Consider the following 72089-nt stretch of genomic DNA (forward strand, 5'->3'; position numbering starts at 1 on the left):
TACTATCGGTAAATCGTAAATACGTGTCGGATTGTGACTTAGGAAGTCGAGTCGAGAATTTTAATGGAGAAAAGAGGGGGCAGACACTCGCGTAACTTTCAAATGGTGGCATTTGAGGGGTATTTATAGGAAAATGAGTGGTTGTGTGAGTTTTGAGCGACGTGGCCAGCTGGGCTGCTCAAAGAGGTGCGAGCCATGTAGCACGTCTTCGAGGTGTCTTGTCGCTTTCACACAAGTGCAATCATGATTTGTTCTATCCTAGGATTTGGATGAACATATTTGGTACTTGACTATGTAAGATTCCGGGAAATCTTAACATAGAAGCATTTGAATGGTTTGGTTTTTTGTGTTTGACTCGGTTTGACTCGTTATTGGAGTCGGAATTTGAATTTTGAGTCGGTTTTTGGTCCGGTGTCGGTTTTGACTCTAGTTAGTGTCATTGCAACCCCGTCGTCATGCATTAAACACTCCAGGTACTTTTGAAAAGTTTTGAAATTTTTTATTTTCGAAATCGTTTTAAGTTTTCCGACGTAAAGTTGTACACAAACTGTCGATCAAACGCTGCGATTCCTAAGCATGTTGTAGTCCGATAATCATCGGGTGTTTATTGGAGTCTCAGCAGATACTGGGTATCTACACCAGCCAGTTGTAGATGTGTGCGGCAAATAGTCAGGTCAGGCAATTATTTCATGCCTGATTGGTCCTGCTATTCACCGTATTCGGTGATGGTTACCAACTTCATCAGGCATAGCGGGGTGCAAAAATTAAAAAAGTACATAAATAAGAAGTCTAATGTGCAGTAGAGTAGCCCTCAATCCTGAATATTTATGCATATAATCGTTTATCATGTATAATTGTTCAGGATTCCAGTAAAATGAGAGAAATTGGGTTAGTTGCATATATACACAAGGATTGCACATAGAACATGTGAGACACATAATTTTTCAGGTAGTATGTCAGGGTAAAACACTGATAGTAAAGATGTGATTTTTACCTGATCAGGCCAGGATAATATTTATACATGGAACAATTTCAAATGAGCTACATTCCAGGATCTTGTGATCATTTCTCCTTCTAATGTTTGGAGCATGTATGCTCCTTATCCAACGATAGAGTCAATTAAATAGGAGCCTTCCCACGTAGGGGCTAGCTTGCCTGCTGATTTTTCTTTCTTATTTGGGAAAATTTTTCGTAGGACAAGGTGTCCTTCCTTGAAGACTCTAATCCTGACATTTTTGTTGTAAGTTCTTGCCACTGTTCGTTGATATGATGCCTTCCTGACTTTGGCAGCGTCTCTTAGTTCTTCTGCTATGACCAGGTTGTCTTGCATCAAACTACTGTTTGCTTCAACGTTGTACATGCTATATGTTGATGTTGGCACCCGGACTTCTGCAGGGATGACAGCTTCACAGCCATACACCAAATAATATAGGGTGTTTGGCCTGTTGATGTCTTTGGAGTTGTCCTGTCTGCCCATAGCACTAATGGAAGTTCTTCAGCCCATCTGCCTCGTCTTCTCTTCAGTTTCTTCTTTAAGCAGCTTATGACTACCTTGTTGCTAGATTCAGCCTGGCCATTAGTCTTTTTCCCCACAAATTGGGTCCCGTTATCTCACACTATCTCTGATGGGACTCCATATCTGCAAATAATATTCGTTCTGATAAAAGATATTTCTTCCTTTTCGGTTACCTACCTGAAAGAGTCAGCCTCGATCCATTTGGAAAAGTAGTCAGTCATAGCCAACATGAATACTTTTTGCCTTAGAGCTATAGGCAGTTTCCCTACAATATCCATGCCCCACTTCATGAATAGACAGGGTGCAGAAATTGAGTGAAGAAGTTCAGATGGCTGGTGTATTATTGGTGCATGAATTTGACAGGCTTCCCATTTTGAACAATATTCCAAGCAATCAGCCCTCAGTGTTGGCCAATAGTAGCCTGTTTTGAGTATTTTACTTGCCAGGCTCTTTCCTCCTTTATTGTTGCCACAATGTCCATCGTGTATTTCTTGGAGTACTTGTTTAGCTTCATCAGGCTCTAAGCATCTTAAATATGATCCAGCCTGCGATCTCTTGATGCTATATTTCCATTTTTATTTTTCATATTGTTGTTTTAATCAGTTAAAATAATTATATGAAGAATTGATAGATGTTTTATTTAATGAAGATTAAGTTAAAATTTAAATGGAATCGTCATGTTGATGATATAAAATTTGTTTTTGCTATATAGTTTTTGGCATATACGGTTAATCATGTTTCATTAATTCATATGCTAATCTTGTTCTAATAGCAACTATAAACGATTTTGTTCATCATAAATTTTTTGTTTTAGGGCATGTAGCCGAAATGAAAAGAAATTGGGCTGTTTTCATTTTTTTTCAGCCGTGTACATTAAAAAAAAAAAGGGTTTCTGTTTTTTGTGTTTCGTTTTTTTTACAGAAATACCGCATAAAAAAAAAATTCTGTTTTGATTCGGTTTTGCTTAAATACCGAAAAAGAAAAAAAAGAGGATGTCTTGTTTTTCCAGCCGTGAAAAAAAAAGGTTGTTTTTGTTTAGTTTTTGGCCTAGAATGATTATACATTAAACTTACAATGTATGATAAATTATTGTGAAGCGGTTCATAATTCATAGATACCTAATTATTTTAAAGAGGTTTAAAATAATGATTGGATTAAATTCATATTACAAGTTTAATGTGAATTAAGATTAAAATTAATGTGATTAATTGAGGAATTGTCACTTAATTTGATCATTTAAATAGGTGGTTTGGGTAAAATTAATCTACATAATTTAGGAATTATGTATTGCATGTTTAATTTTTTTAGTTGATGCCTTTTTAGTAGAATGAATCGTTGAATGAATTTATTTACGTATTTTTGCAATCGGTTGTAATTTGTAATACCTAGTGTGGCCTTAGTCAATTATGTTTTCGTAATGAAGGAAACATAATTTTTATGTAATTTGAGATCTCGAATCTCCTTTTATTTTCTTTAAGTATTATGGTTTTGAAATTAGAATGTAAATAGGTTTATTATGTAATTTAAATAGTAATTTTAAAGAAGACTAAAGATGGAGATTGGAGATCACTCCCGCTACATGGACCAAATGGAACATCAAGACAAGCTTCTCGGGTCCAAGGATGGATTCCAAATTTGTATTTAATGTTCATTTTGGTAGATAGGCCACACTAGGACTTTATTATTGTTTTTACGTTTTCATTCCTATTGCTTTTCATTCACATGATAGTTTATGCATCATATTCCGCCTAAACCAAACCACCTACTACTAAAATGCATGAAAATTGACTCATATAGTTTGTATGTTAGTTTTCATAGACATACAGATGTCACACAGTTTAAGCCATCACCTTAGTTTATTCATTCTCGCATGCTAGATATTAGTTCACTTAAAATGAATTAAAAAGGTTGATGGGATCTTCCTCTAAATCGGAAATTGAGACTAGTCTTTATAAGGGCAAACAACTATGAATCCCTTCTTCGTCGGTAGGCATAATATGACCCCTTCTACGTTGGGTAAGTAGTTTGTGTTGACTTAGTTTATCTCAACATCATAGTCCGAAGAGTTTCTCGTGATTATGATGGACTAAAGATAGAATTTACAGAAATTTATCGACCAAGAATTCTAACAGTAGAATTAGCTAAAACGTTGGCTTATCAATTTACAGAGAATTGAGTCTTGGGATCATTTATATAATTCTTGAGGGAGGTCAATTGTATAAATGCTTGAGTCTTCGCGTTATGACATTAGTTCATTAGACTTAAATCATAAACGGTGCATATGCTTATTATTTTTATTCTTCTTTACGCAGTGTAGAATTCGTCTTATTTCGATAATACTGTTACAACAAATGGCTGGAAAAAACGAAATCCCAATGCCAAGTGCCACACTTGGACGCGAGTCCTGGCTGAAAATTTTCATGGACCAAATGAATCAGTTCACACGTCTGAAAAATGACAGGTCCCATTTTGCGGACTGGGAGGCATCATTGCGGAATGCTGCCATTGCTGACGGTAAACTCAAGTACTTAACTGAGCCAATACCGGTTAGACCAGGCCACAATGCAGGAGTAAACGAGTCACTTGCTTATAGTGACTTCGTTATGGAAGCGGGTGCGATAAAGAACGTACTCATCTTTGCAATGGAAACCAATTTGCAGAGACGCTTCATTGCCCAAGGTGCAAACAAGATTTTCACCACGCTCACTAACGAGTTCTCAAAAGCACCGAGAATCGTTACTTATGAGCACACATGTCGCTTCTTTGATGCGAAACACCAGAAGGGCCAACCGGTTAGCCCACACATTCTTCACATGATTGAGAATGTCGAGAAGCTGGAGGCATTTGATTGCAAAATCAGTGAGAGCATAGTCATTGACCGTATGCTTCATTCACTTCATGATGGCTTTGCCCTCTTTAGGGCAAATTACTATATGAATGACATGAAGAAAAGTCCTCATGAGCTCCACTCACTTCTCGTACAGACCGAGAAGGATATGAAATTGAGTCGGAGCATGAAGCAAGATGTTCTCATGATTTCCAGCAAGAGTAAGGGTAAGGGCAAAGCTCCAGGCGACCTAACTGTAGGTAAGCCAAAGTTTAAGAAGCCAGGAAATGGTAAGAGTGGGCCTGGTGAGACTAGTGGCTCACAAGGCAAGGCAAAGAGCAAGGGCGGTGACATTGAGTGCCACCATTGTCACAAGACTGGACATTGGAGGAGGAGCTGTCCCGTGTACCGTGAGGACATAAAAGCAGGCCGCGTCGTTCCTGTTGGTATGTCATCTTATATTCATATGATTGAGATTAACCATGCAAGTTTCGGAACTTGGGTACTTGATACTGGTTGTGGTTCTCATCTGTGTAATCATTTGCAGGGCCTAAAGAACATCATACCTCTCGAAAAAGGTGATGTGGACCTGCGAGTCGGGAATGGAGCACGAGTTGCTGCAGTCTCGAAGGGAACATACGTAATTCAACTCCCTAGTGGTTTTGAGTTATTTTTATATAACTGTTACTATGTACCCAGTTTGTCTAAGAACATTATTTCTGTTTTCGTACTTGCTAAAGACGGTTTTTCATTTTTAATAAAGGATAATAGTTGTATTTTCTCTTTCAATGAAATGATTTATGGCAAAGCAGTTTCCATGAATGGAATTTACATCTTAGATCAAACCACAGAAGTATTACACGTGAATAATAAGAAATTAAAGGTTGGTGACAAAGATCAAACCTATCTATGGCATTGTCGAATGGGACACATAAATGAGAAACGTGTAAAGAAACTCGTCGATAATGGGACTATTCCCGCATTCGATTTTTCTACATATGGCACGTGTGAATCATGTCTCATTGGCAAAATGACTCGAATTTCCTTCAAAGGTGTTGGAATGCGCGCTAGTGACCTATTAGGACACATACATACTGATGTTTATGGACCTATGTCAATTACCGCTAGAGATGGCGATAGATATTTTATCACTTTCACGGACGATTTAAGTAGATACGGATATGTCTACTTAATGAAGCATAAAAGTGAGTCCTTTGAGAAATTCAAGGAATACGAAATGTGGGTTGAGAACCAACTGGGTAGAAAGGTTAAAGCACTCCGTTCAGATCGGGGTGGCGAATATCTTTCAAATGAGTTTGATCAACACCTTAAAGACTATGGAATCGTTTTACAGTTAACTCCACCTGGAACACCTCAATTGAATGGTGTGTCCGAACGGAGAAATCGAACCTTACTTGATATGGTTCGATCCATGATGAGTCACACGGTAGTGCATGATTCATTATGGGGTTTTGCTCTTTTGTCAGCTGCTCTTATACTTAACCGAAGTCCGACTAAAGCTGTCGACAAGACTCCATATGAAATGTGGAAGGGAACGGTCCCTAACTTGTCCTTTATTCGGGTTTGGGGCTGCGAGGCTTATGTCAAGTGGAGACACGAGGATAAGATCGGCCCGCGATCGGTCAAGACATAGTTGATTGGTTATCCAAAAGGAATGTTTGGTCATTACTTATATTCGCCTACCGAACATCGAGTTTTTGTTGCGGCTAGTGCGACGTTCTTAGAGAAATAATTTCTCAAGAACAAGACAAGTAATAGAACCTTCGAGCTGTCGGAGATTGCATAACCAACAACCGAGGAACGGATGGAGGAAGTTGTTCCTCCAGCTGAAGACACGGTTATTATTCCTGAGGAACCTAGGAGGTCGGGTAGAGTCTCTAATCCTCCGGACAGATACATTGGTATGGTCGAGGAGAGTGACGTTTTGCTCCTAGAGAGTAATGAACCCGCTACCTATAAAGGTGCCATGACCTGTTCCGACTCAAAGCTATGGCTTGAAGCCATGCAATCCGAGATGGACTCCATGTATGAGAATGACGTATGGGATCTAGTTGATTTACCTAATAAGGTAAAACCTCTACAGTGCAAATGGCTTTACAAAATAAAGCATTCTGTAGACGCGCAACCAGATACCTATAAGGCACGACTAGTGGCAAAAGGTTTCACTCAAGTGCACGGATTGCATTATGATGAGATTTTTGCACCTGTAGTCATGCTACGTTCCATTCGGATAATCTTAGCGATTGCCGCATTTCATGACTATGAAATTTGGCAAATGGATGTGAAAACCACCTTCTTTAACGGTTATTTGGAGGAAGAGTTGTACATGGTACAACCCGAAGGTTTCATAGATCCTGAACATCCTAAGAAAGTATGCAAGTTTAAGCGTTCCATTTATGGACTTAAGCAAGCTTCTCGGAGTTGGAATCATCGTTTCGACCAGGTGATAAAAGAGTATGGTTTCACTCGATCGGTCGAGGAACCATGCTTATATATCAAGTCGAGTGGGAGCAAGATTGTATTCTTGATATTGTATGTCGATGACATACTCTTGATTGGGAATGACATTTCTCTCTTATCTTCGGTTAAAGGATGGTTGAAGAACCATTTCCAGATGAAAGATCTGGGTGAGGCACAACGCATATTGGGAATCCGTATCTATCGAGATAGATCACGACGGACGTTATCACTGAGTCAGGAGTCTTATTTGGATAAGATTCTTGAGAGGTTCAGTATGACCAACTCCAAGAAGGGGAACCTTCCAATGACGTCTGGGATGCAGTTGAGCAAGTCTCAGTCACCCACGACGTCTGAAGGGATTGAGCGCATGAGTCGTGTTCCTTATGCATCTGCAATAGGATCAATCATGTATGCCATGATATGCACACGTCCAGACGTGGCATATGCATTGAGTATAACGAGTCGGTACCAAAAGAATCCAGGTGAAACACACTGGATAGCTGTTAAAAACAGCCTCAAGTACCTACGGAGGACTAAGGATAGGGTATTGACTTATGGAGGCGATACTAAGCTATGCGCAATCGGTTACGCAGATGCTAGCTTCCAAACGGATCGAGATGATTCAAAATCTCAGTCAGGGTTCGTCTTCACTCTTAATGGTGCTGCGGTCAGCTGGAAGAGTTCCAAACAGGATGTTGTAGCATATTCTACCACTGAATCCGAGTACTATGCCGTTTCGGAAGCAGCAAAGGAAGCTATATGGATGCGTCAATTCTTACAAGGACTTACGATAGTTCCTAGTTCGAATGACCCGATCACCATCTATTGTGACAATAGAGGTGCCATCTTCCAGGCTAAGGAGCCTAAGTCTAGCAACAAGTCTAGACATGTACAACGGAAGGCTCACCTAATTCGTGATTAAGTGGAGCAAGAAGAGATAGTGATTGACAAGATAGCTTCGGATGATAACATCGCGGACCCTCTCACTAAACCGTTGAATTATGATAAGCATGAAGGGCACATTATTTCCATGGGAATTAAACGTGTTCCTGAGTTGTATTAGTTGATTATGGATTTGATACATTATCTTTTTCATATACTATTTATAACTTCATCGTTTTATAATATTTTGTTTTTCATGTGGATTGTACTGACAACATTGAACGCCACAAAGTGAACTGAATTACATTATATTTGTTTTGGTCCGTAATCGCCTTAATGAGCTGATAACTCTGGCTATTATATTGTGCAGTCGATTGATGGTGGGTTCAACGAGCCATAAGTCAATCAGTTGGCTGATCGATCACAAATACGGGTTATAACGATACCTCGTAGGACAATTGTTTTTGTGACAACGTAATGGAGTCCTAAATGTTTAAAAACATTCGGTGCCAGGTCGTGGATTGGACGTCCATTGTGTTCCTAGAGTCTATTCTTTTGACTATTGACTGTCTCTTGAGATTAAGGCAGTTTTTGGGTGACTTTGGTTTCTTTCTCATGGTCTGCCGTAAATCGGAGACTAAGTAGATTTTTTCTGGTCATTTCATACTGTGCTTACAGCTGCAGGATTCGAGTTGAGGAAAATATCCAACCCTTATCAGGTATAGTTATTTCTCAGGGCCACTCGAGGAGTTGTAACTGAAATGCATGGCCATGCTCGAATGATGATTCGTTTATCAGTTAAGTTACTCTCTAGTCGGGGAAACCACTCTTGATATTGATCACTTCTAAAATACGACCTTTGTGAATACGGATTTTGCAAATTGTTTTACATTGAGTGGGAGAAATTTTAGGATATGTGAATCGGTTATCGCACATACACTTGTGAGGACAAGTAGGAGTTTGTTGGAGCCTGTGTCCTCCACAAATTAGTGTGATAATATTTATAAATCTCTTAAAGGTTCACAAGTGTATACTTCGTATTTTATCAGTTGATTAACGATTACCTAATAACGGTTGGCTTGCTAGAAAGTTTGACGTTATTATCATACTGATGGCGGTAGTCAACTGGTCCCTAAAAGTCACACCTAAAGGATGTGTTTGAGAGATGTGGTTATGGAAATGTAATCACATTGATGCCTTATATGACTAAACAGTTAGTCAACGTGTTGATGAGACGATTATTTAATGCCGATTAAATAATATTAGCTGAGATGAATTAACTGTCAATTCGTAAATTGAATATAATAAGTTATATTTAATTAATGTATCTAATGTTAGCTTGGACGAATTAATATGTTAATACGTAATTAAATGTAATCGGTTATATTTAATTAGTAAGTTAAAGTATATATTATACGATATTGTCACATACCGGCATTAATAAATCCACTGCAAGCTGTTGTGTGTAGACTTATTAATACGGAATGATATAAATGACAATTTATAAATAATACATTTTATACATTTTGTATACTACCAAAATAAGAAGATTTAATCTCCTTATTTTTGGTAAGTAGAAAAACCGAAAAATGAGAAATTAATCTCTCTTATTTCGGTTAGCTTGGGCCGAAATTAGGAGAAAAAAGATCTTCCCCATTCACTCTAATTTTCGGTTACAATAAGAGGGGTTGGGAGATCATTTTTCAACCCTAATTTTTCTAACCTAATTCTTGCCTCTCATCTAAACACAAAACCGAAAAACCCTAAGCAATTTACAGAAAATTGGGGATCGATTCTAGCAAAGAACAAAGGCATATCTCATATCATCTTGGGTGCAACTGATAGGAGAATATCATTGCGATATTGTTCATAGGCCATATTAGCTAGGACCGAAGGTTGTTTCTTATTCATCTACTATTTTGTTTATGCAATTTATTTTATGACTCGTATTCATCATTATGAATTAGTAACAATCCTTAAAATTAAAGGGAAGCATACAGATAATTACCACAGCAAGAGGGTCTCCCCTGGTTTGAAAACGGAAAAAGGAGTGGCCTGTTTAGGCGCGGGTCAGTCAACGATGGAAGACGCGTTCTGACCATTGAAAAACGTTTATAAAACGTGTTGAAAAATGGGTATTTGAACCCGTTTTGGTTTGAAAAGGTCGTTTAGGCCGCTTTTGTGTTGATTTGAAGAACGAGACTTGAATAATCGTCATTGTTTTGACAATATTCGATGTCGGGTTCGATTTAGCAAGCTTGACATGAATAGTTTTGAAAATAATTATGAACTATTTGTGTTAAGTTCATTTGAATATAATTAGTCGACATTCATCATCGTACTCGGGTTAAAATCCGACATGGTATATGGAACCAAGGATGACTTTGTGTTGGTAACTAATACATTTGTTTTGGAAATGTAAAGAAATGATGAAAGGCTTTAAAATACCCTTCAAAATGTAAAGAAATGAAATAAAAGGCTTTAAAATGCCTTTTAAAATGTAATTCACCAAATATTATCACCGAAACACGGATTAAACCGTCATGGTATTAGGAACCAAGGGTGAAAAATGTTTTATGGTTAAAACTTGTAAAACTGGTTTGAAAATACTTGAAATGGTGAAAACCGATTACAAATATGAAAATGAAAATAAAGGAGATGAAGAGACCAAACACGGTTTGGACTTAAGGCTGGGCAGGGTCCTTTAGGCGTGAGCCTATCTGCTACGTAAGTAGCCTCTGCCTCAACCAAAAATCCGGTTTTGGCTCATTCTTCCCATGTTTTGGACTATGTTATGCACGATTTAGCATGTTATAGTCATAAAACAAATGAAAACATGATAAAAGAAGATTTTTACACCCTCATACTTACATGCTAGGCTTATGGCGAGAAATCGACGTAAGTGTATCAACTCGTTTGGTCGGAAAACTCGGTTTAAAACCGTTTTGGTAAGTAAAAAAGAGTGTTTTGTTAAGTTTAGTGATGGTATAGTTGTCGAGATGGTCGGTCAAGTGATTTAATACACGATGATGGTACCAAACAATGTGTAAGGCTTGTGTTTACTATCGGTAGGTCGTAAATACGTGTCGGATTGTGACTTAGGAAGTCGAGTCGAGAATTTTAATGGAGAAAAGAGGGGGAAGACACTCGCGTAACTCTCAAATGGTGGCATTTGAGGGGTATTTATAGGAAAATGAGTGGTTGTGTGAGTTTTGAGCGACGTGGCCACCTGGGCTGCTCAAAGAGGTGCGAGCCATGTAGCATGTCTTCGAGGTGTCTTGTCGCTTTCACACAAGTGCAATCATGATTTGTTCTATACTAGGATTTGGATGAACTTATTTGGTACTTGACTATGTAAGATTCCGGGAAATCTTAACATAGAAGCATTTGAATGGTTTGGTTTTTTGTGTTTGACTCGGTTTGACTCGTTATTGGAGTCGGAATTTGAATTTTGAGTCGGTTTTTGGTCCGGTGTCGGTTTTGACTCTAGTTAGTGTCATTGTGACCCCGTCGTCATGTATTAAACACTCCAGGTACTTTTGAAAAGTTTTGAAATGTTTTATTTTCGAAATCTTTTTAAGTTTTTCGACGTAAAGTTGTACACAAACTGTCAATCAAACGCTACGATTCCTAAGCATGTTGTAGTCCGATAATCATCGGGTGTTTGTTGGAGTCTCAGCAGATACTGGGTATCTACACCAGCCAGTTGTAGATGTGTGCGGCAAATTGTCAGGTCAGGCAATTATTTCATGCTGATTGGTCCTGCAATTCACCGTATTCGGTGATGGTTACCAACTTCATCAGGCATAGCGGGGTGCAAAAATTAAAAAAGTACACAAATAAGAAGTCTAATGTGCAGTAGAGTAGCCCTCAATCCTGAATATTTATGCATATAATCGTTTATCATGTATAATTGTTCAGGATTCCAGTAAAATGAGAGAAATTGGGTTAGTCGCATATATAGACAAGGATTGCACATAGAACATGTGAGACACATAATTTTTTAGGTAGTATGTCAGGGTAAAACACTGATAGTAAAGATGTGATTTTTACCTGATCAGGCCAGGATAATATTTATACATGGAACAATTTCAAATGAGCTACATTCCAGGATCTTGTGATCATTTCTCCTTCTAATGTTTGGAGCATGTATGCTCCTTGTCCAACGATAGAGTCAATTAAATAGAAGCCTTCCCACGTAGGGGCTAGCTTGCCTGCTGATTTTTCTTTCTTATTTGGGAAAACTTTTCGTAGGATAAGGTGTCCTTCCTTGAAGACTCTAATCCTGACATTTTTGTTGTAAGTTCTGGCCACTGTTCGTTGATATGATGCCATCCTGACTTTGGCAGCGTCTCTTAGTTCTTCTGCTATGACCAGGTTGTCTTGCATCAAACTACTGTTTGCTTCAACGTTGTACAGGCTATATCTTGATGTTGGCACCCGGACTTCGCTTCACAACCATACACCAAAGAATAGGGTGTTTAGCCTGTTGATGTCTTTGGAGTTGTCCTGTCTGCCCATAGTACTAATGGAAGTTCTTCAGCTCATCTGCCTCGTCTTCTCTTCAGTTTCTTCTTTAAGCAGCTTATGACTACCTTGTTGCTAGATTCAGCCTGGCCATTAGTCTTTTTCCCCACAAATTGGGTTTCGTTATCACACACTATCTCTGATGGGACTCCATATCTGCAAATAATATTCGTTCTGATAAAAGATATTACTTCCTTTTAGGTTACCTACCTGAAAGAGTCGGCCTCGATCCATTTGGAAAAGTAGTCAACCATAGCCAACATGAATACTTTTTGCCTTAGAGCTATAGGCAGTTTCCCTACAATATCCATGCCCCACTTCATGAATGGACAGGGTGCAGAAATTGAGTGAAGAAGTTCAGATGGCTGGTGTATTATTGGTGCATGAATTTGACAGGCTTTCCATTTTGAACAATATTCCAAGCAATCAGCCCTCAGTGTTGGCCAATAGTAGCCTGTTTTGAGTATTTTACTTGTCAGGCTCTTTACTCCTTTATGGTTGCCACAATGTCCATCGTGTATTTCTTGGCGTACTTGTTTAGCTTCATTAGGCTCTAAGCATCTTAAATATGATCCAGCCTGCGATCTCTTGAATAAAGTGTTATTGATAATAGAATAGGTTGAAGCTCTGATTTTAAAAGCCCTTGCTTCATGCCTGCCCTGAGGTAATATTTCTTGGAGGAACCAATCATAATATGGTTTGGTCCAAGAATTATTATCTTGATTGACAGGGTCGACTTGTTCAGTTTTACTGATTGCTGGCTCTAATAAGTGAACAATTGGTATTTTATCAAAATTTGCGGGAGTAAAATTTGAACCTAGGCTGGCCAAAGCATCAGCTTGGGTGTTCAGGTCTCTTGGTATTTGGTCTATATCAAGTAAAGTAAATTTAGCGGTAAGGTTTTTTGCATGTTCTAAATATGAAATCATTTTTGCGTCCTTTGTCGTATAAGTTCCCTTTATTTGATTAGCAATTAAAAGTGAATCTGTTTTTAACTTTAAGTTTTAAACACCGAGATCTAGACATACCTTTAGGCCTGCTATTAGGGCTTCATATTATGCTTCGTTATTGGTAGCTTTGAACTCACAGCTCACAACCAGAGCTATCATGTCTCCCTATGGTGATTTTAGTACTAACCCTAACCCTGTCCCCCTGGCATTCGATGCCCCATCTATGAACAAAGTCCACTCTTGGTTTGAGGTTTTATTTTCTAACTGGTTAACTTCTTTTTTCTGATCAGGTTCTAGGTTAGGGCTGAAATCAGCCACAAAGTCTGGTAAGGCCTATGATTTAATCGTTGTCCTGGGTTCAAAGGTAATATCATATGTACTGAGCTGAACTAACCACTTGGCCATCCTACCTGACAATTGAGGTTTGCGTAGGACATATTTTATGGGTAAGTTGGTCCTGACTATGATAGGGTGACACTCAAAATAAGGACGCAGTTTAGCACATGACATAATTAAAGCTAAAACATATCTTTCAAGTAATCCATACCTCATTTCAGCATCTAGCAGGCTTTTACTTACATAATAGACAAGATGTTGCTGACCTTCTTGCTCCTTTACAAGGACTGCACTTACTGCTGTGTCAGTGAGAGATAGGTATACTGACAGGGGTTCTCCTTTCTCTGGTTTTGCCAGTAAAGGTGGAGATGACAGGTACAATTTTAAGTCCTGAAAGGCTTCTTCATGCTCAGGTGTCCAATGGAACTGTTTATTTTTTTCTGAGCAGGTTGTAAAATGTTTTACACCTTTCAGAGGATCTTGATATGAACCGGTTCATGGCAGCTACCCGACCTGTCAATTTCTGAATATCCTTGACAGACTTGGGTGAATTAAGTTCCAGGATAGCTTTTATCTGTTCAGGGCTAGCCTCTTGAAGGAATAGAAGATCTATATACCAACATATTCATATATGTTATATTTTAATTTGTCATAAAATTAAATGGTGGATTTTATGCATGCAAACTAATAAACAATATAAAGAAGAAACCATCATCTTACATTGTGATTTTCGGATTTATGGGCACAAGTGAGTTCACCTACTCACTTGTTCTTGAGCTCTCCAAATGGAAGAACAAGGATTCAAGTATAGAATCCCTCCCAAAAGCATATACCCAAGGAAAACTCATAATAACCAATATTATTTAGATCTAGTAATAATATTAGTTTTACTATAAAATTGACACAAAATAAATTGTATTTTACTCTTGAAAATTTCGGTCAAGAGGTAGTATTTTGTGTGTTTTATTTCTCTAAAAATCTCATAAGATGTAGAGAGCATATGAATTTTCTTACACTAGAAAATTATGTAGTGAAAAGAATGAATGAATTGATTATGAAAAAGAAAGGCTCTTCTCTTCCTTGTGGGATGGCCGAAAATTACTTGGGTAGGTTGTCCAACACTTTTCATTTGTGCTCTTCACAAGAGACTAGGCATGCAAGCCTACTACCTAGTGTTATGATTGTGTTTTTATTTAAAATAAACAACACAATATAAACTATGTACACACCCCTTATTTTTCGGTTTTGGGCATAAAATGGAGAATCCATTTTATTTTGTCATTTGTCAAATTTGTCACATGTAACATGTTACATGACATGTCATAATGTAATGTATTTTTATCATATTAAAAATCAACATACTCATAAAATATGTCATTTACAAAATTGACTAGTAATTCGTAATTACTTGTACCAAAGATGTTTCCGAATTATAAACTACAACATTCTGTATTTATAATAATTTATTCATTCCGTTTCAATTTGTTTCTGTAAACAATAATTTCATCTAAGTAATAAAACAATTCGATTACTTAGAGCGTGTCTCATTTAATCATATTTACAATAAGATACGTAAATTATACTCACAAAATTATCCGTCAATTTTAAGCAATTTAATTAACTCGTATCGGTATACGATTAATTAAATAATCAATTAAGAGTATTTCCCTATAGGTATGACCTAAGGGGATCAACTGATCACCACCGTCGCACGACAGTAATGTCAAACTCTAGTCAGCCAATCATTACCGATATGTGTGGACCAGTTGACTGTAAAATATTACATCCCACATGTATTCTTAAAATGAGATTTAATAATGATATTTAAATCATGTGATCGCACTATTGTTGAGGACACATTTCCCAACAATCTCCCACTTGTCCTCGATAAGTGTGCGTCATCAATTCTCTTGTCCTATTACTATCTCCCACTCAATGCAAGGTGTCTTTCAGGTCGTACTTGCAAGTGATCATATCGAGAGTGGTTTCCTCGATCTGGAGAATAACTGATTGACCGGATTTATCTATCATAGATACCTTCCGAGCGTGGCCACGCATTTCCAGTTCATTTCTCCTTGAGTGGCCCTGAGATATTGTTTTAACCCTGACAAGGGGATGGACAATTCCTATCGCACTCATTCCCTTCGACTAGCCACAACCATCATAACCCAAAATAAGCCCATTTGACCCCATTTACGAAGGTCGTAGTAACACAAATCAAAGTTAATCTGAAACTGTGTCATCTTAGGCGAATAGTCTTTAGTCAAAAGAATCGACTCATTAGAATACTATAGTAGCTCTTGCCACGACCAGGCTTTATAAATTTGCCAGAACTCTATAAGCGGTCACTGCCCGACAAAGTGTTCCTAACAGATCTTTATGTGATCGACTAGTCATCTCACATGACTCTATGGCACTTGAACTTGCCGTCAATCGCATCACACTCTAGTCACTTCGAGACGTCACCTCATACAAGTGACTATGGGCGAATACAATGCTAATCCGTGTTCACTTTAACGGGGTTCAATGTTGTCTCTACAACCCTTTTGGATGTAACAAAGTATAAAAGAAGAGTTTTAGAGTAAAACTCAAACGACAAATGCGATTATCACATATGAATAGTCAATGCTTGATTACTACTTCATATTCTATAATCTAATTTGATCTTTAATGTAGTTATTCATCTTAATTTAATTGAAATGATATGACTTATTATGTCAAGCCTATGAGAAGGCTTTGGTTAGTAGGTTTTATCAACTTCTTGTACCTTACTCAACCTTACTACATATACTCGTTTTCCTTTGTAATGTATACATTTGCATTACAAAACTTTCTGAGTACGTGTCGAGATCCAATCAAGGCATAGGCCCTCTAGCCTAAGAATAGCTCCCACTGTTTTCACAGTGTGCGGGACTCATCCTTCTTGCACATCTCATGATCACAAGTGTACTCAATTTCCGTTATAAATATCTCTCATTGTTCTTTATTGCCTAGAACGATTCTAGAAAATCTACTTCTTAATTAACATTGCCACAATGGTATCTTAACCATCCTAATGTGTTTTGATTATGGTTTTGTCGGAAACCATGCGCAATCTCAATTGTCAATTGTCACTTGTGTAACACCCTTACACAATATTGCATCATAAACACTTTGCTTTACTTCCTTAATGCGTCTGCAAGCACTTAAGGGTAATCTTTATAGCTTACTTGGTAAAGATTACTTAAATTCGATTTTTGAAAACAATTCATCATACTCAAAGCATATGAAGTGTTATACATCATTTCTTTTTAATTGATTCGGCAGCGGAAGCAAATGAAATCAATCAAATATGTTCAATTTAATTGAACTAGTCATGAATCTTATCAACATAAGACTTCTTACTGACGCTAATATCATGTGGATTTATCTTCATAAATCCGGATAATAAAGATGTATCATAATACTCCAAAAGTCTTAAATCATTCTCAATGATCAATATGTCATCCACATATAAGACTAATTAAAAATTCCGTAACTCCCACTAAACTCCATGTTTAAACACAACTTCTCGACTTATCGAGAAATGTTTTATCACATGATCAAAATGTTCATTCCAACTCATTGATGTCCTACTTAAGATTCTCTCTTAAGTTTCACATTATCTTAGGATTGCAAGAATCTATAAAACTTATGACATGTATTGAATACATTCCTTCTATTGAAGAAGTGGGTTTTAGATTCACTTGCTGTATGCATATCCTCATAATGAAACACAATCCCTAAGAAGATCCAAATAGACTTAATCATTTCAATTAGTGCAAAACCCTTTGCAACTAATCTTGCATTGAAATATCTCTTTATTAGTGCAAGACCCTTTGTCACTAATCAAGCCCTTTCGTTTCGGATTTTCATGGCTCTAAGCCTTGTATTGAGTTGTGACTTTAAACACTCTTATGTAAGTCATATGTTCATTACTTTCTAGAAGTAATCAACTTGAATCAAACAAATTCTTTTGTAAGTTATAAGCTCTTTACTTTCTTAAAAGTAGCAGGAATTCATCATTTTTAACAAGTGACGAATTTAACCTCCTAGGTTTGAAGAAACAATGTCTTACACGAAACGTTTCATGTAGCCAAGAAAGACCAGTTTCTTGCGACATAACATTCTCTGTGGCTCTTGAATAATTTCTCCCACTCTGTCTTCTAGAAATAAACTTGTATTTTAGAAAGACAGCTTCATGAGCCGCAAACCCGTCGTGCTCGTGATAATTGAAAAGGGAAATATGAGCATTTGTTTCTTGTGAAAACTTACAAACATGGTACCCTTACCATTTCATATCTCATATGATTCGATTTAGTGGAAAAATAATTTAGACAAAAATGATAAAATCCCCAAAAGGATCAAGTAACTCAAAGTAACTTGATTGAAGTCCAAACCATATCGAATAGCGTTTGGTTTCTTATCCATCCACACATTATTTCATAATGCGTGCTAAGAGAGATTAACTTGTGATATTAGATCACATTTCCATTGGCTTATATCAAAGTCTTCACTTTGATAATCCCATCACGACTAAATCGTGATTTCTTTAACTCTTTAAACTTCTTTAAAGATTTTCTATTTACCTTATTAAGTTAACACATTAGCGTCAACTTAAATCGTTGGTAAAAGAGAATGATCAACCTATTATGGATCAATGATTTATAACCTCGATCTCCTTTTCAACCAAAAAGGCACGAGACATCTTGCTTTGAATACAAGATACGCATATACCATTAACAATCTAATGGTTTCAAGAGTACTCGTTAACTCTTTGCGTTCATCATTCCAAAATTTTAAGGTTTAATCTTGGGTTACCAATTTGAGTCTTGCATCATCTTCATGATATATTATTCTAGTTTGGTTTAGAATATAATCACCTTGATGATGGGCTAGCCATACATCAAATCATGGTGTATAGGGTCACAAAAGTGAAACCGCTTTTGTATCTTTAACAAATTGTATTCTTATTTAGAGTTTATGTACTTAATAGTCACAATTAAGTACAACTCCAAACCCGAAAACTAGATTTAGTACACAATGACTCTATCTCTTGACTTCATTGTTGCTAGTCGTCATATTCTAATCATCCTATGTATCAAACATAATGATGAAAACCACCACCGGTTTCTAATATTGACGAAGTAATACTAGCAAAATTTATGTTTAATCAAATAAACATTTAACGAAGAAGATCCCATTAGATGTCCCACAACTAACTTGTTGATTCTTCAATAATTTGGGGTAGTTTCCTTTCTCGTGTCTAACATTTAAGACAATGGAAACTTTATCGGTCGGGATTGATAGGTTTAGTATCGTCATTCTCAACAACTTTACCTTTAACATAACCTTGTATCAATTCCATTCTAATTTTACTTCTTTAACCTCGTCCTCATCTTAACGGTTTAAGAGAATGCTCCCACTCATTTCAATGAGTCTTTATTTAGAGAAGCAAAGGTGATTCTTATAAAGATTACTCTTCAATTCAATCGTTTTAGTCTTAAAACTTTCATTGAAGTGGTTGCGTTATTTTGGTCAATTACGAATTCCTGACAAAACTAATTACCAAAACAATTTATCGCTTCAAGGTACTTAATTCATTTAAGTACATGAAAAACAATCCATTGTAAGTAGATGTGTTAGTCTAGAATCAAAAACCTGTTTGATAATGAATAACTTTAATCTATACTCTTTACAAGAGATCCTTAGCAATGGTTCGTTTGAGGTTTTAGAAGCAAATTCAAATTTTGTCTTTAGTTACGATGTTTTAATGGAGATTTGTATCAAAATCGAAATGATATCGTATATGAATTGTGGTAAAGAAATAGAACAATAAAAACGGAATAGTGGAAAAACTTAACATTTATCGTTTCATTAATACTTGTAAATAACAAGTAAAGCATTTACATAGTGACCTCTACCCAACTATGATAAATGATTCCAAGATCCAAATTCATATTAAGTTGGGCACGGTAGGGCCGATTCATCCCTTATCAATATAACTCGGTAGATTAACTCTTTAATCGATTCTACTTTTAGAACTCTTGGTCGATAATATTACATTAACAATTATCTTTAGCCCAAAACACATTCGACAAGGGCACGGTAGGGCCGATACATCCCTTATCAAAAACTTTTGTTGAGTTCAACCCAAATTTCGAATAAATGTGTCCATGATCCAAATCCACATCAACTTGGGCACGGTAGGGCCGATTCATCCCTTATCAACATGAATTCGGTGGATCAACATTCATCACCCACTTCCCCTACGTAACAAGGTTTGTACCCCGGTAGGGCCGAGTGCACTCCCTCGCGAAATAGGTTGTCATGGTTTTTACTATTTGGTAAGGCTATGTCTCAATTGTTTATTTTAGCGAGAGGTCATGTCAATTTATTATATATCACGTTTTAAGTGAACTAAAGCGGTGAACTACGATAATTATAATTGACACGGTCGATAAACTCGATAAAATGATAATGCATGTTTTAGTTATGGCGATTTAGCGATGCATGCAACATAAAATAAAATGCAAGCATAAAAATAAATAAATCCTAGTATGGCCTTTCCTAAAATAGAAAAACTATTTAACTATTACATATTCGGAAACCAACTCCATTGGTCCCTTGAACTTCGGTTGTGGCACGCATCTCGAGGTAACACCGTCTTTATGTATCGCCATTCTTGAAGAAATCCGTCTTTGGGAACTCCGAGATAAATTAAATTACATAACAAATTACATAATTTCCTATTATACATTTGTAACTAAAATAAAATAAATCTATTAAATTACAAAACGGTGATACGAGATCACAATAAAATTACAACCGAATCGATATTCCCATACATTTCGGGAAATACCAATTAAAATCTAAGGCCATACTAAGTAAAATTACATAATTCAAAATTACATAAATTAAAATTATGACAATCATAAAGAAAAATGCAGCATTATAATATGTATGAACATGCTCAATTTTATGCTAAATCGCTTTTAATTAGCCAATATCGTATATTACTCGGTTTTTACGGATTTGCGTGATTTCAACATGTTATAATCACAAAAATTACATAAATTCATATTTATGCATAAGTTAATTACCCTAACCTCTTAAGACTCAAAATTTAGTCTTCACTAATAATTTGACCATAATTAACTCATATTTATAAAATTGTTCATTAATGGACTAAAAAATACAAAAACAAGCTATAAACTTCAAATAAATCACAAAATTTCAAATAAATTTGAAATTTGAAATTTAAACTCATGACCATTCTGGAAAAATACCATGACACTCATAATGTTCAAAATCATAGGTTAAAAATTTCGAAATTTTTTCGGAAAAACAATGTTGCGGTTTATCAGTTTTTTAATAAAATAATCATAAAACATAGAAAAATTATATTCATTAACTTTTCAATTTTAGATCTGAAAAAGATAATAAAATGCAACATTAGACGTTTTTCCTAAGTCATAGATTATGTTTTTATTAATTTAACACTAATAATGTTACTATTTATGCTATTTTTCTTCAAAAAATCCATAAATCAAAAAGACTTCTTTATAGCCAATTATTTTACACACATCTTGTAAAATTGCATGTGACAACATTTTAATTTTTTATGACCAGATTCGAAATTTAACTCATATTAACCTATTTTTCACTTAAATCCGAATTTAATAATGAAAAATCCATTGTTCGAGCATAACAAGTCCAAAAATTATGAAAATTTACAGGTTATCTCAAAATAATATATGTGACAACATATCCAAAAATCAACTGAAAATTCGAAGTATAGCTAATTTTAGACCGAAAATGACATTTTTACTCATAAAATCATATTTAAATGCCATTATTGTATTATATGAACAATAAAAATCCGTAAAATTAACCAAAATACCCTAAAACATTTTAGGACCAGAAATTTTAACATGCATGAAATAATTTCGTGATATATCATAATAACACAAATTTTACAAGTTTTATATGTTATACTTATAACTCGGAAAAACTTTTAACCGATTTGCATGCAAACAACCATGGCTCTTGATACCGATTGAAGGAAAAGAAGATCTATATACCAACATATTCATATATGTTATATTTTAATTTGTCATAAAATTAAATGGTGGATTTTATGCATGCAAACTAATAAACAATATAAAGAAGAAACCATCATCTTACATTGTGATTTTCGGATTTATGGGCACAAGTGAGTTCACCTACTCACTTGTTCTTGAGCTCTCCAAATGGAAGAACAAGGATTCAAGTATAGAATCCCTCCCAAAAGCATATACCCAAGGAAAACTCATAATAACCAATATTATTTAGATCTAGTAATAATATTAGTTTTACTATAAAATTGACACAAAATAAATTGTATTTTACTCTTGAAAATTTCGGTCAAGAGGTAGTATTTTGTGTGTTTTATTTCTCTAAAAATCTCATAAGATGTAGAGAGCATATGAATTTTCTTACACTAGAAAATTATGTAGTGAAAAGAATGAATGAATTGATTATGAAAAAGAAAGGCTCTTCTCTTCCTTGTGGGATGGCCGAAAATTACTTGGGTAGGTTGCCCAACACTTTTCATTTGTGCTCTTCACAAGAGACTAGGCATGCAAGCCTACTACCTAGTGTTATGATTGTGTTTTTATTTAAAATAAACAACACAATATAAACTATGTACACACCCCTTATTTTTCGGTTTTGGGCATAAAATGGAGAATCCATTTTATTTTGTCATTTGTCAAATTTGTCACATGTAACATGTTACATGACATGTCATAATGTAATGTGTTTTTATCATATTAAAAATCAACATACTCATAAAATATGTCATTTACAAAATTGACTAGTAATTCGTAATTACTTGTACCAAAGATGTTTCCGAATTATAAACTACAACATTCTGTATTTATAATAATTTATTCATTCCGTTTCAATTTGTTTCTGTAAACAATAATTTCATCTAAGTAATAAAACAATTCGATTACTTAGACCGTGTCTCATTTAATCATATTTACAATAAGATACGTAAATTATACTCACAAAATTATCCGTCAATTTTAAGCAATTTAATTAACTCGTATCGGTATACGATTAATTAAATAATCAATTAAGAGTATTTCCCTATAGGTATGACCTAAGGGGATCAACTGATCACCACCGTCGCACGACAGTAATGTCAAACTCTAGTCAGCCAATCATTACCGATATGTGTGGACCAGTTGACTGTAAAATATTACATCCCACATGTATTCTTAAAATGAGATTTAATAATGATATTTAAATCATGTGATCGCACTATTGTTGAGGACACATTTCCCAACACCTCTATCCCTCTTTTTGCCACCATGTATCCAAGGAACTTACCTGCACAAACTCCGAAGTGGCACTTTGCAGGGTTGAGTTTCATGTTGTATTTTTCCAATATTTGAAATGCTATTTTCAAGTGCTTCACATGATCTTCTGCATTCTTAGATTTTACTACCATGTCGTCTATATAGACTTCCATGATATCAGCTATTTGATCCTTGAACATCAAGTTGACCAGGCGCTGGTACGTTGCCCTTGCATTCTTTAGGCCGAAAGGCATGGCTGTGTAACAGTATATGCCCCGGTCTGTAATTAATGCAGTATTTTCCTGGTCAGCAGGGTGCATTTTTATTTGATTGAATCCACTGGAGGCATCCATGAATGTCAGCATCTCATGCCCTGCTGTGGCATCCACCATGGTGTAGATACCCAGTATCTACTGAGACTCCAACAAACACCCGATGATTATCGGACTACAATATGCTTTGGAATCGCGGCGTTTGATCGACAGTTCGTGTACAACTTTACGTCAGAAAACTTAAAACTATATCGAAAATAAAACATATCAAAACATTTCAAAAGTACCTGGAGTGTTTAATGTATGACGACGGAGTCGTAATGACACTAACTAGAGTCAAAACCGACACCGGACCAAAAACCGACTCAAAATTCAAATCCCGACTCCAACAACGAGTCAAACCGAGTCAAACACAAAAAAAAAACAAAACCATTCAAATGCTTCCATGTTAATATTTCCCGGATTCATGCATGGTCAAGTACCAAACATGTGCATACAAATCCTAGGATAGAACAAATCATGATTGCATTTGTGTGAAAGCGACAAGACACCTCGAAGACGTGCGACGTGGCTCACGCCTCTTTGAGCAGCCCAGGTGGCCACGTCGCTCAAAACTCACACAACCACTCATTCTCCTATAAATACCCCTCAAATGCCACCATTTGAGAACTTATGCGAGTGTCCGCCCCCTCTTTTATCCCTTAAAATTCTAGACTCGACTTCCTAAGTCACAATCCGACACGTGTTTACGACCTACCGATCGTAAACACAAGCCTTACACATTGTTTGGTACCGTCATCGTGCATTAAATCACTTGACCGACCATATCGACCACTACACCATCACTAAACTTAATAAAACACTCTTTTTACTTACTAAAACGGTTTTAAGCCGAGTCTTTTCCGACCAAATGAGTTGATACACTTACGTCGGTTTCTCGCCATAAGTCAAGCATGTAAGTATGAGTGTGTAAAAATCCTTCTTTTATCATGTCTTTACTTGTTTCATGACTATAACATGCTAAATCATGCATAACATGGTCCAAAACATGGAAAGAATGAGCCAAAACCGGACTATTTGGTTGAGGCAGAGGCTACTTACGTAGCACATAGGCTCGCGCCTAAACCAGGATGTCCAACCTCAAGTCTGATCCGTGTTTGGTCTCTTCTTTTCTTCTATTTTCATTTTCATATTTGTAATCGGTTTTTACCATTTCAAGTATTTTCAAACCCTTTTTATTTTCTTTTACAAGTTTTAACCATAAAACATTTTTCACCCTTGGTTATTAATACCATGACGGTTTAATCCGTGTTTCAGTGATAATATTTGGTTAATTAAATTTAAAAGGTATTTTAAAACCTTTTATTTCATTTCTTTACATTTTGGGAGGTATTTTAAAGTCTTTCATCATTTCTTTACATTTTCGAAATAAATGTATTAGTCACCAACACAAAGTCATCCTTGGTTCTACATACCATGTCGGATTTTAACCCAAGTACGATGATGAGTATTGACTAATTATATTCAAATGAACTTAAAATAATTAGTTCATAATTATTTTCAAAACTATTCATGTCAAGCTTGCAAAGTCGAACCCGACATCGAATATTGTCAAAACAATGACGATTATTCAAGTCTCATTCTTCAAATCAACACAAAAGCGGTCTAAACGGCCTTTTAAAAACAAAACGGGTTCAAATACCCCTTTTTCAACAAGTTTTATAAACGTTTTTCAATTGTCAGAACGCGTCTTCTATCGTTGACTGACCCGCGCCTAAACAGGCCACTCCTTTTTCTATTATTCAAACCAGGGGAGACCCCCTTGCTTCGCCAATAGGCTCGCACCTCTTAGCTTCTGGCTGCCTGATGCAGGGTCTGTTCCCTTTCCAGCACTAGTCTAGGACGATCCCGACTTCGGCTAACCCGAATATAGGATGGATCATACGACTAACTTGCTCCTTCAAAAATCGTATTTGAAAAATGCCTTACTAAGACAAATGGATCACGTTATGCACCATAAACCTAATTCGGTAAATGGATGTTTAATTTCTGTCTTGCATGCAAATCAATCATAAATCCAACTCGACATCTTATACTTGATAGTTGGATTAAATCAACCGACTTAGAAAGCTCTCACGTGTTAGGTTTAAACTATTGGATGCGCATTCATGCATTTAAACCGTTTTATCAACTTTTGCATTCAACCAACCAAGATCGATCGAGAGAGGCCGCTACATGGCGGGGGATTAGGTGTCTGATTAAAGGGCTTCCCAATACGTACCTTCACCTCTTACTCAGAAACTTTGGATAGTGGACGACCTTATCCAGGGCGTACGAGAGTCATTCTAGAGATAGGATGCTAAAGTGGGACGATTCCTTATCTTTAGTACCTATGTCAAACACTGCTTTGTGCTTCCTTTAACCGAGGTATAAAGTTGATTCGAACGGTTCCAAGCATCCCACAAATGCTGGGTGGCGACTCCGAACATCTCTAATCATTTCGAGACCTTTGCCGAGACGAAACCGACCGATCTAAAACGATCTGGTCGAAAGCATTTTTACGCCGCCGAGCATGGCTTTCAAAAGACCGTTGCCATTGTCCACAGATCGGCTGGACATATGCAGGTGGGCCCGTGTCCACAGATTGGCGACTCCGCTGGGGAAAACTAGGACACTTGTGTCTTTGTGATCCCTAGATGGTGAGACTCGAACGAGGTCTTGGTTGGAATGCATTAATTGATATTACGGTCACAGTCGGGTTCCTTGTCCGGGCCCACAACCTAACCATTTTCGACCAATTGGCTCGTCTCGTCGGCGTGAGTTTTCTCATCCCCGCGTTTTGAATCCCGATTGAGTCAAGCATACCATTGACGTTACACATTTCTGTTTCGTCAAAGAGCTTTCATCACCTTCAAGCACGACGCTAGGGCACCCTCCTTACACATTTTCTTCGGATTGGTATCCCTCTCGCAAATCGGGGTTTGATTGCTTGGTGTGTAACCCATCCTTTTAAGCCAAAACCCGTATCAGCATAATGTTAGAAATCTAGATCTCTTTACTAACATATTCATATATGTTTATGTTAATTTAGTCACAAAATTAAATGGTGATCTTATGCATGCAAACAATAAACAATTTAAAGAAGAAATCGTCATCTTACATTGGTATTTCGGTTTATATGGGCACAAGAGAGTTCTCCTTCTCTCTTGTTCTTGTGCTTTCCTTAATGGATGAACTAGAATCCAAGTGTAGAATCCCTCCCAAAGTAAAATACCCAAGGCAAACTCTTAATCAAATTAATATTATGATTACTAGAATAATTTTAGTTTAGTGTAAAAATTGACCCAAAAAGTTTGATTTTTGGTCTCTTAAAACCGGTTAAGAGAGAAGGAAGAGGAAGGTTTTTATCTTTCTAAAAGTTCTTATTTTAGATGGATGAAAATGACTAAAAATTTCTAGTTAACATTATAGTGAATATAAGGTAAATAATAGAGCAAAACTCTTGGCTTTGCTCGATCAAAAACCGGGTAAAGGGGGGAAGAGAAGGGACCAATGCATGCACTAGTTGTTCTTCACAATAATCACTAGGTTTTGCATGGCTAGTATATTGGGGAATGATTATGTTTACCACTAACATAATCAACACAATATATGCCTAATCCTCCCCTTAATTTCGGTATACATAGATAAAATGGACTCCATTTTATCTTTGTCAAATTGCCAATTTGTCATGTGTCACATGTCACATGTCACATAAAATTGTTATGTATTTTTAACATATTAAAAATCAACGTATTAACAAAAATACGTCATATACAAAAATCGACTTAGTAATTCATAATTACTTGTACCAAAATATTTTACCAATTATAAATCACAATAACTTGTATTTATAATAATTTATTCATTCAATTTCAATTGTTTCCTTAAACAATAATTTCATCGTAAGTAATGAAACAATTCGATTACTTAGACCGTATCTCATTTAATCAGATTATAATGAGATACGTAAATTTTACTTCCAAAATCGTCCGTCAATTTTTAAGAAATTTAATTGACCCGTATCGTCATACGATCAATTAAATGATCAATTAAGAGTGTTACCCTTTAGGTATGACCTAAGGGGATCAATTGGTCACCACCGTCTCACAACAGTAATGTCAAACTCTAGTCAGCCAATCATTACCGATATGTGTGGACCAGTTGATAGTAAAATATTACTTCCCCATTGTATTCTTTAAAATGAGACTTAAACATGTGATCATCATGATCAACAGTTGTGATCGCATTATTGTCGGAGGACACATATTCCAACAATCTCCCACTTGTCCTCGACAAGTGTGCGTCACCAATTCTCTTGTCCTATTACTATCTCCCACTCAATGCAAGGTGTCCTTCAGGTCGTACTTGCAAGTGATCATATCGAGAGTGGTTTCCTCGACCTGGAGAATAACTGATTGACCGGATTTATCCACCATGGATACATTCCGAGCGTGGCCACGCATTTCCAGTTCATTACTCCTCGAGTGGCCCTGAGATATTGTTATAACCCTGACTAGGGGTGGACAATTCCTATCGCACTCATTCCCTTCGACTAGCCACAACCATCATAACCCAAAATATGCCCATTTGACCCCATTTACGAAGGTCGTAGTAACACAAATCAAAGTCAATCTGAAACTGTGCCATCTTAGGCGAATAGTCGTTAGTCAAAAGAATCGACTCATAAGAATACTATAGTAGCTCTCGCCACGACCTGGCTATGTAAATTTGCCAGAACTCTATAAGCGGTCATAAGGCCCGACAAAATGTTCCTAACAGTCTGCCTATGTGATCGACTAGTCATTCTCATATGACTCTATGGCACTTGAACTTGCCATCAATCGCATCACACTGTAGTCACTTCGAGACGTCACCTCATGTAAGTAACTATGGGCAAATACAATGCTAATCCGTGTTCATTTTAACGGGGTTCAATTGTCTCTACAACCCGTTTGGATATAACAAAGTATAAGGTGAGTTAATAACAACTCAAACGACAAATGTCGACATCACACTCGGGTGGTAAATACTATATTACAACCTTGTGATGCATATCGTAAGTGTGTAAACACTTGTTGATTGCAATAGAAGTTTAACATATCAAGTGTCCATGTGTTCAAACTTCTTATTATAGCATTTTCCTTTACGTTCATGTTATCTTCTCATAGCATGAATCTTACCAAGTACACATCTAGATTCACAACCTCGGTTTCAGCTCTTTTTCTTGAAAGAACTTCCTTGTCGATTATCACATAACAAACGAATTTGTGGTGAATGATATAACTTGTACTGATCAAGTATTCCAGCCATACACAATGCACTAGGTATATGTTTTGTAGAATCTTGCAACACTTGTCAAGATGAATAGCCTAGTACTTCTCACAAGTCCTAGCAATTTAGAAAACATTAGTTTTGAGTAATTTCTCATTCAACTAAGTACTTTTCCAAACTTCTTATTTCTCTTTTAGCTTGAAAGGCTTAGGATTCTCATAAATCCTTACATGTGTTCGAACTGTAATATGTGTAACCTCTTAACACATAACAGAGTCTCTTGTCAAACACTGAAATCGCTCATTGGATTCTCCTTGAGAATTCATGACGTTTCTCCTATGGCTTGCCAATGAATCATCATGCTCTTATGAATATGATTCATCATTGGACATGTGCATGATTATTCTTAATGGCGGAAACATTAGTAACTTTTAATCATGTCATCAACTATTCTTAGGTTCAAGGAATGACCATGACTGCTAATGGCAATTCCATCATCATTTACATGAATAACCTACGTATCTGGTTGATTCGATGTGTATGTCACAATACTTATCCAACATCTCATGATGTGATTGGATTCATCATTGTCCATTTTCATCCAAAATTGAAAACTCAAAATCTCCTTTGTGATGGAAGGTATTAGCGCGTCATTCTCAATGAGTAATGAGTTACAAACTTTTACGAGATGATTGCTCCCACTAAATTCCATGTCTTCACATGATATTGTCCAACTCCCACTCAATTCCACATGTTTCGTAATTGACTACTCAATCGAAACATTTCGAGAATTGGAATATATATTACATTGCCAAGTTATTAAGATAAAACCACATATGTTCCCATCATATCCTTTCAAAATACCTATTTTGAAGAGGTCTCATCTTAACCAAATGGAAAGAGATTTTAATCTCTTAACTCATTCATTTCATAATGATGAGTAGCAATGTCATTATTTAGATATGAATAATATCTAATACACGTCCTTCAAAATACCCTTTTCGGAAGGAGGTTTAACCAATTCATTTTCATAATGAGGTTAAGTAATGACATTAGCATGGTTAATACTTAACTTAGCTATTGAGGATATCGGTATATCAATCCTTGCAATTTCTAGTCATAAATCTCGTTTATTTCCTAGGATGTTACTTTGATTCATTTAGGCTCTTAAGTAAATATCAATATTGAAACTATTGGTCAAAACATAAACAAGTCAATTAAGACTTTACATTAGTCATTCTTCTTCCAAAACCTTTTGGTGTCCTCATGTAGTTATCTAAAGAATGTGTTCTTTCGATTACTTCAGTTGGTTTCTTTTGTCATGTAGATCTATTCAAAACCATAGATCTCATCTATTGGGTATACTATATAAATAGATATACCTTTATTCAAATCATTCCCCTTTGCGTTTTTCTCATTTACACAAGTACACAAATTTCTTTTGATGTTGTGTCCTCATTTTTCTCCCACTCTATCTTTAGAATGAATACACTAGAAATTCAAAGATAGCATATGAGACACAAATAATGATTTTTGAAGTATAAGGAGGACTATCTCATAGGTTGACTAATTGTTTTAGATTTTATAAGTGTACTTGGTTGATTGACATTCCTTTAAGAGAGTTCATAAACTCAATGACACTTTGTAAATGATCATACACAAGCCTTAAGCATGTGGACATATAATGAATCCCATCATTATAATTGTCTATTAGATCACTTTAAGTGAATAATCATATGTTTCTAAGAGCAAGCATGGAAATACGAGCTTTAGAACAAGGATAAAATGATAAAACGGGTGACTTGGGTTGCAAACCAAGCCACCATTATCCAAAATACAACCAATTATCCAAAATACATTTCCATGTCGAACACGGAAATTTAAAGGTTCTAAAATCCGAAACATAATTAAAATAAGACAATAAAAAGCGAAGCTCCATGAAAGCTATTCCTAGCTTCTTGATGGTTTCTCAAGCTTGCTTTTCTTTTCCCTTGTCTTTGCTTGGTGGAGGCCCTATTTACAATAAAAAGGGAGATACATTATCACAACTTTGTATCACAATACCATAGTTGAAATAGAAACATAAAAGAAAGGATAGTCATTTACCTACTGGAGTAATCTTTCCAGCCTTAATATCACCAAGGTATTTGGAACAATTTCTTTTCCAATGTCCAACACCATTACAATAATGGCATTTATCAAGAGGACCCTTCTTGATCTTTGAAGTGCTAGCTTCATAAGTCTTAGCTTTGGTGAAAGTGGGAGCATGTTTCTTACCCTTCCTCCCATTCTTCTTGAACTTCCCCTTGCTTTTGGTGCTAATGTTAAGCACATCCTTGGTGGGTTCACATTTAACTCCATGTCCCTTTCGGCTTGCACAAGTAATTTGTGCAATTCTTCAAGAGACACATCCTTGTCTTGCATGTTAAAATTCACCCGGAATTGAACATATGCCTTGACTTTGGATAAGGAGTGTAGAATTCGATCTACAATGAGTTCTTTGGGGATTTCAACCTTTTGAATCTTCAAGATCTCGACAAGCTCCATTAATTTTAGCACATGAGGGCTAACCTTTTGGCCCTCTTTGAACTCGAGATCAAAGAATGCCGCGGCCGCCTCATATTGGATGATCCGCGGAGTTTATGAAAACATTGTCCCAAGCTTGGAGTAGATTTCATTAGCAGTGCCCATCTTAAAGGCTCTCCTTTGGAGATCCGCCTCCATCGCAAAGATCAACACATTTTTCATTGCGGCGGACACCTTATGGTAAGCCTCATATGCTTCCCTAGTTGCGGCGGTCGACCTAGTATTTGGTTCGGGTGGAGAGGCCTCGGTAAGGTAACGAAGCTTGTCGTCACCTTGGGCGGCTAATTTGAGTTGGGCATCCCAATCGGAGAAATTTGATCCATTCTTTTCAAGTTTACATCGAACCATGAAGGATAGGAGCCATGAAGTATTAGTGAGAGGCGTGGCGTTGGTGTTTGGATTTGCCATTTGTTATGAGAAATAAGAGCGGTCTACAAAACAAAATAAAGAAGGAATAAAACATATGTCGTTTTAATAATAATAATAATACTCGTAAAAATTAATTTAAACAAGTTTTATTGCATTTATCTAGTGACCTCTACCCAACTTAGATAAATGATTCCAAGACCCAAATTCATATCGATTTAAGCACGGTAGGGCCGATTAAACCCTTATCAATATAACTCGGTGGATTAACGTTTTAATCGATTCTACTTCTAGAACTCTTGGTCGATAAATTACATTAACATTTATCTTTAGCCCGGAACACATGCGACTACGGTCACGAATACTTCCGTTGAGCTCAATCCAAATTTCGAATAAATGTGTCCATGATCCAAATCCACATCAACTTGGGCACGGTATGGCCGATGAAACCCTCATCAATATGAACTCGGTGGATATACATTTATCACCCACTTCCCCTACGTAACAAGGTTTGTACCCCGGTAGGGCCGAGTGCACTCCCTCGCAAAATAGGTTTTCATGGTTTCTACTACTTGGTAAGGCTATGTCTCAATTCATTGTTTTAGCGAGAGGTCATGTCAATTTATTATCTATCACGTTATAAGTGAACTAAAGCGGTGAACTACGATAATTATAATTGACACGGTCGATAAAATCGATTAAAAGATGATGCATGTTGTAGTTATGGCGATTTAGCGATGCATGCGACATATTAATAAAATGCAAAGCATAAAAATAAATCCTAGTATGGCCTTCCTAAAATAGAAAATCTAATTAACTATTACATATTCGGAAACCAACTCCATTGGTCCCTTGAACTTCGGTTGTGGCACGCATCTCGAGGTAACACCATCTTTATGTATCGCCATCTTTTGTGACACCGTCTTCAAGGAACTCCGGAATAAATAAATAAATTACATAACAAATTACATAATTTCCTATTATACATTTGTAATTAAAATAAAATAAATCTATTAAATTACAAAACGGTGATACGAGATCACAATAAATTACAACCGAATCGATATTCCCATACATTTCGGGTAATACCAATTAAAAAACTAAGGCCATACTAAGTAAAATTACATAAAATAAAATTACATAAAATAAAATTATGACAATCATAAATAAAATGCAGCATTATAATATGTATGAACATGCCCAATTTTATGCTCAATCACCTTTAAGTAGCCAATATCGTATATTACACGGTTTTTACGGATTTGCGCGATTCAACGTTTTATAATCACCAAAAAATACATAAATTCATATTTATGCACAAGTTAATTACCCTAACCACTTAGGAGTCAAAATTTAGTCTTCACTAATTATTTGACTATAATTAATTCATATTTCATAAAATTGTTCATTAATGGTGATACCCGTCGTTGTGAGTACCAAAGATAAAATTTATAATCTCCTATTAAGACTAACCTAGGCTAGTGGTAACAGGGTCGAACCACAAGGAGGCAGTTGTAAACTTTAGTTGATTTATGTTCAGTCTGAGGTAACTATTATGGGGGTTGATTTGAATTGGTCTAAGACTAAGAGCAAACAAAGATAATAAACTAAAAATACGATTTAAACAGATAAAAGAAGGGTACTAGGATGGTCGGGTCATTATAGCTTTGGCGGCAGCAAACTAAGTCGGTCTGAATCAAACTCAGGTAAGGCGGGAAACAAAGAGGTCCTCTCGGTCCACTCTTAATCAAATAGCATCTCTCGATCTCGCTATAGGTCCCTAATGTCACTAATACTAACTTTCGTCCTGAAAAGCGACTAACGGTCTAAACTATACCTATCTTTCGATCTCAAAGACGTTTAGTCGATTCAATTGATGGTCAAATAACTTTCCCTATCTTTCGATCTAATGGGTCATCCACGAAATAGGTATCTAATCGGTCGCATGCATTCAACTCGTCAAATACAAGATTAAAACAATTAAAACGAATACGTAACCCTACGAGGTCAGTCGATCGACTGGCAATGTCAGTCGATCGACCAACACGCGAGACAGTCCTCCCTAATCTAATGCCGCCTATGCCATAAATCGCCTACATCCTAGCACTAAAGAATTAGCTACTCATGCTAAAGATGAAAACAACAATAAAACTCATAATGATTACTGAATTCATGCTTAAGGGAAATAACAATAATGACAAAACGATAATTGGCTTTCGGGACACTAACTTAGCAAATCTATACTAATAATGAAAGTAAAGCAATAAATTGAAATAAGGGGCAGGAGGAATACCGAGATTCAGAGGAACGATTAAGAACAAGAACAGAAAAATCCAATGCCAATCGATGTTCCAAACCCTAACTACCCGAATGAATAAAACTTAAAGTACTATGTTTGTGATAGAAACTTAGGTAAAAACTTAGATCAAAACTTTTTATCCTAAACTGAAGGTTTTATGTTACGTTATATAGCAATCAACGCAACATCTTATTTCCTAAACCTAAACTTCACGGGCTTCAAGATTCACGGTCTTTCAATTCACGTCTGGAATAGAAATCTGGTCGATCGACTGATAATGCTGGTCGATCGACTGCTCCTCAGCAAACAGTGACTTCTGGAACCCGAGCATTGGTCGATCGACTGAAAGTAACGGTCGATCGACTGGATGAGCTGCTACTTGACTTCTTTTAACTCGTGGATTCGTCTTTTGGGCCTTGAATTGCGCACCAAGCTCGTTCTTTAAGTGATTCCTTTACGTCATTTGCAATGCAGATTACTCGGGGACGGATTTGGCTTGATTTTCCCGTTGAATTCTTCACATTTCTGCAATAATGTACAAAATACGGAAGTAGACGGAAATAGGGAGAAATGTAGCATAAACTACAAGAATGAGCTCTGAAATGCGTGTAAAATGGGATGTAAAACATCATATAAAAGACACGCATCAAACTTCCCCAAACCAAACCCTTGCTTGTCCCCAAGCAAGAACTAGACTCGATCTAATGACCTAATGGAACGAGTTCAATCTCAGAGCGAAATGCAAACTGTTAAGCCTAAACCGAATTAATGCACAACCAACAATCAATTAGTAATGTGAATCATGCAAACGAATTATAAAGTCGTCAAAAACTGCTGCACCTTTGACTGTAGAGACTTATCAAATTGGACTCTCGCGGGTCGCTCAAATCACTCAATAAGCACAGGTGATATGTATGTAAGATAGAAAGAAGTAATTTTGTAGTGACTCTCACCTAACTACGACCTATGAAAACATGCCAGCAATAAAATATGAAAATGACCTCTACGACCGTACATACGCATTCCAACCTAACAGATGACCAATGACATATGCCGAGGTATATATGGGATATGTGAGGTATGGGTAAGAAGAGGCAAAACATTTTAGGGTAAAGTGGAGGTACAGGTGATCAAGCTAGTACCAAAACGGAACCAAAGGACAACATCCAACTTCTTTCTCATAAACAAATGAAATGGTGCTATAGCAAGCACAAAACTCACAATCTCCAAACTATCAAATCAATAAAACTCCCCATAGGATATAAATAAAACATGGGAGCAAAAATCGCCAAAAGATAAGGATTAATTTGTGCGAATTGATTTCTTTTCTCGAATCTCAGTCGATCGACCATGTGTGGCAGTCGATCGACCCATTTGAACAGTACAGAACCTCTTTTTTTTCTTTTCGTTTCTTTTTCAATTTTTTTTCTTTTTCTTTTGTTTCTATTTCTTTCTTTTCATTTCTCAACCATCGTCTCAACAGAGCAAACGCCACCAAAAATGAGTAACAATCCCGAAAACACAGTCTACTAGCTTGACAAGGGACAGGCTAAATGTAGGATGTAGTAATGGGACAAAAAGGGGTATTTTTGGCAGTGTGAAGCTTATGGGTAAAATGAGAAAAGGAAACCTCTTCCACATGTGTCAACAAACCACAGACCGAATGCATACAGGTATTAAGTAGATCAAATTCATATTCATGCAAATTAAGGAAACATGTCTCATAAGGAGTACTACTCACATTCCTAAATGAACTGGTCATGAATGTCACCAGTTATAGGCTCTAATACTCAGAAATATGATGTAGGTTGCCAAATTTCTAAGTCAAGTTTAAAGTTCAGCAAGAATGTAACGAAAACTCGTAGGTATGCATTTATACGATTCTACTAATAACATGTTAATCAAGCAAGGCTCAGGCAAAACAGGTGCAAATGCAAAATCATCATAGAAATACTACCGTTCCGACTCGACCTATATGCTAAAATAAACGTGCATTTTATGGAAATTTTTGAAATTTTATCAATTTTTTTTTTTGGAATTTTCTTGTATATGAGAAATGAAATAAACAATGCAAGGCAAGAAAGTAAACGTGAATGTAAGCAAATGTTATGCGACGCAAAACCCTTCCCCAAACCAAATCGCACAATGTCCCCATTGTGCAAAATCATATAGTGAAAGAAAAGAGAAATGGGAATTTGCGAGAAATAAATAAGCAAGACACAAAGGAAAGATATGGAACTCACAAGACTTTAAGCGCAGCAAAGGAAACCTCCCCAAACCAGCGTGAGCTAGGAGGTTTCAGTAGCCAGCAGTGCTACCAATAAGGACCTGAAAAGACAATTAAAAACCACGCATAAGACTGAGAAAACAATTTTGAAGCGTAAAAATTGTGCACAAATGAGACAATAGAAGAAATAGATAATTCGACGGAAAATAAAGTGGAGTAGAAGACTCCCTTAGGTCCGCATATCGACCAAACATAGCAGGGGAGAGGTCGTGAACGAATATAGCAGCAGCCGTGGTCGATCGACTAAGAAGACCAGTCGATCGACCAGGTGGGCGTGAACAGTAGCTCCTGTAAACCTGCAATTCAGTCGATCGACTAATGGTGCCAGTCGATCGACTGAAAACACTGCTGCAGCGTCTTATCTCTTCGTAATTGCTCAATGATTTGAGCTAACAAGCTCTAAATACCTGCAAATGCACAATAGTACGCGCCAAAATTGCGCAAAACCCAGAACGAAGTCTAAAGTACTTAAAAATCCTAAGCAAAATAAAATAAAAGCGAAGTTTTCGCGCACACAAAAGCAATAAAATCGTCTTAATAAAGCAAATAAAGAGAAGTTTATAACGAACTCGATCAACTAATAGTTGATCAAGAAGGACCACGGTATGGCCCACTTCGTCGGCTTCTGGCTACTACGGGTAGCCTCAATGGTGCTCAGTTTATCAGCTGCACCCCTCTTAGCTTCAACAGTCGGAGAGCTCAGCTGATCAGCTTCGTCACCTCCCCAATCAAGGACTTCCTTGGGATCGTCAGACTCTAAATCAGACCATCTCACCTTGGCTGGCTCACCTTCCGCTTCCTCATCAGTCCCATAGCTTAGGCATCCAAGACCTCCTCTTTGAATGATAGGCTTTGTCGCAGCTGGAGCATCCAACGGCTCTTCCTTCCCCAAACCAGCTCCTGCATTATCTAAAATAACAGATTCTTCCTCCTTCTTGCTCCCAATCCGGGGCGGAGGGGTTAACACAGCAGTAGTAATAGGGACAGTCGATTCGGGAAGCACAAAGTACGATCTCTTTTCAGAGACCGTATTACAAGTAACAGGACACATGGCGTCCTTCTTTTTGGCAGGTTGGGCAAAAATGATAGAATGTTTCCCAACCTTGAAGGTCAAGGTTCCTAAACCGACGTCAATAACCGCACCAGCAGTGTGCAGAAACGGCCTACCTAAGATGATCGGTATATGGGCATCCTCAGGCATGTCAAGGACAACAAAGTCAACAGGGAAGAAAAATTTCCCTATTTGGACGGGTATGTCCTCTAGGACTCCTATAGGCTCGACCGCAGATCGGTCGACCATCCGAATCATCATGTCTGTGATAGCAAATCGGGTCAACTTGAGTTTCCTAGCTAAACTCAAGGGCATGACACTTATACTGGCCCCTAAGTCACACAATGCCTTCTCAATTGAGAAGGTACCTATTTTGCAAGGAACGGAAAAACTACCCGGATCCTCTAACTTATGGGGCGCAGTGTGAGATAGATAAGAACAAGACTCCTTAGTAAGTGCGACAGTGTGCACTGTTTCAAGTGACCGCTTTTTGGACAACAGTTGTTTCATAAATTTAGTGTAAGCGGGTACTTGGTTAACTAACTCAAAGAAGGGGACTTGCACATTTAGACTACGGATAACTTTCTCAAACTTACTGAAAGATACATGTTCTTTGGTCGGCACGAGTCTCTCCGGATATGGGGCTGTAAGGAGTACCTTAGCCCTCTCTTCTAATTCACGCGCACCGGCATCCTTGGACTTAGGCTGGAAGTCCGTCACCTTCTCTTTGTTGAAGCTAGACCCCTCCTCAGACCGTCTTAAATGAGAACCATTAACCGTCATCGGATCGAACTTGAGCCGGATCGACCCATCAAGACTTGTCCGCCCCTAAAGTCTTCGGGACTGTGGTACCCCGAAACAAGTGGTCTCGTAGGTTATTTGGCATTAAAGGACGAAATTCTTCAGCATCAACAGCGATCTCAGTCGATCGACCACTCTCCTCAGTCGATCGACTGAGATGTACTGATTCGAGCTCCCGAACCCGTGTTTCGATCGATCGATCGGGTATATCGATCGATCGACCAAATACCTCTGGCGACGTCTTTTTCTTTGATTTGCTCGTTGAAGCTTTCTCTTGACTCGTTTCCGACTCATCTTTTCCAACATCATCCTCAACCATGGCAGGACCATCAAGGGTGGACCCGCTCCTTAAAGTGATGGCATTTAGGGTCTCCTTTTGTTCGGGTTGAGTGGGTAAGTGTCCGGGAGCTCGAGTGTTATTTTTACTAGCCAATTGAGCAATTTGCCTCTCTAGTAGCTTCATCCCGGCCTCTCTTGCTTGGGACTCCTTTAGCAACATATTCTTGAGCTCGGAAAATTCAGAATTCTGTGATTGTTGTTGCTGCGGCACATATGGAGGTTTCTGGTATTGCTGTTGCTTTTGATGAGGAGGGACATAGGGTTGCTGCTGCGGAGGTTGAGTTGGATTCAAAACATTCTGGCTTCTCCAACTCAAGTTTGGATGCGGTGGCTCGTAGTAGGTGTTTGTCTGCCTATAGTGTTGAAAGGAAGCACAAGATTCAAAGGGACTAGGGCAGTTTTTCGAGACATGGCCCTCAACTCCACACCTTTCACAGACGAAAGGACCGTCTGACACAGCATTGACTTGGTATATCCCACCTTTAGAAGCTCCTCCTAGCTCATACTTGTCAAACCTCGCAGTAAGAGCCTCAAGTGCGGCTACAGAAGAGGATTCAGCAGCTCTCCTCTGGTTCCCTCTTGAATTTCCATACTCGGCCTTGTGGGTAGCTAAATCGTCAATGATCTTCCACCCCTTGGTTGCTCCCAAATTTTCAAATGAATCTTCCATTGGGCCGCAAGATCCAAAATGGCCCTCTGATCGTCGTACAACCCATTGTAGAAATGATTGCACAAACTCCACTTTTCAAACCCATGGTGCGGTATGGTTCGCACCAACTTCTTGAATCGGACTCATGCCTCGTGGAAATTCTCATCTGGCCCTTGTTTAAAGCCCGTGATTTGAGCTCTAATAGCGATCGTTCTTGAAGCAGAAAAGTACTTCTTGTAGAACGCCAATGCCAATGTATTCCAATCAATGATCTCCTGAGCGGTCCGGTCCAAATCTCTATACCACTCCCTTGAAGCATCACGAAGGGAGAAGATGAACATGGTCTCCTTGATTTGATCCCGGTCACGCCACCGGTGGGGAATGGAGCGGCAGAGTCAATAAAGGTCTCCATATGCCTTGCTGCATCTTCATTTGCAGCTCCCCCAAACTGATTTCTCTCGACCATAGTAATGTAAGCAGGCTTTGGTTCGAATTTCCTGGCATCTCCCGGTAACTCGAACCCCTTGTATAAATTGTCGGCTGTCGGCTCGGAATGACTAGCTATACTTGCTTCCTCGGCCATGACTGGAATTTCCGGAGAAGTAACTGTCTCGGCTGAAGAAGTGGAAACGGGTGAAGATCAGGGTCTTCTTGAACAGATCGTTCTCGTGATAGCTTGACAGAGTACTCAGCTCTTCCTCTGTCGGTAATACCCTTTGTGTTCGTCTCAACTCGCGCAAGGATCTTTCAAGCTCAGGGTTCAACGGTACTAATTATCCACCTTGTGACCTGCGCATAAGATGAAACTACAAAAAAAATATAAGACAAGTTTAAGGAACGGATGTCCCTTAAACTAAGAAAGACTAAAAATAAAAACAACTAAAATTAGGACTATTGCCTCCCCGGCAACGGCGCCAAAATTTGATACCCGTCGTTGTGAGTACCAAAGATAAAATTTATAATCTCCTATTAAGACTAACCTAGGCTAGTGGTAACAGGGTCGAACCACAAGGAGGCAGTTGTAAACTTTAGTTGATTTATGTTCAGTCTGAGGTAACTATTATGGGGGTTGATTTGAATTGGTCTAAGACTAAGAGCAAACAAAGATAATAAACTAAAAATACGATTTAAACAGATAAAAGAAGGGTACTAGGATGGTCGGGTCATTATAGCTTTGGCGGCAGCAAACTAAGTCGGTCTGAATCAAACTCAGGTAAGGCGGGAAACAAAGAGGTCCTCTCGGTCCACTCTTAATCAAATAGCATCTCTCGATCTCGCTATAGGTCCCTAATGTCACTAATACTAACTTTCGTCCTGAAAAGCGACTAACGGTCTAAACTATACCTATCTTTCGATCTCAGCACAGTTTAGTCGATTCAATTGATGGTCAAATAACTTTCCCTATCTTTCGATCTAATGGGTCAGTCACGAAATAGGTATCTAACTGGTCGCATGCATTCAACTCGTCAAATACAAGATTAAAACAATTAAAACGAATACGTAACCCAACGAGGTCAGTCGATCGACTGGCAATGTCAGTCGATCGACCAACACGCGAGACAGTCCTCCCTAATCTAATGCCGCCTATGCCATAAATCGCCTACATCCTAGCACTAAAGAATTAGCTACTCATGCTAAAGATGAAAACAACAATAAAACTCATAATGATTACTGAATTCATGCTTAAGGGAAATAACAATAATGACAAAACGATAATTGGCTTTCGGGACACTAACTTAGCAAATCTATACTAATAATGAAAGTAAAGCAATAAATTGAAATAAGGGGCAGGAGGAATACCGAGATTCAGAGGAACGATTAAGAACAAGAACAGAAAAATCCAATGCCAATCGATGTTCCAAACCCTAACTACCCGAATGAATAAAACTTAAAGTACTATGTTTGTGATAGAAACTTAGGTAAAAACTTAGATCAAAACTTTTTATCCTAAACTGAAGGTTTTATGTTACGTTATATAGCAATCAACGCAACATCTTATTTCCTAAACCTAAACTTCACGGGCTTCAAGATTCACGGTCTTTCAATTCACGTCTGGAATAGAAATCTGGTCGATCGACTGATAATGCTGGTCGATCGACTGCTCCTCAGCAAACAGTGACTTCTGGAACCCGCGCATTGGTCGATCGACTGAAAGTAACGGTCGATCGACTGGATGAGCTGCTACTTGACTTCTTTTAACTCGTGGATTCGTCTTTTGGGCCTTGAATTGCGCACCAAGCTCGTTCTTTAAGTGATTCCTTTACGTCATTTGCAATGCAGATTACTCGGGGACGGATTTGGCTTGATTTTCCCGTTGAATTCTTCACATTTATGCAATAATGTACAAAATACGGAAGTAGACGGAAATAGGGAGAAATGTAGCATAAACTACAAGAATGAGCTCTGAAATGCGTGTAAAATGGGATGTAAAACATCATATAAAAGACACGCATCAAATGGACTTAAAATTACAATAAAAATGCTATAAACTTCAAATAAATCACAAAAATTCCAAATAAATTTGAAATTTGAAATTTAAACTTATGAACATTCTGGAAAAATACCATGACACTCATAATGTTCAAAAACTTAGGTTAAAAATTCGTAAAATTATCGGAAAAACTATGTTGCGGTTTATCGGATTTAACAATAAAATCATAAAAACATGAGAAAAATTATATTCACCAACTTTTCAATTTTAGATCTGAAAAAGATAATAAAATGCAACATGTGATGTTTTTCCTTAGTCATGGAGTATGTTTTAGCAATTACATACTAATTAAGTCACTATTTATGCTATTTTTCATCAAAAATCCATAAATCATGCATAAAGACTTCAATATAGCCTATTATTTTACACACATCTTGTAAAATTGCATGTGACAACATACTAAATTTCTATGAGCAGATTCGAAATAATATATGTGATAACATATCCAAAAATCACTGGAAAATTCGAAGTTTAGCTAATTTTAGTCCGAAAATGACATTTTAATCATAAAATCATATTTTTAATGCCATTATTATATATGATGAACAATAAAAATCCATAAATTAACCAAAATATTCTAAAAACATTTTAGGACCAGAAACTTTAACATGCATAATTATTTTCGTGATATATCAGAATAACACAAATTTAACAAGTTTTATATGTTAATCGTATAACTCGAAAAAACTCCGATTTGTATGCAAACAACCAAGGCTCTTGATACCGCTTGTAATAAATCTAGATCTCTTTACTAACATATTCATATCTGCAAATAATATTCGTTCTGATAAAAGATATTACTTCCTTTTCGGTTACCTACCTGAAAGAGTCGGCCTCGATCCATTTGGAAAAGTAGTCAGTCATAGCCAACATGAATACTTTTTGCCTTCGAGCTATAGGCAATTTCCCTACAATATCCATGCCCCACTTCATGAATGGACAGGGTGCAGAAATTGAGTGAAGAAGTTCAGATGGCTGGTGTATTATTGGTGCATGAATTTAACAGGCTTCCCATTTTGAACAATATTCCAAGCAATCAGCCCTCAGTGTTGGCCAATAGTAGCCTGTTTTGAGTATTTTACTTGCCAGGCTCTTTCCTCCTTTATGGTTGCCACAATGTCCATCGTGTATTTCTTGGCGTACTTGTTTAGCTTCATCAGGCTCTAAGCATCTTAAATATGATCCAGCCTGCGATCTCTTGAATAAAGTGTTATTGATAATAGAATAGGTTGAAGCTCTGATTTTAAAAGCCCTTGCTTCATGCCTGCCCTGAGGTAATATTTCTTGGAGGAACCAATCATAATATGGTTTGGTCCAAGAATTATTATCTTGATTGACAGGGTCGACTTGTTCAGTTTTACTGATTGCTGGCTCTAATAAGTGAACAATTGGTATTTTATCAAAATTTGCGGGAGTAAAATTTGAACCTAGGCTGGCCAAAGCATCAGACTGGGTGTTCAGGTCTCTTGGTATTTGGTCTATATCAAGTAAAGTAAATTTAGCGGTAAGGTTTTTTGCATGTTCTAAATATGAAATCATTTTGCGTCCTTTGTCGTATAAGTTCCCTTTATTTGATTAGCAATTAAAAGTGAATCTGTTTTTACCTTTATGTTTTAAACACCGAGATCTAGACATACCTTTAGGCCTGCAATTAGGGCTTCATATTATGCTTCGTTATTGGTAGCTTTGAAGTCACAGCTCACAACCTGAGCTATCATGTCTCCCTATGGTGATTTTAGTACCAACGCTAACCCTGTCCCCCTTGCATTCGATGCCCATCTATGAACAAAGTCCACTCTTGGTCTGAGGTTTTATTTTCTAACTGGTTAACTTGTTTTTTCAGATCAGGTTCTAGGTTAGGGCTGAAATCAACCACAAAGTCTGCTAAGGCCTATGATTTAATCGTTGTCCTGGGTTCAAAGGTAATATCATATGTACTAAGCTGAACTAACCACTTGGCCATCCTACCTGACAATTCAGGTTTGCGTAGGACATATTTTATGGGTAAGTTGGTCCTGACTATGATAGGGTGACACTCAAAATAAGGACGCAGTTTAGCACATGACATAATTAAAGCTAAAACATATCTTTCAAGTAATCCATACCTCAATTCAGCATCTAGCAGGCTTTTACTTACATAATAGACAAGATGTTTCTGACCTTCTTGCTCCTTTACAAGGACTGCACTTACTGCTGTGTCAGTGACAGATAGGTATACTGACATGGGTTCTCCTTTCTCTGGTTTTGCCAGTAAAGGTGGAGATGACAGGTACGATTTTAAGTCCTAAAAGGCTTCTTCATGCTCAGGTGTCCAATGGAACTGTTTATTTTTTCTGAGCAGGTTGTAAAATGTTTTACACCTTTCAGAGGATCTTGATATGAACCGGTTCATGGCAGCTACCCGGCCTGTCAATTTCTGAATATCCTTGACAAACTTGGGTGAATTAAGTTCCAGGATAGCTTTTATTTGTTCAGGGCTAGCCTCTATCCCTCTTTTTGCCACCATGTATCCAAGGAACTTACCTGCACAAACTCCGAAGTGGCACTTTGCAGGGTTGAGTTTCATGTTGTATTTTTCCAATATTTGAAATGCTATTTCCAAGTGCTTCAAATGATCTTCTGCATTCTTAGATTTTACTACCATGTCGTCTATATAGACTTCCATGATATCAGCTATTTGATCCTTGAACATCAAGTTGACCAGGCGCTGGTACGCTGCCCTTGCATTCTTTAGGCCGAAAGGCATGGCTGTGTAACAGTATATGCCCCGGTCTGTAATTAATGCAGTATTTTCCTGGTCAGCAGGGTGCATTTTTATTTGATTGAATCAACTGGAGGCATCCATGAATGTCAGCATCTCATGCCCTGCTGTTGCATCCGCCATGGTGTAGATACCCAGTACGTACTGAGACTCCAACAAACACCCGATGATTATCGGACTACAATATGCTTTGGAATCGCGGCGTTTGATCGACAGTTCGTGTACAACTTTACGTCGGAAAACTTAAAACTATTTCGAAAATAAAACATATTAAAACTTTTCAAAAGTACCTGGAGTGTTTAATGTATGACGACGGGGTCGCAATGACACTAACTAGAGTCAAAACCGACACCGGACCAAAAACCGACTCAAAATTCAAATCCCGACTCCAACAACGAGTCAAACCGAGTCAAACACAAAAAAAACACAAAACCATTTAAATGCTTCCATGTTAATATTTCCCGGATTTATGCATGGTCAAGTACCAAACATGTGCATACAAATCCTAGGATAGAACAAATCATGATTGCATTTGTGTTAAAGCGACAAGACACCTCGAAGACGTGCGACGTGGCTCACGCCTTTTTGAGCAGCCCAGGTGGCCACGTTGCTCAAAACTCACAAAACCACTCATTCTCCTATAAATACCCCTCAAATGCCACCATTTGAGAACTTACGCGAGTGTCCGCCCCCTCTTTTATCCCTTAAAATTCTAGACTCGACTTCCTAAGTCACAATCCGACACGTGTTTACGACCTACCGATCGTAAACACAAGCCTTACACATTGTTTGGTGCCGTCATCGTGCATTAAATCACTTGACCGACCATATCGACCACTACACCATCACTAAACTTAATAAAACACTCTTTTTACTTACTAAAACGGTTTTAAACCGAGTCTTTTCCGACCAAATAAGTTGATACACTTACGTCGGTTTCTCGCCATAAGTCAAGCATGTAAGTATGAGGGTGTAAAAATCCTTCTTTTATCATGTCTTTACTTGTTTCATGACTATAACATGCTAAATCATGCATAACATGGTCCAAAACATGGAAAGAATGAGCCAAAACCGGACTATTTGGTTGAGGCAGAGGCTACTTACGTAGCACATAGGCTCGCGCCTAAACCAGGATGTCCAACCTCAAGTCCAATCCGTGTTTGGTCTCTTCTTTTCTTCTATTTTCATTTTCATATTTGAAATCGGTTTTTACCATTTCAAGTATTTTCAAACCCTTTTTATTTTCTTTTACAAGTTTTAACCATAAAACATTTTTCACCCTTGGTTCTTAATACCATGACGGTTTAATCCGTGTTTCGGTGATAATATTTGGTAATTAAATTTAAAAGGTATTTTAAAACCTTTTATTTCATTTCTTTACATTTTGGGAGGTATTTTAAAGTCTTTCATCATTTCTTTACATTTTCAAAATAAATGTATTAGACACCAACACAAAGTCATCCTTGGTTCTACATACCATGTCGGATTTTAACACGAGTACGATGATGAGTATTGACTAATTATATTCAAATGAACTTAAAATAATTAGTTCATAATTATTTTCAAAACTATTCATGTCAAGCTTGCAAAGTCGAACCCGACATCGAATATTGTCAAAACAATGACGATTATTCAAGTCTCATTCTTCAAATCAACACAAAAGCGGTCTAAACGGCCTTTTAAAAACAAAACGGGTTCAAATACCCCTTTTTCAACACGTTTTATAAACGTTTTTCAATGGTCAGAACGCGTCTTCTATCGTTGGCTGACCCGCGCCTAAACAGGCCACTCCTTTTTCAATTTTTCAAACCAGGGGAGACCCCCTTGCATCGCCAATAGGCTCGCACCTCTTAGCTTCTGGCTGCCTGATGCAGGGTCTGTTCCCTTTCCAGCACTAGTCTAGGACGATCCCGACTTCGGCTAACCCGGATATAGGACGGATGAGACGACTAACTTGCTCATTCAAAAATCGTATTTGCAAAATGCCTTACTAAGACAAATGGATCACGTTATGCACCATAAACCTAATTCGGTAAATGGATGTTTAATTTCCGTCTTGCATGCAAATCACACATAAATCCAACTCGACATCTTATACTTGATACTTGGATTAAATCAACCGACTTAGAAAGCTCTCACGTGTTAGGTTTAAACTATTGGATGCGCATTCATGCATTTAAACCATTTTATCAACTTTTGCATTCAACCAACCAAGATCGATCAGTAGAGACCGCTACCGCAGGCGGGATTAGGTGTCTGATTAAAGGGCTTCCCAATACGTACCTTCACCTCTTACTCAGAAACTTTGGATAGTGGACGACCTTATCCAAGGCGTACGAGAGTCATTCTAGAGATAGGATGCTAAAGAGGGACGATTCCTTATCTTTAGTACCTATGTCAAACACTGCTTTGTGCTTCCTTTAACCGAGGTATAAAGTGGATTCGAACGGTTCCAAGCATCCCACAAATGCTTGGTGGCGACTCTGAACATCTCTAATCATTTCGAGACCTTTGCCGAGACGAAACCGACCGATCTAAAACGATCTGGTCGAAAGCATTTTTACGCCGCCGAGCGTGGCTTTCAAAAGACCGTTGCCATTGTCCACAGATCGGCTGGACATACGTAGGTGGGCCCGTGTCCACAGATTGGCGACTCCGCTGGAGAAAACTAGGACACTTGTGTCTTTGTGATCCCTAGATGGTGAGACTCAAACGAGGTCTTGGTTGGAATGCATTAATTGAAATTACGGTCACGGTCCGGTTCCTTGTCCGGGCCCACAACCTAACCCTTTTGGACCAATTGGTTCGTCTCGTCGGCGTGAGTTTTCTCATCCCCGCGTTTTGAATCCCGATTGAGTCAAACATACCATTGACGTTACACATTTCTGTTTCGTCAAAGAGCTTTCATCACCTTCAAGCAAGACGCTAGGGCACCCTCCTTACACATTTTCTTCGGATTGGTATCCCTCTCGCAAATCGGGGTTTGATTGCTTGGTGTGTAACCCACCCTTTTAAGCCAAAACCCGTATCAGCATAATGTTAGAAATGTAGATCTCTTTACTAACATATTCATATATGTTTATGTTAATTTAGTCACAAAATTAAATGGTGATCTTATGCATGCAAACAATAAACAATTTAAAGAAGAAATCTTCATCTTACATTGGTATTTCGGTTTATATAGGCACAAGAGAGTTCTCCTTCTCTCTTGTTCTTGTGCTCTCCTTAATGGATGAACTAGGATCCAAGTGTAGAATCCCTCCCAAAGTAAAATACCCAAGGCAAACTCTTAATCAAATTAATATTATGATTACTAGAATAATATTAATTTAGTGTAAAAATTGACCCAAAAAGTTTGATTTTTGGTCTCTTAAAACCGGTTAAGAGAGAAGGAAGAGGAAGGTTTTTATCTTTCTAAAAGTTCTTATTTTAGATGGATGAAAATGAATAAAAATTTCTAGTTAACATTATAGTGAATATAAGGTAAATAATAGAGCAAAACTCTTGGCTTTGCTCCATCAAAAACCGGGTAAAGGGGGGAAGAGAAGGGACCAATGCATGCACTAGTTGTTCTTCACAATAATCACTAGGTTTTGCATGGCTAGTATATTAGGGAATGATTATGTTTACCACTAACATAATCAACACAATATATGCCTAATCCTCCCCTTACTTTCGGTATACATAGATAAAATGGACTGCATTTTATCTTTGTCAAATTGTCAATTTGTCATGTGTCACATGTCACATGTCACATACAATTGTTATGTATTTTTAACATATTAAAAATCAACGTATTAACAAAAATACGTCATATACAAAAATCGACTTAGTAATTCATAATTACTTGTACCAAAATATTATACCAATTATAAATCACAATAACTTGTATTTATAATAATTTATTCATTCAATTTCAATTGTTTCCTTAAACAATAATTTCATCTTAAGTAATGAAACAATTCGATTACTTAGACCGTATCTCATTTAATCAGATTATAATGAGATACGTAAATTTTACTTCCAAAATCGTCCGTCAATTTTTAAGAAATTTAATTGACCCGTATCGTCATACGATCAATTAAATGATCAATTAAGAGTGTTACCCTTTAGGTATGACCTAAGGGGATCAACTGGTCACCACCGTCTCACGACAGTAATGTCAAACTCTAGTCAGCCAATCATTACCGATATGTGTGGACCAGTTGATAGTAAAATATTACTTCCCAATTGTATTCTTTAAAATGAGACTTAAACATGTGATCATCATGATCAACAGTTGTGATCGCATTATTGTCGGAGGACACATATTCCAACAATCTCCCACTTGTCCTCGACAAGTGTGCGTCACCAATTCTCTTGTCCTATTACTATCTCCCACTCAATGCAAGGTGTCTTTCAGGTCGTACTTGCAAGTGATCATATCGAGAGTGGTTTCCTCGATCTGGAGAATAACTGATTGACAGGATTTATCCACCATGGATACATTCCGAGCGTGGCCACGCATTTCCAGTTCATTACTCCTCGAGTGGCCCTGAGATATTGTTATAATCCTGACTAGGGATGGACAATTCCTATCACACTCATTCCCTTCGACTAGCCACATCCATCATAACCCAAAATATGCCCATTTGACCCCATTTACGAAGGTCTTAGTAACACAAATCAAAGTCAATCTGAAACTGTGCCATCTTAGGCGAATAGTCGTTAGTCAAAAGAATCGACTCATAAGAATACTATAGTAGCTCTCGTCACGACCAGGCTATGTAAATTTGCCAGAACTCTATAAGCGGTCATAAGGCCCGACAAAATTTTCCTAACAGTCTGCCTATGTGATCGACTAGTCATTCTCATATGACTCTATGGCACTTGAACTTGCCATCAATCGCATCACACTGTAGTCACTTCGAGACGTCACCTCATGTAAGTAACTATGGGCAAATACAATGCTAATCCGTGTTCACTTTAACGGGGTTCAATTGTCTCTACAACCCGTTTGGATATAACAAAGTATAAGGTGAGTTAATAACAACTCAAACGACAAATGTCGACATCACACTCGGGTGGTCAATACTATATTACAACCTTGTGATGCATATCGTAAGTGTGTAAACACTTGTTAATTGCAATAGAAGTTTAACATATCAAGTGTCCATGTGTTCAAAATTCTTATTATCGCATTTTCCTTTACGTTCATGTTATCTTCTCATAGCATGAATCTTACTAAGTACACATCTAGATTCACAACCTCGGTTTCGACTCTTTTTCTTGAAATAACTTCTTTGTCGATTATCACATAACAAACGAATTTGTGGTGAATGATATAACTTGTACTGATCAAGTATTCCACCCATACACAATGCACTAGGTATATGTTTTGTAGAATCTTGCAACAATTGTCAAGATGAATAGCCTAGTACTTCTCACAAGTCCTAGCAATTTAGAAAACATTAGTTTTGAGTAATTTCTCATTCAACTAAGTACTTTTCCAAACTTCTTATTTCTCTTTTAGCTTGAAAGGCTTAGGATTCTCATAAATCCTTACATGTGTTCGAACTGTAATATGTGTAACCTCTTAACACATAACAGAGTCTCTTGTCAAACACTGAAATCGCGCATTGGATTCTCCTCGAGAATTCATGATGTTTCTCCTATGGCTTGCCAATGAATCATCATGCTCTTATGCATATGATTCATCATTGGACATGTGCATGATTATTCTTAATGGCGGAAATATTAGTAACTTTTAATCATGTCATCAACTATTCTTAGGTTCACGGAATGACCATGACTGCTAATGGCAATTCCATCTTCATTTACATGAATAACCTACGTATCTAGTTGATTCGATGTGTATGTCACAATACTTATCCAACATCTCATGATGTGATTGGATTCATCATAGTCCATTTTCATCCAGAATTGAAAACTCAAAATCTCCTTTGTGAAGGAAGGTATTAGCTCGTCATTCTCAATGAGTAATGAGTTACAAACTTTTACGAGATGATTGCTCCCACTAAATTCCATGTCTTCACATGATAATTTCCAACTCCCACTCAATTCCACATGTTTCGTAATTGACTACTCAATCGAAACATTTCAAGAATTGGAATATATATTACATTGCCAAGTTATTAAGATAAAACCACATATGTTCCCATCATATCCTTTCAAAATACCTATTTTGAAGAGGTCTCATCTTAACCAAATGGAATGAGATTTCAATCTCTTAACTCATTCATTTCATAATGATGAGTAGCAATGTCATTATTTAGATATGAATAATATCTAATACACGTCCTTCAAAATACCCTTTTCGGAAGGAGGTTTAACCAATTCATTTTCATAATGAGGTTAAGTAATGACATTAGCATGGTTAATACTTAACTTAGCTATTGAGAATATCGGTATATCAATCCTTGCAATTTCTAGTCATAAATCTCGTTTATTTCGTAGGATGTTACATTGATTCATTTAGGCTCTTAATTAAATATCAATATTGAAACTATTGGTCAAAACATAAACAAGTCAATTAAGACTTTACATTAGTCATTCTTCTTCCAAAACCTTTTGGTGTCCTCATGTAGTTATCTAAAGAATATGTTCTTTCGATTACTTCACTTGGTTTCTTTTGTCATGTAGATCTATTCGAAACCATAGATCTCATCTATTGGGTATACTATATAAATAGATATACCTTTATTCAAATCATTCCCCTTTGCGTAGATCTCATTTACACAAGTACACAAATTTCTTTTGATGTTGTGTCCTCATTTTTCTCCCACTCTATCTTTAGAATGAATACACTAGAAATTCAAAGATAGCATATGAGACACAAATAATGATTTTTGAAGTATAAAGAGGACTATCTTATAGGTTGACTAATTGTTTTAGATTTTGTAAGTGTACTTGGTTGATTTACATTCCTTTAAGAGAGTTCATAAACTCAATGACACTTTGTAAATGATCATACACAAGCCTTAAGCATGTGGACATATAATGAATCCCATCATTATAATTGTCTATTAGATCACTTTAAGTGAATAATCATATGTTTCTAAGAGCAAGCATGCAAATACGTGTTTTAGAACAAGGATAAAATGATAAAACGGGTGACTTGGGTTGCAAACCAAGCCACTATTATCCAAAATACAACCAATTATCCAAAATACATTTCCATGTCAAACACGGAAATTAAAAGGTTCTAAAATCCGAAACATAATTAAAATAAGACAATAAAAAGCGAAGCTCCATGAAAGCTATTCCTAGCTTCTTGATGGTTTCTCAAGCTTGCTTTTCTTTTCCCTTGTCTTTGCTTGGTGGAGGCCCTATTTACAACAAAAAGGGAGATACATTATCACAACTTTGTATCACAATACCATATTTGAAATAGAAACATAAAAGAAAGGATAGTCATTTACCTACTGGAGTAATCTTTCCAGCCTTAATATCACCAAGGTATTTAGAACAATTTCTTTTCCAATGTCCAACACCATTACAATAATGGCATTTATCAAGAGGACCCTTCTTGATCTTTGAAGTGCTAGCTTCATAAGTCTTAGCTTTGGTGAAAGTGGGAGCTTGTTTCTTACCCTTCCTCCCATTCTTCTTGAACTTCCCCTTGCTTTTGGTGCTAATGTTAAGCACATCCTTGGGTGGGTTCACATTTAACCCCATGTCCTTTTCGGCTTGCACAAGTAATTTGTGCAATTTTTCAAGAGACACATCCTTGTCTTGCATGTTAAAATTCACCCGGAATTGAACATATGCCTTGACTTTGGATAAGGAGTGTAGAATTCTATCTACAATGAGTTCTTTGGGGATTTCAACCTTTTGAATCTTCAAGGTCTCGACAAGCTCCATTAATTTGAGCACATGAGGGCTAACCTTTTGGCCCTCTTTGAAGTCGAGATCAAAGAATGTCGCGGCCGCCTCAGATTGGACGATCCGCGGAATTTGTGAAAACATTGTCACAAGCTTGGAGTAGATTTCATTAGCGGTGCCCATCTTAAAGGCTCTACTTTGGAGATCCGCCTCCATCGCAAAGATCAACACATTTTTCATTGCGGCGGACTCCTTATGGTAAGCCTCATATGCTTCCCTAGTGGCGGCGGTCGACCTAGTATTTGGTTCGAGTGGAGAGGCCTCGGTAAGGTAACGAAGCTTGTCGTCACCTTGGGCGGCTAATTTGAGTTGGGCATCCCAATCGGAGAAATTTGACCCATTCTTTTCAAGTTTACATCGATCCATGAAGGATCGAAGCCATGAAGTATTAGTGAGAGGCGTGGCGTTGGTGTTTGGATTTGCCATTTGTTATGAGAAATAAGAGCGGTCTACAAAACAAAAATTAGAAGGAATAAAACATATGTCGTTTTAATAATAATAATAATACTCGTAAAAATTAATTTAAACAAGTTTTATTGCATTTATCTAGTGACCTCTACCCAACTTAGATAAATGATTCCAAGACCCAAATTCATATCGATTTAGGCACGGTAGGGCCGATTAAACCCTTACCAATATAACTCGGTGGATTAACGTTTTAATCGATTCTACTTCTAGAACTCTTGGTCGATAAATTACATTAACATTTATCTTTAGCCCGGAACACATGCGACTACGGTCACGAATACTTCCGTTGAGCTCAATCCAAATTTCGAATAAATGTGTCCATGATCCAAATCCACATCAACTTGGGCACGGTATGGCCGATGAAACCCTCATCAATATGAACTCGGTGGATAGACATTTATCACCCACTTCCCCTACGTAACAAGGTTTGTATCCCGGTAGGGCCGAGTGCACTCTCTCGCGAAATAGGTTTTCATGGTTCTACTACTTGGTAAGGCTATGTCTCAATTTATTGTTTTAGCGAGAGGTCATGTCAATTTATTATCTATCACGTTTTAAGTGAACTAAAGCGGTGAACTACGATAATTATAATTGACACGGTCGATAAACTCGATTAAAAGATGATGCATGTTGTAGTTATAGCGATTTAGCGATGCATGCGACATATTAATAAAATGCAAAGCATAAAAATAAATCATAGTATGGCCTTCCTAAAATAGAAAATCTAATTAACTATTACATATTCGGAAACCAACTCCATTGGTCCCTTCAACTTCGGTTGTGGCACGCATCTCGAGGTAACACCGTCTTTATGTATCGCCATCTTTTGTGACACCGTCTTCAAGGAACTCCGGAATAAATAAATAAATTACATAACAAATTACATAATTTCCTATTATAATTTGTAATTAAAATAAAATAAATCTATTAAATTACAAAACGGTGATACGAGATCACAATAAATTACAACCGAATCGATATTCTCATACATTTCGGGTAATACCAATTAAAAAACTAAGGCCATACTAAGTAAAATTACATAATTCAAAAATTACATAAAATAAAATTATGACAATCATAAATAAAATGCAGCATTATAATATGTATGAACATGCCCAATTTTATGCTAAATCACCTTTAAGTAGCCAATATCGTATATTACACGGTTTTTACGGATTTACGTGATTCAACGTTTTATAATCACCAAAAATTATTACATAAATTCATATTTATGCACAAGTTAATTACCCTAACCTCTTAGGACTCAAAATTTAGTCTTCACTAATTATTTGACTATAATTAACTCATATTTCTTAAAATTGTTCATTAATGGACTTAAAATTACAATAAAAATGCTATAAACTTCAAATAAATCACAAAAATTCCAAATAAATTCAAAATTTGAAATTTAAACTTATGAACATTCTGGAAAAATACCATGACACTCATAATGTTCAAAAACTTAGGTTAAAATTTCGTAAAATTATCGGAAAAACTATGTTGCGGTTTATCGGATTTAACAATAAAATCATAAAAACATGAGAAAAATTATATTCACCAAATTTTCAATTTTAGATCTGAAAAAGATAATAAAATGTAACATGTGATGTTTTTCCTTAGTCATGGAGTATGTTTTAGCAATTATTTACTAATTAAGTCACTATTTATGCTATTTTTCATCAAAAATCCATAAATCATGCATAAAGACTTCAATATAGCCTATTATTTTACACACATCTTGTAAAATTGCATGTGACAACATACTAAATTTCTATGACCAGATTCGAAATTTATCTCATATTAACCTATTTTTCTTCTAAATCCGATTTTAAACATGAAAAATCCAAATTTCGAGCATTTACAGGTCATCTCAAAATAATATATGTGATAACATATCCAAAAATCACTGGAAAATTCGAAGTTTAGCTAATTTTAGTCCGAAAATGACATTTTAATCATAAAATCATATTTTTAATGCCATTATTATATATGATGAACAATAAAAATCCATAAATTAACCAAAATATCCTAAAAACATTTTAGGACCAGAAATTTTAACATGCATAATTATTTTCGTGATATATCATAATAACACAAATTTAACAAGTTTTATATGTTAATCGTATAACTCGGAAAAACTATAACCGATTTGCATGCAAACAACCAAGGCTCTTGATACCGCTTGTTAGAAATCTAGATCTCTTTACTAACATATTCATATGCTAAAATAAACGTGAATTTTAAAGTATGTTGCCAATTTATCAGGTCAAGTCTACACAGTCAGCTATATTTTTGACATTAACTCGTAGATATGCAATAAGACAAAGCTAAAAGATAATTAGTTTATGCAAGGCTTAAGCAAAAAGGCAAATAATAGTGCAATTTCATCACGGAAATCAAGCGTTCCAACTCAACCTATATGCTAAAATAAACGTGAATTTTTAAAGATTTTTGATTTTTTATAAAAATAAAAAACAATGCATACAGAAATTAAACGTGATAACAAAAATGCAATAAAAACAACATGCAGACACAGATATGGATGCATAACCTCCCCAAACCAAACCGTACAATGCCCTCATTGTACCCAAAAATAGGGAAAGAAAATGCAAACTAAAAAGGAGAGAGTGGAGATGCGGAAAAATCACAAGAATACGCGAAGTAGGGACCTCCCCAAACCAGCCACCAACGTGGGAGGTCGCTAATAGCTGGCGAATCAAGTCAAAAGCACTTGATCGAGGTGACAGAATAATCGATCGAGTGACTTGGGCATCTAAAACAGTTCGATCGAGGAAGAAGGGCGCTCGATCGAAAGATCCTCTTTGGCAGGCACTCGATCGAGAAGAAGTTGTGTTCGATCGAGTGAAATCAGCAGCAAAAGAGTTCGATCGAGTATATAAAGTACTTAATCGAGCCATCCATAATAGATTCCTGCAAAGACGCAATAAAACAGCCCGCGAAACTAACAAAACAAGCTTAACTGATCCATCCTATGGTTTAAAAACCAATTATTACACACAACTAAAATGTTTGAAAAGCAACTAAAAATTAAAAACTCCGGGTTGCCTCCCGGTAGCGCTAGTTTCAGACAGGTCCCAGCTCGACCTTCTTTTCTTCAATCAATCGCTCCAGTTAGTCAGAATCAAAGCAATTCAGAGCCCTTAGCATTAGATCATGAATCTGCGCATGTGCTACACAAGAGCATAGGTAGCACCAAAATAAAGCAGGAGCATATGAAAGCAATCTAAAGTACCGTCTCAGCCTGACAAATTTTCGATGACAAATACGGTGAAACATTACTAGCTTATCTAACCAGCTGGGAGGGGGTGAAGTATTGGAACATAAAGCATAAGTCAAATGAGGTAGTGTACTGTTTATACAAATAATAATATAATTATCGTTAATTACCTCAGGTTGGTCGCTCGGCTTTAAGAATGGGGGATTCACCATATCCATTGTCGTCGTCAAAATTGTCATCCAAAATGAACCAAGATGACACTTAACTGCTCTCCATGGCTAAACTACTCGACCGAGCAAAGATAGAATTCGATCGAGAGGTTTCTTCACACAGTTTACTCGATCAAACAAAGCAGGGCGTTCGATCGAGGTCCTCTAATTCAGCACTACTCGATCGAACAGTGTGGGGTGTTCGATCGAGGTCTTCCTCATAAAAACCATTCGATCGAGTTGGCATTTGTGCTCGATCGACTTCCTCCTCATATAATTCACTCGATCAAATAAAGTGAGCTGTTCGATCGAGGGTTTTATGCTGCACCATGGTGAAGTGTTTGAGAAAAGCTTCATCTTCATTATCACCTTCAACTTCCGAGTCGTACATATCTTCATCATCAATAGACAACTCAGGTCTTTCATGGGAAAGACTAGTGACGGGAATAACAACATATACCGTCTCTGAGTCTCTAGAATCCAACTCGGCAGCTAATTGAGCTACTTGAGATTTAAGTAGCTTGAGGTGAGCTTCCCTAGATTTCCTGGTTTCTTGCATTTGAAGTATAAGTGCTTTCACCATAGACTTCAACTCGGCAGTCTCTTGATTCTCTTCAATGGGAGGAAGGGTTTGTTGTTGCGGGGATGAGATAAACGAAGGCTTCTGATAGCCTTTTTGCTGAAGCGGATGTGGCGGCACATGTGTAATGGAATGACTAGCTTGTCTACGCTGCCTAATCGCATAGACTTCGTCGCGCCAAATTTTGACACGGTCATTTCCCGCTAGACAGATGACAACATTGTGCCCCACAGCACCACATCTCTCACAGTAGACCACCTGTTGTGCCATAGAATGGAACATGGGTGGAAGATCAAAGGTAGTCAAGCCTTCCCTTTGACTATCTTTTACCTAGAACTGTCTAGGTATGACCTGTAGAACCTATCAAAACAGCACTAAAGAAAAAAGATGAGAACGGCCTCATGGAATAAATTCCTCAAGGCTAAAGACAGACAAAAATAACAAGCAAATAAATAGTTGCCTCCCCGGAAACGTCGCCCAAATTTGATACCGTCGTTTCAGTACCAAAAATAAATATCTATGTACTACTAACAGAAGTCAGCGGTAAGTAGGGTCGATCTCCACAGGGAGGCGGTCACTATCTACTTGTCAATTCGGTCTGTCTATGGTCACAAGATGGGGGTTTTAATTGTTTGAACTAAACTAATCAAGATTAAATGAAGAGAATTAAAGATAAGAGGGATTAACAAGAGAGAGAAAACTAGGATTGTCGGGTTATCAATGAATGTCAGTTAATTGCAGCTAATGTCGCAGATCGGTCACATGTGTCAGTCTAAGGGGCAACGAATATCTCCTTCCGGTCTCAATTCGCCCTAAAACACTATTAGCTTAGCTTCCGCCCTCACTAAAGCATCATATTGTTCACAGCGGGTCTCACCCCTTCCAACCTTCCGGTCTAGGTCAAGGCTTACCAAGGTTAATTAAGCTAAGTGCATCGATTCAAATAGCTAGTTACAATTAATAGCAGCGATTACAACATAGACATAACGATAACAAAAGATCTGTAACCTAATTAGCAATCAACATCAGTTCATTGACTCCCCTAAATCCTAGCAGGGAAATTAGTAGACATAGTAATGAGTAAGGTAAGAGCAAAAGATAAGAAAGAAACAAACATTACAAATTAAATAAAGAGAGTAAAGGGAAAGAGAAAGTTACATATTATGATCCGGGAAAAATAGAGAGAAGAACAATGTTCAACAGTGAAAAGAAGAAAAGTAATGTATGTGGTGATGTTTAGACCTAATGACGTCTTTCCTATTTATAGGAAAGACAATTATTAACCTAAACTACATTAAAACCTTGCGGCAGATAGAAAAGTACTCGATCGAGTGGTTAAAAACCTCTCGATCGAGTAAAATATAGAAAAACCTCTTGATCGAGTAGAAAAACTACTCAATCAAACACTAGCTAAAATAAGCAATTCGATAGAGGACTTAAACTACTCGATCGAACAATATTCTACTCGATCGAGTGGTTTCCAGCGCATAATTCCTACTTCGCGCACTGAACTTCAAACGGCTGCCATTTCTTCGTTACTTGGGCAAATAGAGCGTTTCTGGTGACGTTGGAAATCAAAGAGGACAAGCTTTCATCTCCAATTGGAATCACCTGAAAATAAGTTGTAGAACACGAGATATGGCTCTTCAAAATAGGCACTAGTAATTTGAAGTTCTTCCTTTGCTCGCCTAGCTGTCTTACTTCTTTGCGCATCTCAAAATAGTAGTCTTAAGGCTCCGACTCAACTCATCTCCTAAATTCATGCATACGGACATGTATTAAGCTTGATTTAGCTTCTCTTTGGTTCATTCCTGCAAATAAGACAAGAGAAACCAAAGTAGACAATTCGGAGGACATTTATAGCTAAACACTACTAAATATGCATAAAGATGCGTGCAAATATGGTACAAAAAGTCTATATAAAATGCACGCATCAACTGCTCAGCTAGCCAGCCTACTCACTGCTCTTAAGGTCACTCTGGACCGTGTCGAGACCCGTATCGACACCCTGGAAAACAAGGAAACTGGAGAGCACTACACTCCGCCTTTGACTGAAACTGAGAAAAGGCTCAAGCTCTTGGAAGAACAACTCCTAGCCCGGGGTAACAATATCCATCTTGAGAACAATCGAAGATTTGAACCTTTTGGGGATCTACTACCCGACAACTTTACCCTGACAGATGTGCCCAAATTCAAGGGAGTGGAGGACCCACTCAATCATATTCGAGCCTTCAAAGACTACATGCCTATAAAAGGGGTTAAACAAGAACTTTTTACCCGGATCTTTCCGTCATCCTTGGAACCGATCCCTCGCCAATGGTACTACTCCCTTGACCCGAAGAACCTCACTACCTGGGATGAGGTCGCAGTCAAATTTGCTAAGCAATATGCCGACAATGTCGAAATCCAAGCCAATACCCGTACCCTTGAGGTCCTAACCCAGAATGACAAGGAGGGATTCACCGAGTTCCTAACCCGTTGGAGGAGGGTAAGCACTCAGTTGGTCAGCAAGCCAAGTGAGTCAACCTTGGTGGAAAAGTTTGTCAACAATCTCCGCCCGGTATACGCCAACTTATTGAGATACCAAAACATCAAGACCTTCCAGGACCTGTAAATCCTTGGGACACGCATTGAAGACGACCTCCGAAAGGGTGTCCTAGCCAAAACCACCGGTAGAGGCTACCAGGGATCCACATTAACTGGATCTCGCCCTTATGGTCAAACGAACAATATTGATGAGGTCAACCTCCTTGAACCAACCCCCAAGAGAGCTGAGCGCCCCCAGAGAGTGTTCACCAATATAGGGTCAACTTATGTAAGCGCCCTAAAAAGGCTCATGGACCAAGGGAATTTAAAACCGATCGGACCCACCCTGGATCTGTCTGATGCTAAGAAATCCCGCTTCTGGAACCCTAATGCCTACTATCAGTACCACCAAGGGAAAGTTCATGACAAGGAAACCTGCTTCAAGCTCAAAAGCATCATCCAAGACATGATCCAGAAAGGGGAATTACCTTTGCCTCCACCGACTAAACCAAACAACAAGACAAACCCTTTGGGAATCCATGCTATCTCCGATGATGAGTCAACCTTGGACTGCTCACACCTCATCCTACCAATTGATGACGAGGTGAATGCCGTGGAAAAGGATGCCTCGGAAGGAGTATTTATGTTCAGTGCCGCAACTATGCTTGCCATGTTCCAACAAGTTGAGGAAGCTATAGCTAGTCTCTCCGAAAGGATTACCCGACTCGACGATGCATACGGCCAACTGATTTCAATCCTCCAACACGACGCCCGAGGAAAGGTCCCCCAAGCACCCAAAACTACCCTCATATGGATGGATTGTTCCGCGACCATTCTGGCATGCACCCCATAATAATCACCACCGCAATAATCAACCTCACAAAAACTACCCTCACAAAAACTACCCTCACAAAAATTTCCCTCACAAAAACTGCCCACCGAGGAATACCCCTCCAAGGTACCCTCGAGATCCCGAAATTAATGGCATCTGGAGAGATGATGTTGAAGATGTCTATATTGTCTCAGGGAAGGTGAAGCGGGCGAAAGAGATCGGTCATCTTACCCGGTCTGGACGCCCCTATCAAAACCCGAACAATTCGACGGTCACTCCAACAACGAATGACCAAGTTTTCCCGGACATGGACACTCAACCCAAGGCTCCCGAGAATTCGATCCTCAAACAACTACAGAAAGCACAAGCCGAAATCTCAATTTGGCAACTGATTGCTACATCCTTCGAGCATCGGCAAGCTCTACTACAAGCCTTGGGAAAACTGACTGTGCCCTCTACCTCCTCCACGGAAGAAGTGGTGGCACACATGACAAGGGATGTTCCTGATTTGAGCAACCCGGTCATCTTCTCCGACAAAGATATCCCTCCCTTCGGAGCCAACCACAACCTGGCCCCGTACATCACCGTACAGTGCCTCAAAAAGAATGTGCCAATGGTTCTTGTAGATGACGGATCCGAGGTGAATGTCATTCCCCTTTAAAACGGCTCATAAAATGGGTATCAAAGAAGCTGATTTGGTCCCAAACAATCAAGGAGTACGTGCTTTTAACGGCACTCGTCGTAAGGTCGCAGGGCTTATCACTCTAACCGTCGCGCCCGGACCACTGGAAAGGCAAACCAGTTTTCAGGTAGTCGACATCGACGCCTCCTTGAACATGCTCCTGGGACGTCCCTGGATTCATGCCGCCAAGGCAGTTACTTCAACTCTCCACCAAAAAATCAGGGTCCCCTTCAACGAGAAAACGATCACGATTCCTGCTTCCCCGATCAAAGTCGTCATGAGAAAGGGAATAGCCTCCCAAGCCATCGAGGAAGATGACCATGAAATGTGGGGATTCCAAGCTGTGAATGCCATAACTGATGAATCAACGCCCTTTGATTGTGACCCGTTTTCCAACCTCACAGTCAACCGCATTCTGATGCGCCAGGGTTATTACCCGGGTTTACCCCTCAACCCCCTGAAGGATACCTTACCTCCCTTGAAACAAGCTAAGGTCCCCAACATCCCCTTCGGACTGGGCTATGAACCTACTGATGAAAATATCCAGGAGATGAACCTCCTAATGCGGAAACGCAAGAAGCACGGAGTCATCCTCCGTCCCTATCATCTGACCCCCAATGGATACTTTGTACCCGAGGGAGAGTCCGAACTCTACCACGGCTTTCCGGAACCGGTCTATGACTCTATGGCCAAGGTCCGACACCCAGATGTGGAAGTCTTCCAGGACTGCTACTTCATCCCCGATAACACCGAAGCTGCATCAACTGAGTCTAAGCCGTCCTCATGCCTCGATGGACAAGCTGTCACCCTCCTCATTGGAGAGGATAACATCAAACACCTCGACTATGAGGACATCGTCAATATTGCTATAAGGGACAACCAATTTGACCTGACCACCTTGATCTCTGATGCTAACCCAGAGAAAGCTACACAAGGCTAGATGAACACCGTCAAGTGGACCAACCGCCAAGGCCGCATTCTCAAGATCACAACTGGAGAAGGCCCTATGTTCAAATAGGGAAGTGAAGAAGAATCTGAGTCTGAGTCGGAGTCAAATTCTGTCATAGCTCCTAACACTCCTGATGTCCCAGTCAAGGTCCCCTTCCCGCTGTTTTATCACAAGCTTGTGGCTAATTCAGAGGCTGAGTCTACTAGGGTCATCCCCACTCCCATGAAAGGTGACAACCTGGAGCTTGTTCCAGGGCCCACCTCCTCTGATGTGTCGCCTCTGACTGACCATGAGATGTTTGTCCTCTCCGAGCTTTTCGCTCGTGTCAACTTAATGAACGCTAAGTTTGCTTATGACTTGTCTCAATTTAACTGCAATGTAGTTCTGAATGACTATGAGGAATTTGACTTGAGTAACTACCCACCTCACCTAGCCAAAGAACTTGACAAACGGGAAACCAGAACCCCCATCATTGAGGAGACCGAACCTATTAACGTAGTGATAAGGCTAAAGTCATATCACCAAATCAAAGAAAAACTATCTCAAGACTAACAAGAATAGCTAGTGGTAAGACAGGTATCGAATCCACAGGTAGGCGGTAAAAGTTAAGTCTGAAAATATTTAAATTGTCTAAAGGTAACCGATTTCTGGGGGTTTGTTTTTTTTGTTATCTAACCAACTAATTGTGAGTAATAAAATAGGTTTAAACAATGATATTAAAAGTCTAGGATTTCCGGTTCACTAGGTCAAATATATGGGGTCTATTAATCAATGCTAGATCTACCAAGTTGTCTAAGGTCATTAGATCGGTCGACTGTATTATGCCCTTTTGATCGATTCTAACATGCGGTCGCTATAATTAGATACAATCTATTTGACTATCGCAGCCTATATTAATTCTAACCCGGTCGGTGAAAGGACTAATTTGCTACACTAATTAACAACTCAGGCCTAAGTTAATTAACTAGAATAAGAACAATAATCAAACGACAACTTATACGATTTCACTAGCAATTAATCAATTTCCCCTTTCTAATTAAACTAGATCCCCTTCATCCTATATGAGGAATTTATCTACTCATGACTAAAGCAATAACAACAATAATGATAATTGAAGACATAATTAAGAACATGAAATAAGAACAAGAATCGAATAACATAAACTTGAATGATTAATTATTGAAGAAAGATTAGTACCGTAGCAAGGAAAGATTAAAGCTAGAGAGAGTATTCAGCCGTCTGAAAGTAAAATAAAGCGTAAAATAACCTAGAGTACGAGTTTTGGTATTTATAGTAGTCATAACCAACTTAAGGAAATTTACGGAATATTATGAAAACAAGTGGTTCCTCGATCGAGCCTAGGTGCACTCGATCGAGGCACCAATTCCCAGATACCCCAACTCTCGACATTGCAAAGTTTATTGATTAGGTTGGTTCCTCGATCGAGCCCAAGGTGTACTCGATCGAGCATGAAGTTCCTCGATCGAGCCTAATTGTACTCGATCGAGGCACCAATTTCCTGCTTCGCGCACTGAACTTCAAACGGCCGCCATTTGTTCGTTACTTGTCAGAAACAAGTGATTTTTGCGGCGTTGGAAAGCTAAGAATATATGCTTTCACCTACAATTGAAATCACTTGAAAATCTGTTGTAGAACTGATGATATGGCTCTTCAAAGGAGGCACTAATGATAAGAAGCTCTTTTCTTCGTGTTTTCTTCTTAACTTCTCTTCCTTCATTCTTATGGATTCTCGTGCCATGCTTCATGTATCCCTTCATGCCCACTCCGCGATACCCATTTCTCTCCTTTGCTCCTCAAATGCATCATTCCTGCATTAAACATCAAAAGGCGGAAGTATCGACATTCTAACATAAAAGGCATGTAAATGATATAAACTAGCACGAAAACCGTATCAAAAGCAATTAAGGGGAGGCATAAATATGTATATAATTATGACTCATCAAACTCCCCCAAACCATCTCTTTGCTTGTCCTCAAGCAAAGCAACACACAATACAAATGACAAACATACAAATGACGAATAAACAACTCAGAGCTAATGTTTAATGCACATAAAAATCCCAAGCTATCCATATCCGTAACAAAGTAATGACTAGAGTGTGCCAATAAAACAAATTCAAAGGTACGGGGAATAGAAAACGCAACTCAAGTCTCAAGTCACCATACTATAGACAAATGCCAAATGCCTTTCGATCTTGCAAGACAAATTAGTCGGATTCTCGCGGATTCACTCATGCACTCATAAGTATTGTAAGGGTGAGTTATATGTAAGATAGAAAGAAGTAGAAACACTCACTCAACTTATGAAACATGCATGCAATCTAATGTGATAGGGATTTCCCCAACTAATATGCAATCACAAATGTAGACAAAAGTACATTTATCAAGGACAATAAGGGTGGCAAAAGGGTTAAAGGAATAGAAGTGGTGTGTGCCAAAGCACGTTATGGATATGTGGAGCTAAGACGGTAGTCGCAGCGCTAACCAAAACAAAAACCAAATATTTGATAATAAATGAACCCAACTTAGAGAAATGATCTCAACTTCACAACACATGAGAGCTAACAAACCACTCTCCAAATATGCATTAGACTCTACAAACCATCCTTTTGAGACTTGACAAAACCAAATGAAGCAATCAATTTATTTTCTTTTCTTTTTTTTCGATTTTTTCTTTCTTTCTTTTTCTTTTTCTTTTTCTATTTCTTTTTCTTTTTCTTTCTTTTGCTTCATATTTTTCTTTTTCCAACACAATGATACAACACAATCGCAAAAAGTATTTTGCTATACCCATATGACAACAATAAGTCCCAACCCAACCATAATAGCAAAATAAACGTGATAAACAAGCAACTGCAACTGTCCCGAAAAGGTAGGCAAATTCTTGGATTGTAGCTCATAGGATGTAATTTAAGATTGGCTACAAGGGTTCAGACGAGCTAACAAAAGGTAATGTAAGGCTTATTTGAACGATAAGAATCGCCTATCCACATGTACTTAGTCGAATGAAAGCAATAAAAGTATCAAGAAATCAATGTCAAACTTATGCAGTTTGATATTACATATTCCACAAGGAGAAACGACACTCAAGCCTAATTGACAAATGAGACCAGTTTATTGATGATCCTGGCCTAGGAAGCTCTATATACCTCAGAATTTAAGTAGTTTACCAACATAATTGTGTCAAATCTAATCAATATAAGGCATGTCAATACGGTTAAGACTTGAATTATTAGCTTTGTTTTCATGGCTAACGAGTCAAAACAATGTACATAAACAACTATATGGGATTCAAATGCAAAAACAATGCAATTTGACATCATTGTTATTTAATTCACCAAGACTCGACTTAAAACAAAGGAAAAGGCATGTTTTTGTGTTTGGAAATTTTTTAATTTTTATGGATTTTGGATATATATAAAATGCACACAACAGAAATAAATCACACAACATAATTAAATTCCACAACATAATTAAATTCCTCCCCCAAACCTAAATGTCACAGTGTCCTCATTGTGACGCCTATAGAATAGCAATCACACACAAATCCAGCAACCTATAGGACAAAACTAACAAAAGGAATGGAAAAGAAATAGATAACACAATTAAAGAAGCTACAAGGGAAGAGAATACCGGGTAAGAGCTTATGATTCCCCAAACCAGCTGCAAAAATAAGGGAAAAATCATCAACCGCGCAAATCCACATCAAGTCAGCTACGAAATAAACCCAAAAACGTGGTTACTCGATCGAGCCTCGCCTTACTCGATCGAGGAATCATCTGGACGAACGACTTCCTGCATTTAAAATAAATGCATACACAAATCATAATCAATACAAGTTAAAGCTCATAATAGTAAATCAAAAAGTAGCGCATGTCCTACACACAAGCATAAGTAGCACCAATAAATAGTCCAAGCAAAGAATAAAAACAATGAAAAATGTCCTGGCTCATCAAACTCAAAGTTTATTAAATATGAGCAAGCATGCCAGTCACTCTTCAACTCCTCATCCATGGGTAGGAGATATGGCGCTTCCTCTGTCATAAGAGCTTCCTCAAAGACTTTGACGGGCTCCTCTTTGAAAATTTCGGCCTCTAAAGCATCCAACTCAGCTTCTATGTCGACGCTCTCATCACAGCTATAAATCATCTCAAGAGGAGGATCATCTCCATAAATCACCTTCTACATCTCATCCACTTCCTTGCTCCATGGATATGACGCAACAGCAGGGGCGTCAGGTGAATTCCTATCAAAACATAAAGCAAGACAATCATCAAAAGTAGGATCAAGAGCATTAATCATATGACAAGAAGCTTTTAAATCAGGAGGGCGTGATGCTTTCTCAAGACCAAAAGTGATAGTATCTTCTCCAATACTAAACGTAAGACTCCCATGTCTAACATCTATAACCGCTCTTGTAGTATGCAAGAATGGTCGTCCTAGAATAATAGGAACACGAGAATCCTCAGCTATATCTATCACTACAAAATCGACTAGAATGAAAAACTTCCCTATCTTAACTGGCACATCTTCTAAGATACCCATAGGGTGCTTAACAGACCTGTCAGCCAATGGGATAGTCATATTAGTACATTTAAGCTTAGTCATGTTTAATTGCTTGCAAATTTTATAAGGCATGACACTAACGCTCGCTCCTAAATCACATAAAGCATTGTCAATATTTAAAGTGCCTATAGTACAAGGAATAGAAAAACTCCCTGGATCCTTAAGCTTAGGTGGAGAATTGGCTTGTAACGCGTCGTAACATTCATGAGTGAATGCAACAGTCTCCACTTCATCAAAAGACCGCTTCTTTGACAAAATTTCCTTTAAGAACTTAGCATAAGCTGACACTTGAGCTACCAATTCAGTAAATGGCACTGTCACTTGAAGATTCTTTACTACCTCCATGAACCTTCCAACTGTTGTTCAAGTTTGGATTTTTGCAATCTTTGGGGAAAAGGTAGTTGAATTTTAATTGGCTCGGCTTCCTTTGCATTAGGAGTACATTTAGAAACATCAACGTTAGTTAAAGAGGTGCCTCGATCGAGCCCAGTAGTTACTCGATCGAGGAACCTATTTTTATCCATTGCCGTAGCTGAAACACTGTCAGAAGAGATGCCTCGATCGAGCCCGGGGTGCACTCGAACGAGTAAGGAAGATCCTCGATCGAGCCCGTGTGTACTCGATCGAGGAACCTTGCTTTTTCTCGCTTTTTCGTCTTTCCTCTCAACCCGTGTTTGATCTTTGCAATTTTCTTTCTCGTCATCACTTAGCTCCAAATTCCCAAATCCCTTAGGATGCATGTAGGGAACCTCATCTTCATTAGTGAGCATGTCCGGACCCTTATAAGAAGTACCGCTCCTCAATGAAATATAATTAACGTGCTCATGTGCTTGTTTACCTTGAGGAGGAAGGCCGGACTGTTTTGAAGGATTTTGAGTTGCCATTTGAGCAACTTGAGTATCCAACATCTTGTTATGAGCCATAAGTTCGGATATTTGAGCCGTTTGCTTTTGTTGCATCATGAAAGTTTGTTGCAATAGAGCTTTTAACTCCGACACCTCATTACTTGGAACTTGAGGAGGAGGTTGAAATTGTTGAGAACCTCCTTGATTTGGCCTTTGATAACCTCCTTGTGGTTGATTACCACGGTTTTGAAGAATAATATATGGATTTTGTTGAGGAGCTTGACCATAAGAATTCGGACTCCTTTCAGGGAAGAAGTTAGAATATGGAGTACCTTGCTTGAAAGACTGGAAGGCATGAACTTGCTCAATAGTACTCATACACTTGGCCGCAGTGTGGCCATCTATACCACATCTCTCGCAGGACACTTCTTGTTGAACCATATGAACCATCTCTTGCTTACCCAAAGACTGAGTAGTCTTCAATTCAGCTATTTGAGCCAATATAGTCTCCAACTGTGCCGCAACGGCACTATCTGAGCCACTTCCTCTCTTACTTCCTCTGGGGTTACCATACTCAGCTGTGTGAGTAGCTATCTGATCAATCAACTTCCAAGCATTACTGTCATTAGTGTTATCTTGGAATCTCCCATTAGCAGCAGAATCAAGTAAAGCTCTATGATCATCATACAACCCGTTGTAAAACTGGTTGCAAAGGAACCAAATCTCAAAACCATGGGGAGGGACGGAGCGAACTAGTCTTTTGAAATGGATCCAAGCTTCATTAAAATCCTCAGTAGGACCCTGTTTAAAACTTGTAATCTGACTTCTCGATGCATTAGTCTTCTGTGGAGGAAAATACCTCTTGTAGAATGCAAGAGCTAATGAAGTCCAGTTGGTAATTGCGTCGGCCTCCATATCCAAGTCCCTTAACCACTCAGCTGCATCATCTCTCAAGGAGAAAGGGAATAAAGTTTGCTTGACCTGATCTTGAGACACCCCAGCTGTCAAAGGGATAGAGTAACAATAAGTAACAAATTTCTCCATATGCTTTGCGGGGTCCTCTCCTGCTTTTCGTCCAAATAAATTCCTCTCTATCAAACTTATGTAAGAAGGCTTGATCTCAAAATTTCCCTTATCAGCGGTAGGGAGCTTGAAGCCTTTAGGAATAGAATCAACCGTGTGTAACACCCGCGAATTTTCCATTTTGACATTTATAATTTAATTAACCATTCTATTGTCTTACTTATATTCTAAATTAATTAATTTAATTGATTTCATTATTAAACATGATTTTTATAAATATTATATTTAAAGCTTATCTTATACAAAAAATAAATATTCTGGTCGGATAATAATAATAATAATAATAATAATAATAATAATAATAATAATAATAATAATAATAATATTCTCCGTCTTGAGTTATAGTAGGCTTGAGACGAAAATTCTAGTGGAAACCGACTCAATTTGAGTTATTTGGCTTAACATGACTCATGGGCCTTTTTCCCCCTCTTTTCTCTACACAAAACCTCAACTAAACCCTCACAACTTCATCTCCCTCACTTCTAATTTCTGAAATTTCCCAACAAACACATCTCCATTGTTAAACCCTTTCCTCTCAACCCTAAAATCACCATAACTCACTCAATTCTTCACCAATCTCGTTCCTTTTCGCCCCATTCTCTTCCTTTTCTCATTTCCTTTCTTTCTAAGTAAGAAAGTTGTCATCTTTCTCTCTATTTCGAAATTCTCATCTTACAAGGATGTGGATTCTTGACTTAATACCTTTCTTTTTGTGTTTAGGGGAGAACTTGGACAACCCGGAGGAGGATAACTACATCATTGACGAGTCTTTAGAAGATTGAAGTGCAAAAAGGTAACGGTGATGGGTTACTCGACTTTTATGTTAGAATTGTGTGGTTTTATATAGTTATAATCTCATATGAATGTTAAAAGTTGTATCTTTCATGATTGGTGCTAATTTGGATGTTGAATATCATGCTTGTTTGCAATTCTCACATGTTAGGATGAAAATCTCATGCTACATCTCTTGAATCCGAAATTACCCATTCACATGCTCAAATATGTTGTTTTTCCGAGTTAGAATCATGCTAGGATACGTAAACAATTGATGGGAAACGATTTTTGTTGGTTTCAAATGGTTTGGAAGTGTTTTGCATGGAATCCGCGTGTTTGTAGTCCCAGTAGGGTGGACCGTGGCAGTCTCTTGACCGGGGGAGATCCTGTAAATTTTGAGCACATTTTAGAAAGCTGTAGTCCCAGTAGGGATGACCGACAATGGTCTCTTGACCGGCTGGGAGTACACTGAAGGTTTTAGGTGATTTTGAGTTTGGGCGTATTCCCAGCCGGGTGACCGGCTGGGAGTGCACTGAAGCTTTTATGTGTTTTTTGAAATTTGGCCGTATTCCCAGCCGGTGGACCGGCAAATCTCTTGACCGGCTGGGAGCGCACCGTAAGTTTTATTAAACTTCGATTTTGGCATGTTGTCCCAGTAGGTGGCCGGCCGGACACCACCCTACCGGAGTCCCCTGTGTGCTCTATTTCACTTGCGACTTCTAATAATCAATGGTTTATGCATGTATCTTCTTCCGTATTGGTAATTGGTTAGTATAAGACTTATTGACGTTATAATCATGCAACTATTGTTACTCGTATTTGTGACCGGAGTGTGACGGTTTACATTGTGTGACTACTCGACATTCCTCATTTATTTGCCCTCGGACATTGGGTCACGATTAGGTGCCATTGTTTCTGAGTTGGGCTATCTTCCTTCCGCCTCTTCGGACCTTGGGGTACGGCTAGGTACCATTGTTCCGATTTGGGGTTACTCGACCTTGGGGCACGGCTAGGTGTCATGGATCGAGTCTTGGATACGATTTGGGATTGTATGTCGAATCGGGTGTCGTCCATCCCGAGAGTCCGGCGATTTAGACTAGGACCGTATTATGATCGTCGTCCTACCAGGAGGTTGGAGTCTAGGGGTTGTCTTGTTTTGAGTCAATCCTTTGTAAATGTCTTGCTTGTTACGGTCATTGGCGTGTTCTTATATACGAGAGTGCATGTCTTCTATGATTGTTTGTGAGAGTCTTGGTCCTATCGGATACTAGTGGTGAGATGCAAGCCCCTAGTTGCGATATGATCGCCGGGATTGATGTTCCCATCCGTTCTTATGGTGAGATGCAAGCCATAAGTATGAATGTGACATTAGTAGCCACGTCCCGTGCTATGGTTGTTAAGAGGTTTTCAAGTAATGGCTATTGGTTTCCATCCATGTATTTTCTATCCAATTGATCCGTTGTTTACCTTCTTCGTATGATTCGATGCCTAATCTCATATCCATGTTTTGGTTACCTTGAATGCATGTTTAATATAATGTGCCATGCCTATCTCATTAAGAATGCAATGTGCCTATCTCATTATGATTATCGTTTATATTCCCTTGTTTATATTATTCAAGTATGATGCATGATCAATATGTTTGATTAAGTTCTTGCTTATGTGCATTTTGACATATTGTGGCTGGGAGAACCCTGAGTTACTCCCCACTGACTGTGGCGTTCATGTTTACATGAATGACAGGTTTGTGATGCGGATTATGGGGAAGACGTGTGAGCTAGCGAGAACATTGAACCTTGGACCTTAGTTATAGTTTGCTTAGACTCACCTATCGTTAGACTTGTGTTTATTCGTGGGATATCTTTTCCCCATCGCACTCCGTTTTTAATTGTAAAACTTATTCATCTTACTCTTCATTTTCGTTTGATCACTTATGGTGGATTTCACACTTTAAACTTTAAAGGTTTTAAAAATCTCGTAATTTCCGCTTTAAATTTGATGCCCTATCGAGGGGTGTCACAGTTGGTATCGGAGCATGTGTTGCTCCCGACGCACACACGTGTACCCCGAATTTAAATTGAACTTGACCCCAAATAATGAATGAGAGATGGGTAGAACTAAGGACCTAAGTTGGTAGTCTCTTTGTGCATGCTATTTGTTAGGTGCTAACATGGTTGACTCTTTTGGTGTCTTGAGAAGATGGTACGACCAACCAAGGTGGAGAATACTATCATGGAAGCCCTTACTCTAATTCTTCGGAATCAACGAAATGCCAATGCTCAAGTTAATCATCACCCTATCCGTCGTGGCAAGAGACCCTTTGTGCCCTCATCTTCGTCATCTTCTAGTAAGAAGAGGTTGGTGCCGAGAGTCCAAGGACAGAGAGTACAAGACCATGGAGGACAAGAGCCAAGAGTGCAAGAGCCGAAAGGACAAGTCCCTACATCTACTAATAGGCTTAGGGAGAACCGCAAGTGCTTCAAGTGTGGGCAAGCTTATCACCCCGGGATTGGATGCTATGATATGCCCTTGAAGTGTTACCATTGCAAGAAGCCCGGACATCTCTTCAAGAATTGCCCCGAGAAGAAGACTACTCCTCCTCCTCTCCCTCATGCTCCGGAAGCCGAGCCAAGAAGAGTCATTCTTGTCGAGAATAAAGTCGGAACCACCGTTCCTCCCGACACCGTTATGGGTGTGTTTTCTATCCTTGATCCACCTTTCCTTACTTTTATCCCGTGATGCTCATCCTTCCTTTCTAAACTCTCTTTTTCTTTACCTTGGAAGCTAGTTTGGTACCCACCCGACCTATCCCTTGTTTTTGTTTCTCCTTCCATAACATCTTGCATATGAATCTCTTTCTCTTGAAGGATTTCTTTACCGTCTCGAAGATACCTTCCTCTCTTTGAGTGCTTTGTCATACTCCCTTGTCTTGCGCTTCTATACCTTTCGCAACTCTTATCACATATATTGGGAGTTGTCTTTGTACCTTTTCTCCTTATAAGACCCCTCTTGTGCACCTTCATCTTTGCCTTATGGAATGTTAACTTTGGTCGGAAAATTTGACTTTTGTAGAGCTTGGTTGTGGTTGACCCTTAACCCTGGTTTTGAGAGTTCGTGATGTTGGAAAGACTTAGGTAGTGTGATGAGACATAATTAGTGATTCTTATACCTAATTCCTTGACAAAGTGAGTATAATTGATTGGTGGATTCTTTGTGTTAGGAATGAGTTGCCTATGTGATTAAAGTTATAGAACTTGGCTTTGTTGTTTATGTTTGGGATTTGAAAGCTTAGTAGGTTGAGCGTCGTTACCTTAGGAGTAAACATGAGATAAGT

This window comes from Silene latifolia, chromosome 10 (genome assembly GCF_048544455.1).
Source record: "Silene latifolia isolate original U9 population chromosome 10, ASM4854445v1, whole genome shotgun sequence".
NCBI classification, from domain to species: Eukaryota; Viridiplantae; Streptophyta; class Magnoliopsida; order Caryophyllales; family Caryophyllaceae; genus Silene; species Silene latifolia.